Raw genomic sequence first — 72,089 nt, 5'->3', positions numbered from 1 at the left:
AGAGCAGTGTTTTCTAGCGGTGACTTGTTGGAACCATTTTCAATAGTCAAACGACTGTATCAAGGATCGATTAGAGGACCTGCTAGACAGCTGCGTTATGTGGGTTGCATAGGAATCAGGCGAAATGCAATCCAGGTCGTTCGGATACTTTTGAGCATGACTGTACTTCGCTGACAATCCGATTAGGTGCTGGGTTCGCATCCCTGTCACAAGCTTTATATGAAGGCATTTCAGTTTTAAACATGAGCATATCTTGTTCCTTGTGAATGACACCATATTAAACGTCGTTAGGGGTAGTTCCCAGGACGGTAACTGTTATGACAGGATTCCGAGTTCAGTACAAACGGTCGTGCGGTAGCGTTCTCGCTTCCCACGCCCGGGTTCCCGCGTTCGATTCCCGGCGGGGTCAGGGATTTTCTCTGCCTCGTGATGCCTGGGTGTTGTGTGATGTCCTTAGGTTAGTTAGGTTTAAGTAGTTCTAAGTTCTAGGGGACTGATGACCATATCTGTTAAGTCCCATAGTGCTCAGAGCCATTTGAACCAGTACAAACATTTTCGTCATTTATTTTCAGGATCTGAATTGATAACTGAAACTGATGCAAACGTCTATACTTCACGTCTCTTTATGCCTAGTGATCCGGTCTTAATAAGGCACAAACAATGCTTAGCCTAGTTAGCAATGGCTATAGGTGCTAGGTTTGAATCCAGGTCCAGAACGACGACGTTGGTCATGCCATTTAAAGTTCAAATATATGTACACGTAGCCGTTGATGTGTTACAAGAACAATGATATTACTGGTGATTCGCTGTTAATGTTGAGATTTCCTTAGAGTGCTTGTTGCCATTAATCGCGTTATTCTACTGATTCGTCCAATATCCAGTTTCCAGAGCCACTCGCCTTTTAGCGACCTTCAGCACATGGATGGAAAACCTTTTAGAGAGCGAAAAACTTTTTTCCAATTGCCCTACAGCTTTGTAACTCCATATATTGTCTCAAGTATTTAATTTTGACTAACGATTACTGTACGATATATGTAAAATAATCCGTTTTCTCAGAACTTTTGGAATGTCACTTGTTGTAATTAAGGTTAGTTTATGAGTGTTATGGGGTGTCTCATCACTAGGAACATGTTTTCTAATATGTTTTGTATGATGATATTAGTTGACACTTAGACTGACTGCCATAAAGACCTTTGGTCTCTTAGTAGTCTCTTGCGGTAGCCATTGTGTGTAGTCAAACGACTGTACCCCACGGGGTTTTGGTGTTTAGAGGACCTGCAACACAGCTACATTATGTTGGTTGTATTCGGCAGTGACCCACTTTTTTTGCTGTCAAGTGTACATTCGCGAGTGAATTGTTCAAAATAAGAATTAATACTGTAAAGGATATAGGTCATAAGTATAGTTACATTAGTACACACTCAAATATATGCAAACGTACGATCGGGATAGAGGCACGTACGTTCTAAATATTATCATTCCCCTTCGCCTGGCTAAAAAGAATTGTGGTTAAAATGCATTTATTCTTCTGAGAAAGAAAATAATCGGACTTCGTAATTAAATCAAAAAGAAAGATTGCAGGTTCTGAATGTCGCGTCAAATATATTGAAATTGACATTGGCGGTTACGAAGGGAAATAGATGAACACATTCATGTACCTCTATTGTCGAGCAGCGCCATCGTGAAGATGGTCCCCTCCATCTAAATTCACCATACAAAGTAAAAATAATAATAATCTGGATCCAGAGTCACAGGAGCTGGGGTTCATGGTATTGTAAATCAGAAAATCATTGCTTTCATTATATAACACAATTTCACTTTAAAATTACACAGCACATCTTACCACCAGGACATGAGAGCAACAAAAGGTAATTAATACTAAAGATATACAATAAGGCGTGTGACGAGGGCCTCCCGTCGGGTAGACCGCTCAACTAGTGCAAGTCTTTCAATTTGACGCCACTTCGGCGACTTGCCCGTCGATGGGGATTAGGACAACACAACACCCAGTCCCTGAGCGGAGAAGATCTTAGGATTGATAGTCCGTCGCGCTGACCACTCAGCTACCGGGTGCGGAGAATACTAAAGCTAATAAACGAAGAGCGTAAATCTTCTTTTGTTCATCAGTGTTAAAGACTTTTCACATTAATCTTTCGAATGACAGTCAATAACTATCTATATATTCATCAATAGGAAAAGAAATTATTAAGTTCCTATCGGTATCCAAAAATAGAGGTTTTTCGTGTTTTCTTGGGAACCAGCCATAAATAAACGATGATTTTATAAGCTGCTTAAGGTCCACCCTAATCGTCACCTAAAAAAGTAAACGATTTGCGAGGACTGAGATAGTGCGTAATGTTTAAATTTTGACCCTGTATTGTAAGATAGCTGCAGTTTGCCCGTATTTGCGACCGGTATACAAATGGTCGCAAGGCCACGGACTATCCAAAACATTTGCTCCTTTATCTCTGTGACCAATAGAAGGCTGTATTGAACTCGTGTAATTGCCTCTCCAGAGTGCAAATGTTGTGAGACGAAAGAGGCAGTATCACAGTTTTGATCGAATAGTAACGAAACTCTATGAAAAATTTATTAAGGTTTGTTCCGCGCAGAAATTGAATGATGTTTATAAACGCTTTCCATCCGTCGCCGTGGAAATCGACAGAACTGCTTGTTTGTTCTAGGAAAGAACTTCAATCCACTGATAAAAGGCTGAAGTATGAATCCCTGAATAATCTCACGGAAACTGGTACCTCCCTTCTTGTAAACAAATTTCAGTTTAAAATGCCAATTAGAGGCAACTATTGTCATGTTTACTGGAATATTTCCGATGTTACTTTTTTCCTATTTTTCATTCCTGAAACACTTACTTTTCAAAATAACATCAATATCAAAATTTTCACTATCGGAAAATGTTCCATTTCGATACGAAGACGACGTAACTTTTCTCTCCCTAATTCACCGTAAGCAAGAGCTCAAAAGGTAAAAATGTTCAAAGAAGGTGACATTTTCCACTGTAATAATTTTGTTAGTTCAAAACTAATATCAGTGATCAAGTGATTCCGCAATATAAATTATGCCATATGTGTTGAAATGGCAACGTCTTTAAATTTGTGTCTTATATTCGTGTTAGTTCACATATGCATCTCTGAAGCAAAGCGAATAGAAGGCGCAAATTTAAATACGATAAAGTTTCAAGACATAGGCCTGTGCCATAGTTTTGAATGCAGAATCACAAGATTACTTCAGAATGGCTTAGAAGGCTGAAGCTAGTTGTGAACTAATAAAATTATTACAGCAAAAGTGAAATGCCATTTTCTCCCATTGCTGAGGTATCCGCCAAGGAGAAAATGTAAAAATGTGTGCTATTACGAGCGTTAGAATACCAGAGTTACCACAGCACGACCAGTGAGTGCTGTAAATTTCCAATCACGCCCCCAGTTAAGTGTGTGGGCATTAGGATGTCATTTTTGTCTTTCATGTTACTGAGAACAGTTACCCGCGTGATAAAGAGCTGGAAAACTTCACGCTCCAGTGGCGTGGTTCGGCGATCCGTGAGGCGGGCTGGAGGACGAGCAAATAGAAGGCCGTATTTCACGTTAAGGTGACGCCAAACGACTGCGGCGTTGTTAGTTACGGCGGTGAACGGGCTGTCTGTATGGCTGCAGAACGCTCGCAACGACCCATTCTGAGAGAACCTCTCATGGCTGGCAGCGCGTAAATCCCAATGACGACGGTCTGCGTCAGTGTAGAAGCCATGAGCGAATCACTGCTAGAGGAGCTGCGCCGGTAGTGTCAGAAAGAGAATATAGTAACAGTGATCCTTACATACAGTACTGGTGAACCCATCAATGCTTCGCCCCTGCTAAATATGTGCGGGAATTGGATACACTCGTACGTCCTAATCTATGTTCTCTTTGGGATTTGTGTCAGGACGCTAATTTCGGATCCTCTTTACGACTTCGCCTACTTTGAAGTTATTGAACTTTAAATTATAATAAGTCACTTAGAATATGAATGGGAAAGATTTCTAAAATTCTTGACCGACTTACCTCAGTTTCTTACACGATACTTTAATAACCATTTCTCGCTGTCCATTGTAGCAGAAAGCCTGTATGTTGTTGCTTTGGCTGTTCAAAAAGTAAGGTGACTTTTCAAATTGCGCGGGCAGCGTACACTCGATTGTCAATCAGTTTTTTGTTATGTTGGTTGAAAGGTCTCTGCTGGATTCCTTTCATGTTAATTTCTGAAATATGTTGCCATTTATGGCATAAATTCCTCTTCTAAATTTACTGTAGCGTTTCTGACTATCTGGGAGGAGACTGAGTAGTGGAACGTGTTACTTTTACACATTAACAAGAACGATCTGTCACACTACTACACTTTAAAACACAGTTTATATGTAATTCATGTCACACAGTCTCATACGGAACCTACATCCGCTTTCTTTTATATACTGTATATGATAAGATACTGTCATCCCCCTTCCTTTCTGTGTGAGAGGATGAATGAGCAAATATATTTCTAGTTGCATGCTTGAGGGTAGCAGACAAGCCTGTCTGCTAGAGAACAGTAGGACCAACGTCGGAACAGGTAGCTACGCTTTCTAAAAGCAAAGAGGTTTCTATCCTTAGTATGGTCCTGTCCGTCTCTTGTCATGTTGGTATAGGAAGCTGCCCCTCTGGCCACTTCCGTTTGTATTTGTGAGCCACCCTCAGAAAGGGACCAGGTCAGTCTGTCCGTGGCGAGCGTCTAAAGTGGTAAGATCTCCGGCTAAGCACGTGTCTGCTAAGTCCGTAGGACAATGGATTTCTTAAGTTCAGCCTAACTGAAAATTTAATCACCTTTATTTCAGGTTTAGCTCTAAAATATCTAATGTTATCTTAGATTGCAACGCAGTGTAATTCGCGTGTGAAGTTCAGAATATACACGCGAATTACACTGCGTTGCAACTTAAGATAACATTAGATATTTTAGAGCTAAACCTGAAATAAAGGTGACAATGAGATATGGTTAGTCTGCTCTAAGAAAACAAAATGTTTACAAGTGGTACGAGATCTTCCAAGATGGCCGACAAGAAGCCAATGACGAGCCTCGCTCTGGGCGCCCCAGCTCATCAACAACAGATGATAATGTCGAAGCTGTGCAGAAAATTGTTTTGGAAAATCGCCTAATTACCATGAGAGATGATGCTGATGATGTTGGAGTAACGGTCGGCTCGTGTCATGCAATTTTTTTTGGGGGGGGGGGGTATTTTGTGCATAGACACGGCTGATCTAGACTTCGAAGCAATGAACTCTCCCATCTCTCCCTACCTCTCAGCGGTAGCACCAATCGCCTTCCGTGAATCCCCACCTCATGCGACACCTTGACAAGTACAAAACAGTTACCAATTATTGTGAAAACATTGAATTACCAATGGATATTATGTGTGTAACGTGTAGATTCCCCTTTTAAGTTTGTTCCAAAACTTCTCAATTTTGATCAGAAGAACCGTCGCATGAATATCGCTCAGGAGCTTTTGAATGACGTCAGTGATTATCCTGATATGCTCAAAATGGTCATAACTGATGACGAAACATGGGTTTACGGTTATGAATCGAAACCAAAGCAATCGTCGCAACGGAAGCATCGCGGAGAGGCAAGACCGAAAAAAGTAGGCTACGCGAAGTTCGATAAAATGTCAAAGTTTTAGTCACTGTTTTTTCAATTACCGTGGCTTAGTGAATCATGTACTTTTTCCTCAAGATCGTACGATCAGTAAGGAGTATTACTTTGACGTTATGCGCCGTTTGCGAGAAGCAATACGCAAAGAAGTCCGGAAATGTGGAAAAACAATTCATGGCTTTTGCATCATGGCAATGCACCTGCTCATTCATCGTTACTTTTGAGAGATTTTTTGGGCAAAAACAACACGACAATCATGCCTCAGCCACCATATTCAGCGGCCATGCGGTTCTAGACGCTGCAGTCTGGAACCGCGAGACCGCTACGGTCGTAGGTTCGAATCCTGCCTCGGGCATGGATGTGTGTCATGTCCTCAGGTTAGTTAGGTTTAACTAGTTCTAAGTTCTAGGGGACTGATGACCTCAGAAGTTAAGTCCCATAGTGCTCAGAGCCATTTTGAACCATATTCAGCGGATTTGGCCCCGGCGACTTTTTCCTGTTCTCAGAACTGAGGAGACCTGTGAAAGAACGAAGATTTTCAACGATTGAGGAAATAAAAACTGCATCGCTGGAAGTACTCAAGGCTGTACCAAAAAGTGCTTCGAGGATTGGAAGAAGCATTGGCACGGGTGTATTGTATCTGAGGAGGATTATATATTGATGAATAAATAAATATTTTTTCGTAAAAATATAAATTCACCTAACTTTTTAACATACCGTCCTTCCGAAAGATGTTTATGAGAGTGTCATCTAAAATTTTGAAGAAAATCAGTCAAGAATTTTTCCAGATTTCTGCCAAAAACGTTTTCTGTTAATAATGCACTGAAACGCCAAAGAAACTGGTATAGGCATTCAAATACAGAGATATGTAAACATTGAGAATACAGCGCTGCGATCGGCAACACTTATAGGCCCTATAAGACGACAAGTGTTTGGCGCAGTTGTTAGAGCGGTTACTGCTGCTACAATGGCAGGTTATCAAGATTTAAGTGAGTTTGAACGTGGTGTTATAGTCGGCGCTCGAATGATGGGACCCAGCATCTCCGAGGTAGCGATGAAGTGGGGATTTTCCTGTACGACCGTTTCCCGAGTGTATCATGCATATCAAAAATCCGGTAAAACATCAAATCTCCGACATCGCTATGGCAGGAAAAAAATCCTGCAAGAACGGGACCAACGATGACTGAAGGGAGTCGTTCAACGTGACAGAAGCACAACCCTTCCGCAAACTGCTGCAGATTTCAATGCTGGGGCATCAACAAGTGTCAACTTGGCAACCATTCAACGAGACATCATCGATAAGGACTTTCGGAGCCTAAGGCCCATTCGTGTACCCTTGTTGACTGCACGACACAAAATTTACGCCTCACTTGGGCCCATCAACACCGGCATTGGACTGTTGATAACTGGATACATGTTGCCTGATCGAACGAGTCTCATTTCAAATTGTATCGAGCGGATGGAGACAACCTCATATCCATGGACTCTACATGTCGGCAGGGGACTGTTCAAGCTGGTGGAGGCTCTTTAATGGTGTGAGGTGTGTGCAGTTGGAGTGATATGGGATCCCTGGTACGTCTTCATACACGACTCTGACAGGTGACATTTACATAAGCATCCTGTCTGATCACGTTGCATCCGTTCATGTTCATTCTGCATTCCGACGGACTTCGGCAATTCCAGCAGGACAATACGACACCCCACATGTCCAGAATTGCGACTGAGTGGCTCCAGGAACACTCTTCTGAGTTTAAACACTTCTCTTGGCCACTAAACTTCCCAGATATTGAGCATATATGGGATACCTTGCAACGTGCTGTTGAGAAGAGATATTCACCCCCTCGTACTCTTACGGATTAATGGAGAGCCCTGCAGGATTCATGGTGTCAGTTCCCTCCAGCACTACTTCAGACGTTAGTCGAGTCAATGCCACGTCGTGTTGTGGCACTTCTGCGTGGTCGCGGGGACGCTACACTATATTAAGCAGGTGTACCAGTTTCTTTGGTTCTTCAGTGTATTCCAATATAGATTAAATGTTCTCGGTGCACTTGGGTTAGTTCTTAATTAATGTCACAGTTCTCGACAACATCCGCTGTTGTCATCGTCAGGAAGACAACTGCATGTCGAACAAGTAAATAAATAATACAGACCAGAGCTTACGTTTCCGTCAAGGATAAAAAGTCGCTCGTAGGGTCTTTATTTTCATCAAGATGCGTGATACGGGGCATATCCCTGGATAATCGTTTCGTATGAAGTGCTCGCCCCTAACATCTACTGAGGCCGAATCCAGTATGTTTATTAAAACTGTTCACACATAGCGAAAAACTGGTGCAGTGGTTACCACGCTGGACTCGCATTCGGGAGGACGACGGTTCAAACCTCCAGGCCAGCCATAGTGATTTATATGTTCCCTGTTTTCCCTAAATCACATGAGACAAATGCCAGGATTGTTCCTATGAAAGGGCATGGACAATTTACTCCTCGATGCTTCCCTAGTCTATGTTTGTGCCCGGTCTCGAATAACCTCGCTGTCGACGGTACATGAAACATTACTCTCCTCCTGTTCTAATTTCCCCTTAACTCCCTGTAGCCTCAACTATGTGTGTGTTGTGGCATATTTGCCTGGGAGTCGTCTTTTGGGCCGGCCGGAGTGACCGACCGGGTCTAGGCGCTACAGTCTGGAAACGCGCGACCGCTACGTTCGCAGGTTCGAATCCTGCCACGGGCATGGATGTGTGTGATGTCCTTAGATTAGTTAGGATTAAGTAGTTCTAAGTTCTAGGGGACTGATGGTCTCAGCAGTTAAGTCCCATAGTGCTCAGGGCCATTTGAACCATTTTTTTTTCGCCTTTGGGGTGTTCGGCCACCTGGTGCAAGTCTGTTTATGTGACACCACTTAAGCGACTTGCGTGTCGACGGTAATGAATTGATGGTGATGTTAACACAACACCCACTCCTCGAAAGGAGAAAATCTCCGACTGGGCCTGGAATCGAACCCAGGCTCCTGGCATTGGGTTCTGTCACGCTGACCACTCGGCTACAGCGACGGACGCCCCTTGCAGCCTGAAGTGTGCACTAGAATGTACGTCAAATGAAACAAGATTTTGTGTTTATTCGCAAGTTTGTGTTCGACGACACCAGATTTTTCTAGATCTCGTACTTTATCTGCCGTTGATGCTCGAATCAGCGCTGGGAAATGTTCGAGCTGCCTGACAACTCCCATTCATGCGTAATATTACACTGCACAGTCATATTAATGTGCCCACCTGTCGAAAGCCTGAAAAACCACTTTCCGCAGAGCCGATCGCTGGGACACGTGCAGGAAGAGAGTCAATGAGTTTCTGGAAGGAACCAGCAACGGTGTGGAGCCGTGTCAACTCTAGTGCCGTGAGCAGCTGCACAGCCTTCTCGGGTGAGGATGCATCCCGCGAACAGCCCGATCAAGGTGGTCCCACACACCCTCGATTTGGTTTAAATCCGTGCCACCTGGTGGCCAGGGAAGTACAGTAAGCTTATCCTGGTGCTCTCTTTGAGGCACGCATGTAAACTACGAGCTGTGTGACAAGTTGCATTGCAGTGCTCGTATGTGCCAAAGTGCGTTTGTGGGTGGACATGGTCCCCAAGGATGGATGCATACTTGTGTTGATCCACTGTGCCCCACACTATGACATCCGCTCCTCTGGCCTGGACCCTTCCGACGACTGTTGCAGGGTGTTTGCTTTCAGACGTTTCGCGTCGATGGAGCATAAAACGTGGTTCATCTGAAAAGGTGTGTGTCATCACTCAGTGGACGTCCAGTACTGCGGTGTTGGCTGCAAATTCCAGGCTTCGTCGCCCATGAACTGCAGTCAGTATGCATGCATGAATCAGACGCCGAAAGACTTTGTGGTGACACTTTTTTACATGGAGCAACTGTTGAACAACTGATAGCACAGGTGAACCAAGGTACAACCAACAACCTCTACATCTCCTCAACGGCCAGTACTCAGTAATGAAACAAAGCAGTAGGCTCTGCCAGAAATGTCGACTCTTAGCCAATGTGTCTAATAGTGTATTTTAATATGACAGTATGCTATCTCAGGTAATTTATAACACTTAAAACACTTGATAATGACACTTTGAAGCCGAAATCATGATTTTGTAAGTGTAAATGTAACACTGTAGATAAACAACAGTCTAATGGCGGTACCGACTTTAAAGAAATATATTATGACTGTGACCACACATCATGAAAAAATTATTTGTGGTGATAAGTTGCCAAATTTCTGTTTGTCTCAGGAGAGTTAAAGGAATTGCTAAGTTTTCAGGGAATACGGTTCAGCATTGGTTCATTACATAGCTTGCATTTATCGCAAACCTCACTCCCAGCACAATGCCCCAAGCGACTGGAAAAAAGCACAATCCCCTATATATGCAAATGGTAAAAGATCGGATCCACAAAATTACAAACTTATAACACCAGTTTGTTGCATAGTTCTTCAACATATTCTACACATTGTTAGGTGGCGTGGTCTCCTGACCATTTCTTACATATCCCGACCTCACCATCGTATTCTGCATATCAAGACGTTTCATTCGAGCCCAAACTCGATAGGGTGGAGCCACTTTTACATATTTCCATTTAATCGATATGCAAATCTAATAAATAAATCGCAAGTGCGCACCAAGATTACAAGGTCGAGGCTAGCGTACACAAACATTCAAGACACGACGGCCACATGAGTTTTTGTTTAGCGGAGGCAACCAGCTCGCCGGAAAGTCCGTAGGAGGGTGAGTTAGCATGCAGCTGCGCTGCCAGAGAAAAGGGATAATGGCCTGCTTGTTCACCTTAAAAGCAGAACACACTGTATTTTTTGACAGAGCCCCAGCATATGCATTTTTGATGGACCTACTGCGCAGTTTCAGAATTCTCACAGGTGGACAGGAAACGCCTAACGCAGATGCTATATATTTCCGGATTGGTCGGCTTAAGCGGAGTGCCATTCTCCCATTTGCAGGAGTAACACTGATTGGCGGACTATTTCTGATGCAATGAGCCGGAGGAGTGAGGGGAAGACAGCGGATGATATACCCTTTCGCTTTTTGCATGGAGGGAACTCGTTCCGATGACGCTCTCGAAGTGGGAACACGTAGTGGGAGTGAGTGCGCTCATGCGTGTATGCAGAGAGCAAGGAACAAAGACTCTACTCAGTACTGCACTGAGAGAGCGCTCTGTCGCTAGCGAATCTGGGTGGTACTCTATATTGAGTCGCTCGCGATTAAGCGTTTGTTCACTGTGTTGGCCATGACATTTAATGTGCGGTGCGAACACGGACAGAGTATTAGTTAGCGCCTGCGAGCAAACATTGAGTGGCATCTCAGTGGGCTGGTAATCTGACTGGTGTACCACACCAATAGTTAGACTAGGAGAGACAGGAGTCTTTGACTTCATCAAGGCATAGTGAGAGTTCGATTGGCGAAGGTCAATCCAGATAGAAAGAGATAATTTTGTTAATTTTCAGTGGCGAACGACGCAGGCAGCAGTCGTCGCAGCTCACGGTATTGTGCACTACAGCATAGGCGAGCCCCATCTTTGCTCCATTAAAATAACATACTTCATTCACGTCACTCCATGATATTTATCACGCGACACCCGTGACCGTACCTAGAAAAATTAAATTGGATAATTATTCAAGTTGAGTAGGCGCGGCTCTCAACCATTCTGCCGAGTAAATAACATTCTTAAAGAAAAGGGATAAAAGAGCTTTCCCACACTTTGTATATAAAACTCATTAACAGGATTCCTATACATAAGAGGTAACCTCCTATTCTGAAAAGAACCCAGAAATTTATGTATCAGTTTATAAATAAAAGTTTCACTTGATTTTCTCAGATTTTGCAATAAATAATATTTCCCGTTCATTTAATGTTTTTCTTACACTAACTAGCAATACTCCAGTACCCAAGTATCCCACTAGTTACGTAAGAAAATAGAATATTTTTGTGTCTTTTCCTTACAGCAGACGACTCCAGAAGATATTTATTGCTGAAAGTTTTTCAGGCATTTCTTTTTGGTATGTTAGGAGCATGTCTCTGACTTCTGTACTAGTGTGGAGTGGAAATTGCTTCTTGCAGGAGCCAAAGGGTACTAGTCAGATCAATGCGTTGCACAACTCGTCAACATAACACCCACATACTGACAACACATCAAAGTAAGTTTTGAGTCACCTCGGTTCCGAGAGTTCCAGAACCTGTACAGAAAATTGTAATAGAGATCAACATAAACATCATTTCCGCCCTTTTTATTGCTCATGAAAACCACACATTGAATGTTGTACCACCATACAGCGAGACCTTCAGAGGTGGGGCTCCGGACTGCTGTACACACCGGTACCTCTAATACGCAGTAGCACGTCCTCTTGTATTGATGCATGGCTGTATTCGTCGTGGCATACTATCCACAGGTTCATCAAGGCGCTGTTGGTCCAGATTGTCCCACTCCTTAACGGCGATTCGGCGTAGATCCCCCAGAGTGGTTGGTGGGTCAAGTCGTCCATAAACAGCCCTTTTCAGTGTATCCTTGGCATGTTAGCGTTCATATCTGGAGAACATGCTGGCCACTCTAGTCGAGCGATGTCGTTATCCTGAAGGCAGTCGTTCACAAGATGTGCACGACGGGGGTGCGAATTGTCGTCCATTAAGACGAATGCCTCGCCAATATGCTGCCGATTGGTTGCACTATTGGTCGGAGTATGGCATTCACGTATCGTACAGCCGTTATGGCGCCTTCCGTGACCACCAGCAGGCACGTCGGCCTCACATTATGCCACCCCAAAACAGCAGGGAACCTCCACCTTGCTGCACTCGCTGGACAGTGTGTCTAAGGCGTTCAGCTTGACTGGATTGCCTCGAAACACGTCTCCGAAGATTGTCTGGTTGAAGGCATATGCGACACTCATCGGTGAATAGTAAGCGATGTCAATCCTGAGCAGTCCATTCAGCACGTTGTCGGGCCCATCTGTACTGCATGGTGTCGTGGTTGCAAAGATGGACCTCGTCATGGACGTCGGGAGTGAAATTGCGCATCATGCAGCCTATTGCGCACAATTTGAGACGTAACACGACGTCCTAAAGCTGCACGAAAAGCATTTTTCAACACGGTGGCGTTGCTGTCTGGGTTCCTCCGAGTACTAATCCGTAGGTTGCGGTCATCCACTGCAGTAGTAGCCCTTGGGCGGGCTGAGCGAGGCATGTCATAGACAGCTCCTGTCCCTTTGTATCATCTCCTCCAGGTCCAAGCAACATCGCTTTGGTTCACTACGAGACGCCTGGACTCTTCCCTTGTTGAGAGCCCTTCTTGGCACAAAGCAACAATGAGAATGCGATCGAACCATGGTATTAACCGTCTAGGCATGGTTGAACCACAGACAACACGAGCCGTGTACCTCCTTCCTGGTGGGGTGACTGGAACTGATGGGCTGTCGGATCCCCTCCGTCTAATAGGTGCTGACATCCCTGAAAAGTCAAACGGACTGTGTCTGTGATACAATATCCACAGTCAACGTCTATCTTCAGGAGTTCCGGGAACCGGGGTGATGCAAAACTTTTTTTGATGTGTGTATGTTCGAATACAATAAATTTCCTTTAGTCATAAAAGCTTTTGTTCATAAGCCACCACGGGTTTAAGAAGCATCGCTGGTGCAAATGTCAGATTGCACTTTTCTCGCACGACATCCAGCAAACCATGGACGAATGCTGCGGCAAGTTCCGTAGTCCTGTATTTCCGGAAAGCCTTTCACATTCTGCCTCACTGTAGACTCTTAACGAAGATCCGAGCGTAGGGAATGGGTTCTTAGTATGTGAGCGGGAAGACGTCATCGCAAGTAATAGGACCCAGTACGTTGTCCTGGACGGTGAGCGTTTATCTGACACAAGCGTATCGTCAGGTGTGTCACAGAGAAATGTGATAAGACCGCTCTTGTTTTCGGTGCCGGCCGAAGTGGCCGTGCGGTTAAAGGCGCTGCAGTCTGGAACCGCAAGACCGCCACGGTCGCAGGTTCGAATCCTGCCTCGGGCATGGATGTTTGTGATGTCCTTAAGTTAGTTAGGTTTAAGTAGTTCTACGTTCTAGGGGACTAATGACCTCAGCAGTTGCGTCCCATAGTGCTCAGAGCCATTTTTGTTTTCGGTAAACATAAACAACCTCATGAAAAAAAATGGCTCTGAGCACTATGGGACTTAACATCTGATGTATCAGTCCTCTAGAACTTAGAACTACTTAAACCTAACTAACCCAAGGACATCACATTCATGCCCCAGGCAGGATTTGAACCTGCGACCGTAGCGGTCGCGCGGTTCCAGACTGAATCGCCTATAACCGCTCGGCCACACCGGCCGGCCTCATGAAAAAGGCGAGCGGAAATCTATGACTGTTTGCTGATGATACTGTATTGTACGAAAAGTATCATCGTTGAGTAACTGTAAGAGGGTACAGGAAGACTAAAAAATTTCTATTTGCTGTGATGAATTGGAATTTGCAGTAAGTGTAGAAAAATATAAGTAAATGCATATGAGTAGGGAAAACAATCCTGCAATGTTGGAATACAGCATTAGTAGTGTACTGCTTGACAGGGTCGCGTCGATTAAATATCTGGGCGTAACGTTGCAAAAACATACGGAACGAGCACGCAGGGACCATAAGGGAAGGCGAACGGTCGATTTCGATTTATTGGGAGAATTGTAGCGCAGTCTAGCTCATCAAGTCTAGCTCATTTATAAAGCGGACCGCGCACAGACCATTTGTCGAACGATTCATGAGTACTGCTCGAGTGTTTGGGATCCACGCCAGGTTGGATAAGAGAAAGACGCCCAAGTAATTAAGATGCGTGGTGCTAGATTTGTACCGGTACGTTCCACCAGCACGCAAGTATTACGGAGATACTTCGTGATCCCAAATTGGAATCCCAGGAGGAAAGACAAAGTCCTTTTCGCGAAACGCTATTGAGAGAATTTAGAAAACCGGCATATGCAACTGACTGTAGAACGATTCTAATGCTGCCAACGTACATTTCACACGAGGGCCGCGAAGGCAAGATAAGAGGAATCAGGGCTCGATGGGAGCAATATACACAGCCGTTTTTCCCTCGCTCTATTGGTGAGTGGAAAAGGAAAGGGAATAACTAGTGGTGCACACCGTATGGTGACTTGCGGAGTGCATATGTAGATGTAGAAGTTGCGATGTTTTTTAACAAAAAGGCGGTAGAGTTCTTCGTTGGAAATGCAGCAAAATGTATAAAAAAATTTCCATAAAATTACCAAATATTGTAACCTGGGAACTAGCCTCTGAGGTCATGTTCCTAGATGTTTTAATACACTCCTGGAAATTGAAATAAGAACACCGTGAATTCATTGTCCCAGGAAGGGGAAACTTTATTGACACATTCCTGGGGTCAGATACGTCACATGATCACACTGACACAACCACAGGCACATACACACAGGCAACAGAGCATGCACAATGTCGGCACTAGTACAGTGTATATCCACCTTTCGCAGCAATGCAGGCTGCTATTCTCCCATGGAGACGATCGTAGAGATGCTGGATGTAGTCCTGTGGAACGGCTTGCCATGCCATTTCCACCTGGCGCCTCAGTTGGACCAGCGTTCGTGCTGGACGTGCAGACCGCGTGAGACGACGCTTCATCCAGTCCCAAACATGCTCAATGGGGGACAGATCCGGAGATCTTGCTGGCCAGGGTAGTTGACTTACACCTTCTAGAGCCGTTGGGTGTCACGGGATACATGCGGACGTGCATTGTCCTGTTGGAACAGCAAGTTCCCTTGCCGGTCTAGGAATGGTAGAACGATGGGTTCGATGATGGTTTGGATGTACCGTGCACTATTCAGTGTCCCCTCGACGATCACCAGTGGTGTACGGCCAGTGTAGGAGATCGCTCCCCACACCATGATGCCGGGTGTTGGCCCTGTGTGCCTCGGTCGTATGCAGTCCTGATTGTGGCGCTCACCTGCACGGCGCCAAACACGCATACGACCACCATTGGCACCAAGGCAGAAGCGACTCTCATCGCTGAAGACGACACGTCTCCATTCGTCCCTCCATTCACGCCTGTCGCGACACCACTGGAGGCGGGCTGCACGATGTTGGGGCGTGAGCGGAAGACGGCCTAACGGTGTGCGGGACATTAGCCCAGCTTCATGGAGACGGTTGCGAATGGTCCTCGCCGATACCCCAGGAGCAACAGTGCCCCTGATTTGCTGGGAAGTGGCGGTGCGGTCCCCTACGGCACTGCGTAGGATCCTACGGTCTTGGCGTGCATCCGTGCGTCGCTGCGGTCCGGTCCCAGGTCGACGGGCACGTGCACCTTCCACCGACCACTGGCGACAACATCGATGTACTGTGGAGACCTCACGCCCCACGTGTTGAGCAATTCGGCGGTGCGTCCACCCGGCCTCCCGCATGCCCACTATATGCCCTCGCTCAAAGTCCGTCAACTGCACATACGGTTCACGTCCACGCTGTCGCGGCATGCTACCAGTGTTAAAGACTGCGATGGAGCTCCGTATGCCACGGCAAACTGGCTGACACTGACGGCGGCGGTGGCCAAATGCTGCGCAGCTAGCGCCATTCGACGGCCAACACCGCGGTTCCTTGTGTCCGCTGTGCTGTGCGTGTGATCATTGCTTGTACAGCCCTCTCGCAGTGTCCGGAGCAAGTATGGTGGGTCTGACACACCGGTGTCAATGTGTTCTTTTTTCCATTTCCAGGAGTGTATATCTGTACTGTACTCGGCAAACCACTGTGTAGCACACGCCAGAGGGTACTAACATTGAACCACGTGTTAAGATTCTTTCCTGTTCCGTTAGCTGGCCGGAGTGGCCGAGCGGTTCTAGGCGCTACAGTCTGGAACCGCGCTGCTGCTACGGTCGCACGTTCGAATCCTGCCTCGGGCATGGATGTGTGTGATGTCAAATGGTTCAAATGGCTCTGAGCACTATGTGACTAAACTGCTGAGGTCATCAGTCCCCTAGAACTTAGAACTACTTAATCCTAACTAACCTAAGGACGACACACACATCCATGCCCGAGGCAGGATTCGAAGCTCCGACCGTAGGGGTCGCGCGGTTCCAGACTGGAGCGCCTAGAACCGCTCGGTCACCCTGACCGGCTGTATGGTGTCCTTAGGTTAGTTGGGTTTAAGTAGTTCTAAGTTCTAGGAGACTGATGACCTCATAAGGTAAGTCCCATAGTGCTCAGAGCCATTTGAACCATTTTTTTTTTGTTCCATTAACGCATAGGGCATGGGAAGGATGACTGTTTAAAGGCGTGTGTGCGTGCCGTAATTAGTTTAAGCTTATCTTTGAAGTACCTACGGGTGCGATGCGTAATGGCTTGCAGTACATTCCTAGATTCCTCAATTGATACTGTTTCTTGAGATTTTGTAACTACATTTTCACACATTAGTTGGCGACTGTCTTCCATAGTCGGCCACTACAGGGTTACCGACATTTCCGTGATGCTCAACCGTGGATTAACGAAACAACTGCGAAGATTAGTGCTGCCTTATTTCCATACGTTCAGTATCGCCTGTTAGTCCAATTTGTTAAGAGTCTCATACTCCTGAGCAATACACTGAGGTGAAAAAAATCATGGGATAGCGAAATGCACATATACAGATGGCGGTCGAAATGTGAACACAGGATATAAAAGAGTAATGCGTTGATGGAGCTGTCATTTGCACTCAGGTGATTCATGTCAAAAGGTTTCTGACGTTATTACGGCCGCACGACGAGAATTAACGGACTTTGAACGCGGAATGGTAGTCGAAGCTAGATAGATGGGACATTCAATTTCGGAAATCGTTAGGGAATCAATATTCCGAGATGCAAAGCATCGAGAGTGTGCACAGAATACCACATTTGAGGCATCGCAAGTCACCCCGGACGAGGCAGTGACCGACAGCCTACAACTACGGACCGATAGCAGCGCCGTTTGCGCAGAGTTGTCAGTGCTGACAGACAAGCATCACGGTGTGAAATAACCGCAGAAATCAATGTGGACCGGACGACGATCATATCCGTTAGAAAAGTGAGGCGACATTTGGCTTTAATGTGCTATGGCAGCAGACGAGCGATGCGAGTGCCTTTACCAACAGCATGACTTAGCCCTAGACTGTATCCCGGTCAGGTGGATCCCGCTTTCAGTTGGTAAGAGCTGATTGGAAGGTTCGAGTGTGGCGCAGGCATCGTGAAGCCATAGACACAAGATGTTAACAAGGCACTGTGCAAGCTATTGGTGGCTTGATAATGGTTTGGGTCGTGTTTACGTGGAATGGACAGGCTCCTCTGTGTGTTCGGCTACTTTGAGACCATGTGTAGCCATTCACGGACTTCATCTCCCCAAACAACGTTGGAATTATTATCGATGGCAACGCGTCAAGTCACAGGGCCACAAGTGTTCTCGATTGGCTCGAAAAACATCTGGACACTTGGAGCGAATGGTTTGGCCATCCAGATCGCCCAACATGAATCCCATTTGTGGGGTGAAATCGAGACGTCTGTTCGTCACAAACTCCTGCACCGGCAATACTTTCGCAATCATGAAAGGCTATAGAGGCAGCATGGCTCAGTATTACTTCCAGCGACTTGTTAAGTCCATTTCACACCGAGCTGCTGCACCACGCAGTGCAAAAACAGGTCCGAAACAGTATTAGAAGGTATCCCATGATTTTTCCCAACTCAGTGTAGGTACCGTATGTCTATGCCCCTAAATCGCTCTCTGCCCTGCCACAGATGTTAATGCCATGTCTGGATGCTATAAAGCGTAAAGTACACAATGTGAAGGACAATCAAACAATTTAAAATCAGACATGGTAAAATAGTGTAAATTAAAACTCAGTGATAATCCAAATCCGCAATAGCTGTTTATTACGTTGTCACTGTACGACGACTGGTTTCATATCCTTCATATCTTCAGGTCATATAAAGTTAATACTTCATGTGCTAGAATTACAAAGTACAAGTGCTTGTAAAAACATGTCACTCCTTGGTAAAACGATGTATGAAACATCAGATGGGCATCCGATCAGAATATGTGTAACCTCCCCACAGTAAAAATAATTATGTATAACATTCACATTTAGTGCAACATCCCCACAATAAAAAATATAATTATATAATTTACATTTAGCGTAACCTACCAACAGATAAATTCCGTAACCTACCAATAAAAAATGTGACTAACCTCCTAATTAAAAATGTGACCCATATATATAACCTTTCAATAATTAACTGACTGTGAATCTAAACTGGTAAATTTGGACGTCAGCAGTGCTGCGTCATGGCCCTGAAAGATCATACTGAATAAATTGAAAATTCTTACCTCAATAAGGTCGCCGGATAACGCCTATATATCTGCTCCTATAAGAAATTTTTGTGGCACAGCCCAGTGCAATGCAGGCCGATAGATTTGTCATGCATAAAAAGAAACAACTGATTTTTTTTACAACAATCGGGATGACCATGAACTGGAGAAATTAGTAAATTCTTTAAATTGAGATGAATGATTGACAAAAAGTTAATTTTTATAAGAAAGATTACTAATAAGAGATTTTTTAAAAACATTTACATGGGACTTGATATTACAATAGTACATATGCGCGAGGCTGCTTTTACCTTATACTACAACGGCCAGGCACCACCATCGCTTCCCACGACCGGCCCAGCCAACTCGATACACACGACTGCTAGCTACTACTTACTCCTACTGCCTCACAGTTCCTGCTGCAGCCAACACTGTTCTCTGGTCTGAGATTCTCTTATTGCTTACATATCGCAGGCAGCGCGTGAGCAATCCGTCGAAATTACATCTGCTCGAGTGCGCTAGTAATAAATTCCTTAGTCATGGACCTCTTACAAACGCATTATTACTAATACTTCTCAAAAACACAGTCAGTTTACCACGTATGGTTCTGATCAGATCTGCCTTCTCATCCAAGATTTACCAAGGAGTGACATATTTTATGCGCAGCTGGACCTTGGAATTCGTGGCACATGAAGCATTAGTTTTATGAAACCGGTCGTCATGCAGTGAAAATATAAAAAACATCTTTTGCGGATATGGGCTTTCACTCAGTTCTAATGTAGAATATTTTACCATCTCTGATTTTAAATTCTTTGATTGTCCTTCACATTATGTACAAGCATTTTAGCTGCGGTTACCCGACCTGTAACGTTTTTGTAAAGTGTAAAGTTCCTGACACTGTAATTGCGTCTACTTGTAACATTTACAAACGTGTTTTTGATGGACTGCAAGAATATCATTTCAGAATATTTCAGTTAATCAGCACCGGCAAGAAAACATTACAAATATATATATATTTGTCGTAAAATAGTAATAGTGATTCAAAAAGAAATAGTCTACTAAATGTGACCTATTGTCTTGTAGTGTTATACCTCTACCATGCACTTACATTGGTTAGCAAATTATATAAGTAAAGTTCCACTCTCCTCCATTCAATCTTCACAGCGGTGAGGTGTTTTTTTCGAATGTGTGTACGGATGAGTGAGAACAATGCCACAGAAACATGTGGGTTCTCAATCAATGAATGCTTTCGCGTGTCGTCAGCCGTTTTGTTGCTTCGCCGTTTTGTTTCCTCCTGGTTCGCTTTTTGTCCTTCATGTTACGCTTCTGTTTGCCAACTCACGAAGCACTCGCGCTTAGCCTTCGCTATTCGCTGTGGTTTTTGTTGCTGAACCGTGAATATTGACGAACTGCCTCTGTTACTGACAGTACGCACATCTGGCGTTTCACCCACTTCTAACGCAACCTAATTTGAATGCGTTTGCAAGTCCTGGCAATGCATCAGGCGACAAAATTCCAGCAGTCGGATATTGTGGTCCGAGATAACTGACGCTTTTAGTGTCAATAAATATCGGCAGCGTAGAAATATAAATCTATCTTGATTTGAGACTGTAACGGCACAGCAATCACATCACACTAAGTGTTGCAAATTCGAAAGTACGGTGTAATCAGCTACAGCAGCGTGATAATACTGCCGCGAGTTCCGATGCTGGGAGATCGCTGTAGTGGATCGCGGCCCTGGCTGGCGTGCTGCCGGTCGCCAGGTGAAACCCGACCTCCAGCAGTTAGATTCGTTATTTAGCTTTTATCGTTTCTGAAATGATCACGAAATATTTTATGTTTGTATTGTTTGTAGATTCTCGAACAGTCAATGTTTGTAGAACTAGCAGCATTCTGGAATATTCGATGTTCTTCTAAATATTAGCACTCTTCGTCCAGGAGTTCAGTTCACTTCTGTTCTGGCAGTAAATTGGTATTAGTAATAAAAGTGTCGTCACTGGTAATTATTGTCCTTGACTGACGACACTGATTTCCAATTTGGACGTTATTGCGGTTTCTGCGTCACATATAGAGGGTCTATACAAGGACGATGTACTTGAGGACAATATTACGGAAATGGAAAAGGGTGCAGATGAAGATGAAATGCGAGATTTGATACTACGTGAAGAGTTTGACAGATCACTGAAAGGTCTAAGTCGAAACAAGGCCCCGGGAGTAGACAACATTTCATTAGAACTACTAACAAAACTCTACCATCTGGTGAGCAAGATGTATGAGACAGGCGAAATACCCTCAACTTCAAGACGAATATAATAATTACAATCCCAAAGAAAGCAGGTGTTGACAGATGCGAAAATTACAGAACTATCAGTTTAACAAGTCACGGCTGCAAAATACTAACGCGAATTCTTTACAGACGAATGGAAAAACTGGTAGAAGCTGACCTCCGGGAAGGTCAGTTTCGATTCCGTAGAAATGTTGGAACTCGTGAGGCAATACTGACCCTACGACTTATCTTAGGAGCTAAATAAAGAAAAGGCAAACCTACGTTTCTAGCATTTGTAGACTTAGAGAAAGCTTTTGACAATGTTGACAGGAATACCCTCTTTCAAATTCTAAAGGTGGCAGGGGTAAAATACAGGGAGCGAAAGGCTATTTACAATTTGTACAGAAAGCAGATGACAGTTATAAGAGTCGAGGGACATGAAAGGGAAGCAGTGGTTGGGAAGGGAGTAAGACAGGGTTGTAGCCTCTCCCCGATGTTATTCAATCTGTATATTGAGCAAGCAGTAAAGGAAACAAATGAAAAATTCGGAGTGGGTATTAAAATCCATGGAGAAGAAATAAAAACTTTGAGGTTCGCCGATGACATTGTAATTCTGTCAGAGACAGCGAAGGACTTGGAAGAGCAGTTGAACGGAATGGATGGTGTCTTGAAGGGAGGATATAAGATGCACATCAACAAAAGCAAAACGAGGATAATGGAATGTAGCCAAATTAAGTCGGGTGATGTTGAGGGTATTATATTACGAAATGAGACACTTAAAGTAGTAAAGGAGTTTTGCTATTTGGGGAGCAAAATAACTGGTGATGGTCGAAGCAGAGAGGATATAAAATGTAGACTGGCTATGGCAAGGAAAGCGTTCTGAAGAAGAGAAATTGGTTAACATCGAGTATAGATTTAAGTGTCAGGAAGTCTTTTGTGAAAGTATTTGTATGGAGTGTAGCCATGTATGGAAGGGAAACATGGACGATAAATAGCTTGGACAGAAGAGAATAGAAGCTTTCGAAATGTGGTGCTACAGAAGAATGGTGAAGATTAGATGGGTAGATCACATAACTGACGAGGAGGTATTGAACAGAATTAGGGAGAAGAGAAATTTGTGGCACAAGTTAACTAGAAGAAGGGATCGGTTGGTAGGACATGTTCTGAGGCATCAAGGGATCTCCAGTTTAGTATTGGAGGGCAACGCGGAGGGTAAAAATCGTAGAGGGAATCCAAGAAATGAATACACTAAGCAGATTCAGAAGGATGTAGGTTGCAGTAGGTACTGGGAGATGAAGAATCTTGCACAGGATAGAGGAGCATGGAGAGCTGCATCAAACCAGTTTCTGGACTGAATACCACAACAACAACAGCAACGTCACATTGGTGGAGACACTGTATCCTTCAGTACATCCACTACACCGTGGATCCAATTAGGCCACGTAAAATCTGTCGCCCACATGGATAGGAATCGCAATGCAAAGAGTACGTCGTTCCTAAGGTCTGTATATTCAGGAGACAGATGGATTCCTGAACAACTCTAGGTCAGCTGTACACCAGGCATCTATCAGTGTCTTCCGCAGATTCTCACCAGGACCCGACAAAATGGCTAACAGGATGAGACCGATTCAACAGGGCAACATGATGTGCTTGGTAAGTGCTTATTTTTTACTTCGAGGACACAGCCCATGAGTAGTTCGAAAACAACGAAGAGAACATCAAAAAAAGGGACAAACTCCAGACCGAAATGAAGAAGACAGTTGGAGCCACTCAAGAGCTAGTACACGTAGCAGAAGGACAATTGAACAACAGGGTCTAATGTGGCGGCGAAACGGCAGTTTTAGATTGTTGTTGTTGTTGTGGTCTTCAGTCCTGAGACTGGTTTGATGCAGCTCTCCATGCTACTCTATCCTGTGCAAGCTTCTTCATCTCCCAGTATCTACTGCAACCTACATCCTTCTGAATCTGCTTAGTGTATTCATCTCTTGGTCTCCCTCTACGATTTTTACCCTCCACACTGCCCTCCAATGCTAAATTTGTGATCCCTTGATGCCTCAAAACATGTCCTACCAACCGATCCCTTCTTCTAGTCAAGTTGTGCCACAAACTTCTCTTCTCCCCAATCCTATTCAGTACCTCCTCATTAGTTACGTGATCTACCCACCTTATCTTCAGCATTCTTCTGTAGCACCACATTTCGAAAGCTTCTATTCTCTTCTTGTCCAAACTAGTTATCGTCCATGTTTCACTTCCATACATGGCTACACTCCATACAAATACTTTCAGAAACGACTTCCTGACACTTAAATCTATACTCGATGTTAACAAATTTCTCTTCTTGAGAAACGCTTTTCTTGCCATTGCCAGTCTACATTTTATATCCTCTCTACTTCGACCATCATCGGTTATTTTACTCCCTAAATAGCAAAACTCCTTTACTACTTTAAGTGTCTCATTTCCTAATCTAATTCCCTCAGCATCACCCGACTTAATTTGACTACATTCCATTATCCTCGTTTTGCTTTTGTTGATGTTCATCTTATATCCTCCTTTCAAGACACTGTCCATTCCGTTCAACTGCTCTTCCAAGTCCTTTGCTGTCTCTGACAGAATTACAATGTCGTCGGCGAACCTCAAAGTTTTTACTTCTTCTCCATGAATTTTAATACCTACTCCGAATTTTTCTTTTGTTTCCTTTACTGCTTGCTCAATATACAGATTGAATAACATCGGGGAGAGGCTACAACCCTGTCTTACTCCTTTCCCAACCACTGCTTCCCTTTCATGCCCCTCGACTCTTATAACTGCCATCTGGTTTCTGTACAAACTGTAAATAGCCTTTCGTTCCCTGTATTTTACCCCTGCCACCTTCAGAATTTGAAAGAGAGTATTCCAGTTAACATTGTCAAAAGCTTTCTCTAAGTCTACAAATGCTAGAAACGTAGGTTTGCCTTTTCTTAATCTTTCTTCTAAGATAAGTCGTAAGGTCAGTATTGCCTCACGTGTTCCAACATTTCTACGGAATCCAAACTGATCTTCCCCGAGGTCGGCTTCTACCAATTTTTCCATTCGTCTGTAAAGAATTCGCGTTAGTATTTTGCAGCTGTGACTTATTAAACTGATAGTTCGGTAATTTTCACATCTGTCAACACCTGCTTTCTTTGGGATTGGAATTATTATATTCTTCTTGAAGTCTGAGGGTATTTCGCCTGTCTCATACATCGTGCTCACCAGATGGTAGAGTTTTGTCATGACTGGCTCTCCCGAGGCCATCAGTAGTTCAAATGGACTGTTGTCTACTCCCGGGGCCTTGTTTCGACTCAGGTCTTTCAGTGCTCTGTCAAACTCTTCACGCAGTATCTTATCTCCCATTTCGTCTTCATCTACATCCTCTTCCATTTCCATAATATTGTCCTCAAGTACATCGCCCTTGTATAAACCCTCTATATACTCCTTCCACCTTTCTGCCTTCCCTTCTTTGCTTAGAACTGGGTTGCCATCTGAGCTCTTGATATTCATACAAGTGGTTCTCTTCTCTCCAAAGGTCTCTTTAATTTTCCTGTAGGCAGTATCTATCTTACCCCTAGTGAGACAAGCCTCTACATCCTTACATTTGTCCTCTAGCCATCCCTGCTTAGCCATTTTGCACTTCCTGTCGATATCATTTTTGAGACGTCTGTATTCCTTTTTGCCTGCTTCATTTACTGCATTTTTGTATTTTCTCCTTTCATCAATTAAATTCAATATTTCTTCTGTTACCCAAGGATTTCTACTAGCCCTCGTCTTTTTACCTACTTGATCCTCTGCTGCCTTCACTACTTCATCCCTCAGAGCTACCCATTCTTCTTCTACTGTATTTCTTTCCCCCATTCCTGTCAATTGTTCCCTTATGCTCTCCCTGAAACTCTGTACAACCTCTGGTTCTTTCAGTTTATCCAGGTCCCATCTCCTTAAATTCCCACCTTTTTGCAGTTTCTTCAGTTTCAATCTGCAGTTCATAACCAATAGATTGTGGTCAGAATCCACATCTGCCCCAGGAAATGTCTTACAATTTAAAACCTGGTTCCTAAATCTCTGTCTTACCATTATATAATCTATCTGATACCTACTAGTATCTCCAGGATTCTTCCAGGTATACAACCTTCTTTTATGATTCTTGAACCAAGTGTTGGCTATGATTAAGTTATGCTCTGTGCAAAATTCTACAAGGCGGCTTCCTCTTTCATTCCTTCCCCCCAATCCATATTCACCTACTATGTTTCCTTCTCTCCCTTTTCCTACTGACGAATTCCAGTCACCCATGACTATTAAATTTTCGTCTCCTTTCACTACCTGAATAATTTCTTTTATCTCGTTATACATTTCATCTATTTCTTCATCATCTGCAGAGGTAGTTGGCATATAAACTTGTACTACTGTAGTAGGCATGGGCTTTGTGTCTATCTTGGCCACAATAATGCGTTCACTATGCTGTTTGTAGTAGCTAACCCGCACTCCTATTTTTTTATTCATTATTAAACCTACTCCTGCATTACCCCTATTTGATTTTGTATTTATAATCCTGTAAGCACCCGACCAAAAGTCTTGTTCCTCCTGCCACCGAACTTCACTAATTCCCACTATATCTAACTTTAACCTATCCATTTCCCTTTTTAAATTTTCTAACCTACCTGCCCGATTAAGGGATCTGACATTCCACGCTCCGATCCGTAGAACGCCAGTTTTCTTTCTCCTGATAACGACGTCCTCCTGAGTAGTCCCCGCCCGGAGATCCGAATGGGGGACTATTTTACCTCCGGAATATTTTACCCAAGAGGACGCCATCATCATTTAATCATACAGTAGAGCTGCATGTCCTCGGGAAAAATTACGGCTGTAGTTTCCCCTTGCTTTCAGCCGTTCGCAGTACCAGCACAGCAAGGCCGTTTTGGTTAATGTTACAAGGCCAGATCAGTCAATCATCCAGACTGTTGCCCCTGCAACTACTGAAAAGGCTGCTGCCCCTCTTCAGGAACCACATGTTTGTCTGGCCTCTCAACAGATACCCCTCCGTTGTGGTTGCACCTACGGTACGGCCATCTGTATCGCTGAGGCACGCAAGCCTCCCCACCAGCGGCAAGGTCCATGGTTCATGGGGGGCAGTTTTAGATACAGAATGTTTTTGCTCCATGCCTCATTGTCAAAGCGAATACGGACTCGGCCAACTCGAACCTATACCACCGTTGTCAACCAGCAACCCAGCAGCCAACCAACGTAGATACAGTCAGCTCCCACGTCACGTATAATGCCCTGCAGAAGAACAGATATTTGGAGGATGGACGCCCTATAAGGGTTCCGAAAGAAGATGAGTGGCTGACAACTATCACGATGCAAGACGTCAACCCTCGAAACGGTCCTATTTATTGCAGTCAACTGCAGACGATTATAATCGATGTTTGGGCCAAAGATCATTGCCGTACCGTGGATGAGGTCGCTCTCCAACTTGCTGTAGCTGTGTCCCGTCGCCTTACACAGGTACCATCCGCTCGTCTGGCCGCCATATTCAGGAAAACAAAGCAAGGCGATCATTTATGGTAAGGTCGCTGCGGAAGAAACTATTCCATGGACGATAGTCACCAAGAAGACAGGAAATCTCATCGACGACATCATCGACAGCCAACTAGTCTGGGAATTAGTCGATTCATGGTCTTCTTTTTTGGTCAGGTCGAATCCTATCGTCTTCAGCTAAAGACTGGGCTCCATGATATTGATGTGACTGTACTGACAGTCGCAAGTGGGAAATACCTCCAGCCGACAGCAACATGTATTGCAAGGATAACTGTTAGTGACAGAACACAGCCCTTCGTATTTGTCTTTTTAACAGAATGTAGTAATAATGTTATTCTTGGATGGGACTTCTTGCAGGAGTCACAAGCATAAACTGTGGAATATCAGAGCTCCAGATTGATGAAGCTGTTCCAACAAACACACATAACAAAGATTGCTCTGGCCAGCTGGTTGCCACTGAAGTTGTTGTTACCCCACCGTCGTCAATGAGAAGAGTTTCAGTTCTCAGTAGAGATGCTCATGTAAACTGTGAAGCTCTCGTCGCTTGCAAAAAGCTACTCAGGCTCACAAAAGATATCTACATGCCTGCGACAATCAGAACCGCTGAAGGAGTCAAGAAGAACTTTCGACTGCTAGTTACCGCGAGTAGCCACAATTCGTCCTTGGAAGTGTGAGTGCAGAGACAGCTGAACCAGTCCAGAAAGGGCAGCTTATTGTCATCGACGAAGACTAGTGATCCGCTACCACTGCATACTACATAGGAGAGGAAACTACTGTGGAACTGCCAACGGGATCTGGCCTATATGAGGAACAACGTTGGCGATGGAGAATTTTCGGATGCTTTCAAATCCGAAGCGGAGAAAAAAAACAGACCGAGAACCCCATAGTAAAAAATCATGTCAGCACTGTGGACCATCTACCAATTAGCCAGCGCTCATACAGAGTGCCACCGGCTGAATGACGGAGAATCCAGCAGGAAGTGGAGAAGATGCTGCAAGATGGCATGACTGCACATTCAGAGAGTCCTTTGTCCTCTCTTGTGGTTCTTGCGAAAAAGAAGGATAGCACATTGCGTTGCTGCATCGGCTAATGACGAATGAATGAAATCACGAAGAAACATGCCTATCCACTGCTGTGCACTGATCACATCTAGACTGCTTGAAAGCAGCAAAGTATTTCTCAACTACGGACATGCAGAAACCTACAGGCAAATCGAGACAGATGAGCCCAACCAGTAAAAACTACCTTCATATCTCCTACCGACCACAATAGTTAAAGTTATGCCGTTTCGACTGTGTAATGACCCAGCCACATTCGAGCGTATGATGGACAACCTGCATTGAAACCTGCCTTTAGCATTTGGACGACATTGTCCTTTTTTGGAGACATTTATAAAAGATCTAAGCTGAGGTGTGTTCAGACTGCAGGCCTCTTCACAAATCCGAAAAAGTACCATCATCCAGAGAAAATAAGAACACACATTTTACGACACCTGAGTACATTCGTGATTTGGGAACTTTTCTCAGATGGTGTTCATACTACTGGCGATCCAGAAAGGACTTTGTACCAAGGCACATCCCTTGCAAATACTCCTGCAAGCCGCAGACGCAAAATTTTCCTTGAACAAGGTGCAAGAATGTTCTTTACTTGTCCTTAAAGAGGCGCTAACATCTTCTCCAGTTCTAGCACTGTATGAAGAGAATGCTGAGACAAAACTTCACACTGATGCTAGCGATTAGGGGATTGGTATAGTTCTAGTGCAAATTCAGGAAGGTGCCGGAAAAGTGGTAGCTTGTGCTTGCAGAGTACTCTCGAAGTCTCAGATGATTTATTCCGCATTTGTTTGAGCCATCAACAGGTTTCAGGCGTATTTATTTGGCGAACCATTCATCATTGTGATGGACCACCATTTTCTATACTGGCCAACTACCCTGAAGGATTGACTGGGTCAGCCGCGCGGGATTAGCCGAGCGGTCTCAGGCGCTGCAGTCATGGGCTGTGCGGCTGGTCCCGGCGGAGGTGCGAGTCCTCCCCCGGGCATGGGTGTGTGTGTTCGCCCTTAGGATAATTTAGGTTAAGTAGTGTGTAAGCTTAGGGACTGATGACCTTGGCAGTTAAGTCCCATAAGATTTCACACACATTTTGAACATTTGGTTGACTGGGTCAAATGGCGATATGGGTATTGAAGCCTCAGGAGTATGACATCGTAGTGGTATACAAAAGTAGATGCAGACACAAGGATGCCGAGTGCCCTTCAAGGAATCCTTTAGTAGATCACAATGTGGATAAAATCTCAGTCATTGCTGCATTAAACGGCATTACTGGTGAATAGAGGGAAGACCCAGCACTGCTGAAAACCATGCAAGTTTCGAAGATGGAAAAACCGATTAAATGAGAATTCCAGTTAACAAAAGGAAAATAGTATAAGAGGAACTATGATCCAATGGGACAGAAATGGTTGCTTGTCATCCCAGTTTATATGGTCAGCTATCCTTAAGTTTTTGCTCGACACTCCGTCGTCTGGTCACACGGTATTCGTGAAAACTTTAGCAGAATTAGGTGTAGGTATTACCGGCCAGGTCATTACCGAACCGTTAACACTATATGAGCCACTGCAAGGAATACCAATGATGGTAGTATGCGACGCAGTTGCCTCTGAGGAATGTAGTCCCAATCCTAGCTGCAGCAGCGCCATTCCATCGAATTGTTATAGACCTCTTGGGAGGGCTTTGTGTAAGCTACACTAGGGCTACTATATCTGTCCATCTAATGTGTTGTGCAGGCAGTAGTGTTCGATGCAGTAAAGGCAGGGCCTCTTGATGATGTTTGCTCTTCTTTCTTTGTGAATGGCGCCTGTATTATACTTATAAAACCATTATACATCATATGGAAATAGCAACTTATAAAAGAAAAAATATTTGGATCTAAGGAGAGCGTTAAAGGAAATAGGATATATTGAGAAGTAGATATCCCTCCACCAGCGCTGTGCAGAGAGAAGGCCTCACAATGTGACCTTGAGCAAAATAGCCCTGTGCAGGGCCTCTCAAGGTTACTTACTAACGTATGCTGATATGCTATACACTAAATTCTAGGTTAGTGTTTAAAGGTTTACCGTGCTGTCTGGTACAATAATGGCCTCACTAAGTTAAATATTCTACACCTTTTCTGTATACTATGTGATCAAGGATTACTATTGGTATGTATTGTGTACGCTATGTATTGTGCCTCCTCAGCGTTTTAACGTGTGATTACTCTTACTCTAACTTATTCTATGTGTTCGACATCTATGTTATTATAGTAATATTTAACATGACGTCTAGTACAATAACTGGCCACAATTATATGATAACATATGATCCGTATTTAATATTCGCCGGCCGATGTGGCCGAGCGGTTCTAGACGCTTCAGTCTGCAAGCGCGCGACTGCTACGGTCGCAGGTTCGAATCCTGCCTCGGGCATGGATGTGTGTGATGTCCTTAGGTTAGTTAGGTTCAAGTAGTTCTGAGTTCTAGGGGACTGATGACCTCAGATGTTAAATCCCATAGTGTTCAGAGCCATTTGAACCATTTGTTTAATATTCCCATTTGTTTAATATTCCTAAATTTGGGTGTCTACATGTTCTTCTTCGTGTTATGTCCTCTGTGTCAGTGCTCGAGGAGTCTGTAGTATTGGAATCCTGATCTGAACTAACCCAGTCGTCTCTTTGACCTCTGCTATGATCCCTGTAAGGTCCCATTCGGTTATAGATGGTGTGTTCTGTCTTGAAGACGTTGTCTGTTACTTCATTTTGCTGTCTCAAATGTGTGAGTCTCAGAGTGTATGTTGTAGTGTTTCTGTTGTGATTCTATATCTGTGAGTATCACTCACAGTCAGCAGGACGTGTTCAGGGAATCCATGTTCACTGCACTGGTATTTGCCGTCTTCAGAAAGTGAGAAGCGCTGTAAGTGCGCTGGATGTGGACCAAAACCAGTCAGGACATCAACCATGTAAGGCCAGTATTGACATGATTCATCCTTACCCTCCCATGATATTCGGGAGAAAGATGTACGCCCTATGAACTTTGTCACTATGGTCCCACTCCAGTTGTCAGACATTCCGCCGCGAAGTGTATGGTTGACGTTTGAATTAGATGTCTTCCCTGTTATTTCCCAGATCTTATCGTGGATTCCCCTCTTAAGCCAGTGGCATGCAGCCCGATATCTGATCGTTATGTCGATTGGGGACACACCCAACACCATAAGTCATGACTCTGTTGAGGTACTGAAGATTTTACTGAAGTCGACAAAGGGAAATCGTTAGATAATAGTCTACACTGACCTTTTCATCTGTTATACTGTCACCGAAGCTGTGCCGACTACCGAATCTCCAAAAATTTCGAAGTTCGGCGTACAAAACATCATTGTGAAGCACAGAGCGCCCCGTGTGACGGCCTCTAAATGTGGAAAAGTTTTCCATTCGAGACTAGTATCAGAGGTAATTAAACGTCGCGTCCTCATCAACAGGACAACAAAATTCTGCTACCCACAGGCTACTGGCCTCACAGAGTGCTTTAATCAGACGTTGTAAGACTTTCTGTGGATGTACGCTGATGCCTAACAGAGAGATGGGATATAACAGCTGCCCATCGTGACAGTGGCATACAACACAGCTAAAACAAAGTATATTCTTCACAGCGTTCTTTCTGCTCCACGGTCACGACGCCGAAACGACAATGGACACAATGTTTCTGTTTCAACCGATTGACAGGACGACTATAGGAAACAGCTCATCACTAGGACCGAGGAAACAATGCAGCTGGTTCACGTATGGGTTCTGGACGCTCAGGAGTAAAACCGATGGCATTATAACGTCAACCACCAACCAGTGAGACACAGCTTGGGAGACCGGGTATCCATTTTTACGCCTGCGCGAAAAGTGGGACTATCAGAAAATTTGCTAAAGCACTACTTTGGGCCGCATCATTGCCTTCGTTGTTTCTCTGACAACACATACACTCCTGGAAATTGAAATAAGAACACCGTGAATTCATTGTCCCAGGAAGGGTAAACTTTATTGACACATTCCTGGGGTCAGATACATCACATGATCACACTGACAGAACCACAGGCACATAGACACAGGCAACAGAGCATGCACAATGTCGGCACTAGTACAGTGTATATCCACCTTTCGCAGCAATGCAGGCTGCTATTCTCCCATGGAGACGATCGTAGAGATGCTGGATGTAGTCCTGTGGAACGGCTTGCCATGCCATTTCCACCTGGCGCCTCAGTTGGACCAGCGTTCGTGCTGGACGTGCAGACCGCGTGAGACGACGCTTCATCCAGTCCCAAACATGCTCAATGGGGGACAGATCCGGCGATCTTGCTGGCCAGGGTAGTTGACTTACACCTTCTAGAGCATGTTGGGTGGCACGGGATACATGCGGACGTGCATTGTCCTGTTGGAACAGCAAGTTCCCTTGCCGGTCTAGGAATGGTAGAACGATGGGTTCGATGACGGTTTGGATGTACCGTGCACTATTCAGTGTCCCCTCGACGATCACCAGTGGTGTACGGCCAGTGTAGGAGATCGTTCCCCACACCATGATGCCGGGTGTTGGCCCTGTGTGCCTCGGTCGTATGCAGTCCTGATTGTGGCGCTCACCTGCACGGCGCCAAACACGCATACGACCATCATTGGCACCAAGGCAGAAGCGACTCTCATCGCTGAAGACGACACGTCTCCATTCGTCCCTCCATTCACGCCTGTCGCGACACCACTGGAGGCGGGCTGCACGATGTTGGGGCGTGAGCGGAAGACGGCCTAACGGTGTGCGGGACCGTAGCCCAGCTTCGTGGAGACGGTTGCGAATGGTCCTCGCCGATACCCCAGGAGCAACAGTGTCCCTAATTTGCTGGGAAGTGGCGGTGCGGTCCCCTACGGCACTGCGTAGGATCTTACGGTCTTGGCGTGCATCCGTGCGTCGCTGCGGTCCGGTCCCAGGTCGACGGGCACGTGCACCTTCCGCCGACCACTGGCGACAACATCGATGTACTGTGGAGACCTCACGCCCCACGTGTTGAGCAATTCGGCGGTACGTCCACCCGGCCTCCCGCATGCCCACTATACGCCCTCGCTCAAAGTCCGTCAACTGCACATACGGTTCACGTCCACGCTGTCGCGGCATGCTACCAGTGTTAAGGACTGCGATGGAGCTCCGTATGCCACGGCAAACTGGCTGACACTGACGGCGGCGGTGCACAAATGCTGCGCAGCTAGCGCCATTCGACGGCCAACACCGCGGTTCCTGGTGTGTCCGCTGATTACGTAGGTGAGCGTGATTGTGGTTTGGACGTCACGTTATAGCTTGGAAATACGCGAAGTACACTCCTGGAAATGGAAAAAAGAACACACTGACACCGGTGTGTCAGACCCACCATACTTGCTCCGGACACTGCGAGAGGGCTGTACAAGCAATGATCACACGCACGGCACAGCGGACACACCAGGAACCGCGGTGTTGGCCGTCGAATGGCGCTAGCTGCGCAGCATTTGTGCACCGCCGCCGTCAGTGTCAGCCAGTTTGCCGTGGCATACGGAGCTCCATCGCAGTCCTTAACACTGGTAGCATGCCGCGACAGCGTGGACGTGAACCGTATGTGCAGTTGACGGACTTTGAGCGAGGGCGTATAGTGGGCATGCGGGAGGCCGGGTGGACGTACCGCCGAATTGCTCAACACGTGGGGCGTGAGGTCTCCACAGTACATCGATGTTGTCGCCAGTGGTCGGCGGAAGGTGCACGTGCCCGTCGACCTGGGACCGGACCGCAGCGACGCACGGATGCACGCCAAGACCGTAGGATCCTACGCAGTGCCGTAGGGGACCGCACCGCCACTTCCCAGCAAATTAGGGGCACTGTTGCTCCTGGGGTATCGGCGAGGACCATTCGCAACCGTCTCCACGAAGCTGGGCTACAGTCCCGCACACCGTTAGGCCGTCTTCCGCTCACGCCCCAACATCGTGCAGCCCGCCTCCAGTGGTGTCGCGACAGGCGTGAATGGAGGGACGAATGGAGACGTGTCGTCTTCAGCGATGAGAGTCGCTTCTGCCTTGGTGCCAATGATGGTCGTATGCGTGTTTGGCGCCGTGCAGGTGAGCGCCACAATCAGGACTGCATACGACCGAGGCACACAGGGCCAACACCCGGCATCATGGTGTGGGGAGCGATTTCCTACACTGGCCGTACACCACTGGTGATCGTCGAGGGGACACTGAATAGTGCACGGTACATCCAAACCGTCATCGAACCCATCGTTCTACCATTCCTAGACCGGCAAGGGAACTTGCTGTTCCAACAGGACAATGCACGTCCGCATGTATCCCGTGCCACCCAACGTGCTCTAGAAGGTGTAAGTCAACTACCCCGGCCAGCAAGATCTCCGGATCTGTCCCCCATTGAGCATGTTTGGGACTGGATGAAGCGTCGTCTCACGCGGTCTGCACGTCCAGCACGAACGCTGGTCCAACTGAGGCGCCAGGTGGAAATGGCATGGCAAGCCGTTCCACAGGACTACATCCAGCATCTCTACGATCGTCTCCATGGGAGAATAGCAGCCTGCATTGCTGCGAAAGGTGGATATACACTGTACTAGTGCCGACATTGTGCATGCTCTGTTACCTGTGTCTATGTGCCTGTGGTTCTGTCAGTGTGATCATGTGATGTATCTGACCCCAGGAATGTGTCAATAGAGTTTCCCCTTCCTGGGACAATGAATTCACGGTGTTCTTATTTCAATTTCCAGGAGTGTAATTAGGTCTACATTTCAACATACTTATTTTGATGCGAAACTACGTAGCCAGGTCATGAAATATCTTGAGATGAGATACTGTAGGAAGCAAACTTGTGAGGAGGGCTGGTGAGTCGTGCTTGGGTAGTTCAGTCGGTGAGCACTTGTCCGCGAAAGACAAAGGTGCTTAGTTCGAGTACTGGTCCAGCACACAGTTTTAATCTGCCAGGATATTTTATGACATATCTTGTTTAGTAGTAAGAGTTTGACACTGTTAAAATGACTGCTATGTTTATCACCAAAACAGCTTTCCTTTTAATCCTTTAAATAACACTGGAAAATACAGGCATCACTGGTTGCGAAAGCCCTGTATTACTTTATTCGTTACAAACAATCTATTGTATTGGTATTACTATACTCAACAATTTCTCTGAGAAATACGAATACCATTTTTATGTTTCTATGTTGGTAGGCTTGGTATATTGGCGAAAAAAGTGAGTAATGTTATAAATATATACCAATGGCCTTTGAGGCACTCGTTAGTATAGGGGTGTACGAGAACGAGCATAAGGGTCCGTTGATCTCTTCGTTTTAACAAATGCGGTCTTGGCCAAGTGTCCTTAAGCAAACAAATCAGTGTAATTTAGGACCTTAATGTAAACATACCGTGTACATTAATTATATTTACACATGTCTAATTTATGACTAAATGCTTTTAGCGTAATCTTGGTTACCATAATTTATGAGATACTTTTAACATTTTCTTAATTTTCACAATTTATGACGCAAAAGTAGCGCCTCCCTCCTCCTCTAGTTTGCTGACATTATCCTACAGGAGCGATCCGACCCACGCTCTCTGGGGTATGGCAGCCCTCATGATGAGATGGGCTCATCATTCATGCTCCTCTGTACATAAGTCAACCACAATGAAGCCTCCTCATCAGCAGCCGTTGCCAGTCCCCACTCTTAGACAGAATAAAAAGAAGATTGTCAGATATATGTTTTATTAGTTTCTCACTGCTCATTATCATTATAAGTGTTTTTATTCACTACGACTTCTTCCACAGTGAAGCGGACCCCAGATGATGGATTGGAACAGGAGCATTACACAGTCAGAATGCCTGATGTATGAGATCAGGAAATGCAGCCATTCGAGTTTTCGGCATCTAGACCACAGAAGCAGCAGCAGCACACCCAGTGTCCTACGTGACCTTTGAATAGCCTTTCCCAGACTTCCGGCTTCCATCACCACAGCAGAAGGACTTCGAGTCTGCACCACAGCAGTGCGCTGGCGATGTATTGTAACAGGACATCGAAGAACCCTTCTTCCCGGACTTCGAGTTTCCACAGTCGTCACAGTCACCCATGCTCATCAGGAGTAGCGATGGCATGCCTTGTCTATTAAAGTGATGTTATTCTCTGTAACGTATAATCGAAATGTGAATGGGAGTAAATGTCTGATAGCCCTCTTGGCTAGCCGCGCGGTCTAACGCGCTGCTTCCCAAGCGGGAAGGCGTGCCGGTCCCCGGCACGAATCCGCCCGGCGGATTTGTGTCAAGGTCCGGTGTGCCGGCCAGCCTGTGGATGGTTTTTAAGGCGGTTTTCCATCTGCCTCGGCGAAAGCAGGCTGGTTTCCCTTATTCCGCCTCAGTTACACTATGTCGTCGATTGCTGCGCAATCATCAAATAAATACATATATTGTGCAGCTTATATTGGAAGCAGGAAACATTTGATTAATATTTCTGTTAAAGGACTATCAGACAGCGGTCTAAAATTCTGTCTCCTGTACTAGATGAGCAGCATAGACAACGTATGTGGACGATAATACGTACTTACTGTATGTAGATCCTCACCTGTGCATGCATAGCAACTTGCTTAAGCCGGGTAGTAGAGGAAGATTATTTTAAAAAATCATTTGTTTTTCACCCAATTTCAAAGGAATATGAAATCATTTTCTTCTTTTTCTTCTTCATACTTCTGCTTAAGCCGCGAGACAGATGGACAGTTTTATGATTCCAGGCTGAAAATTGAAGCATGCTTGTAAATATCAAGTCTTCTCACTGTCTTTTACTTCTATCGTGTCTATGTGGCCGAAAATTCGAAGCGACGTCGTCGTAAACCATTCCAGGGTTGTCCCAGCATATTGCCTAGAAATTACGAGTTAACCATAATACTGTTATATTGTTTCCTCGAGTCTTGGCTCATTTCACTTTCTGTGTGGTTTTGGTGATGCAACATTTGAGGAGAATGTAGTGATAACTCGTCCAACATTTGCGAGTGTGGTTAACGCAGTATCCTTAAATACGAACTATCCACATTCACCATGGAAGCATTGAGTGTCATTAATGATGCTTTTAGTCTGAGGATTCGTCACAAAATGCCTCAGATGTCAGACAGCACCTGTTACTTTATGTAACTCAGGCAATTTCAGTGAGTGGTATATAGTTAATCACACAGTCATATAGAAATAATATGTACACTGCAGTTCCTTTGAGGATATTTTCTGATGTTCTGTTTTGAGCAATCTGTCATAATGATGGTCACTAATTCCAGAATTGAGTGTTACATTCGAATCCATTGTTACCTCATAGTTACAGGGGTGAAAGGTTGCATTCATGTCTTACAATCGGCAGTAGAGATTATTACTGCATTTTAACTGTAAGTTAGCCTATGGATAAAACTCTGAATGTATGAGTTATTTATTATCCGCCGCACTTCATTTCAGAATTAGTTCTTGCTTCACATTTATAATGAGGCATTTCATGTCTTCAGAGTACCCCATAAGAATCTTAAGGGATATACATACACTAAAGCGATTGTAGTCTATCCCTCTATGAACCATCCTTCAATTTTGTAAGCGATTCGAGTCTGAAATTAGTGCAGATATGTATGTTTTGAGTGTCAATGTGATTACAACATCTCTTGTGTTTTCGACCATGACGCCATTCAATTCATATTTTACTACGTCAGACAGAAACGGGAATGCACTACATGTAAGTCGTGACGTCGCTATGAGGTCCTCCAACCTTCTTCACAACTTTTCTTTCTGGGTATAGAAAACTGTTGCTTGTAATTGTTAAAACATCCCAATGTTGACTGAGAAGCCTAATTCGACGTGTATCAATAAACTTTGTTGAAAGAAAAGGTTTGTGGGAGAAATATTCCTGGTGAATGAGTCGGTAGTAATACTGAACTGGAGCTGTTATATCTAGTGACGTCTCTGTTTAGTTTAAAGCTTATCAATTTGAGAAATTTGTAATTCTCTTGTGTTATCACATTTTGCTTCTACTGCGAAGTGTTTGGATGACAGTTGTGTGTCAGCATTATACCTTTCACCTGTCTTGCTGCTCCTGCTTCACGTGTAGATGTATTACAATTTCTTGATCTCAAAAGTTAACTAGATTCCCATTCTAGTCTACAATATTCAGTTCGAGAAGGTGTAATGTGTGGACAGACAAGGGAAGCTATTTGGCATTGGCAGGCACTTCAACAATTTTATAAACTGAGCCCACTGTAGGAAGAATCCATGTATTGTGTGAATCAGTCTATCATTTAGATAAGAATTTGTTGCAATATTAAATTTGATATGAATCTTGCTAACTGGTAATATATCCATGACTTGTAAAATTTGTGAGTGCTCTTCTCCGAAATGCGATTCTTTGAGAAACCCAGTGGTGGTCCTATTGATCGTTCCAGGCTAAAGGCTATTGTCTGTTTTGTTGTTTTTATCTATTTTTTAATGTTTAGCGTTTTCATGTAATTCAAATCATTCATCAGATGGTTTTATGAGTGGATTTAATCGTCATTATCGTATGAGCCGTGGGGTATTTCCACAAATTTACCACTTCTAGATGTAACTTATTGTTTGCCTCAGTGGCATTAGAAATGCTATAGTACGTTTCCAAACAAATCAGTGCGTTTCTCCATTACCCCTTGCTTAGATCAATTGATGGAAAGTAGTTTGTGAGTATAACTGAGGATTGTTATTTTAAAATTAGATTGTACAACATACAAACCTTAACTGATACAGTGATGTGCTTGATCCTTGTTTTTATGCAGTCAACCGGAGAAACATGAGACAAAAACGTCTACACAGATATGTTTGAAAGTATTAGTGGCGTCAACATTTGTAGGACACATGGTTGTTGGCAAGGTGACTGCGTAAGTCTTCAGGTGAGTGTAAGTCGCTGAATCAGTCAAAGTAGTAGATGTTGTACCCGTTTTTTAAACATATGCAAACTGGTGATATCTGGATCCTCCTGCAACATCTGAATTTGCAGTCCCAGATTCCTTAAGTTTCCACATTGACTTACGCTTCTGCTCCACATAAACACTCCACGAAATCTTGGAGTGTGGAATTTTGAGACGCATTTATGCAGATCTGTATTTGTAAGTGATTCATCAGGTAGTATAGCTATGAACTTTTCTTTACAGAGAGCACTGTGTCTTTTCGCCAACTCAAGTTGTTCTTGTGAAATCTGTACACTTTTTGCTTTTTAGGCTATGGATGATGCTGCTCTGGTTAACGATTCAATAACTGAATAATTAGACGTCGAATTATTCTACCTAATATCTTTCGTATGTGTAGAACCTGAGGTGCTTTAACACATGTTTCTCTTCTTCTTACTTCCTTCTGATTAAGAACACTTTTAGCTGCTAACGGTAATGATTCTATGCAATTTTTTAAGCTCGTTGGATTTTCTTCCGCTACCAAAATGGGCGTCGAGTGCTGCTCATAACACAGTGGAAATTTATATCGACAGCCAATTAAGTTTATGCACATTGCATTATCAAACTCAAATGGCACAATATGTTGTCCTACAGTGCTGTTCCTTCTTCCAGGTATTTGTTTGGCTTTATCACCTGAAATTCTATGTGCAACGTGACGTTCTGCCAAACCTTTATTTTCTGTGTGAGCGACATCATGCTCCCTGCACCCAGTGTCGTACACATTAATTCCCTTACCACATAGTGCAAAGCTGCTTTTCCGGCTTCATTTCCAGCCCACAGTAGGTATATAACTGAAGGCGCCATTCAACCTGTAGCTTGAGAACAGCGCCAGTACCATGTACGATGTGCTTCCTACAAGACGCATTATACTACTGTACATTTCGAGGCTTTGCACACTTTATTACCTTTAGCATCCATTCAGCTCTTGTGTGAAGGGAAGCCAAACCATTTAACCAGGGCCTTATTCCACCATCGTCTTATAACACACTCTATGAGAAACGGCCCTAGTTTATTGCTCCTCTTCAGTTGTTCTGCTTATAAACTACCATCTGTCTCACCACCATTGTCATCCTTTAAGAAACAAGTTCCAAGATTTGTTCGCTGCACTTTGGAAAATCATTAAGTGCGATTTCTCAAATGCCCGCTTTTATTTCGAAATACATACTAAAACATATACATTAAATATCTGCTCACATGGATCCAGCATTTTAATGCGATTGGGTACTGGATTTGTTATTGTTTCATGCGCATTCCAGTTAAATTGCCCAATTATTTGTGGTAGACTATCTGTCAATTTGTAAGAAATATAAAAATTAAAATGTATCAACATAGTAGTTTTTATTGTTCGCTTCTAATGTCCCATGATACTTGCATTCAACTGGCAGAAAGTTGTGTAGTGGTGTATTTCATAATGACTGATTACTGATTTGAAATATCTATTATAAAACTTGCCACCATGATCGCTTTGAACACTTCTGGGACATCGATTTTCCCTCATTTGAAGCAATAGTTCAAACACCCAGGCAATATCCTTCCCAGTCTTTGCTTTTACTGGCAGAACCCAGACAAATTTTGCGTACATAACAATGACTATTAAAATATATTTGAAACATTTATTTCCATGTAAATATCCTCTCATACCCAAGAGATCTGCCATAAATCATCCAAACTTTGAACTATCATGCGCCTGTACGAGAATATTTTGCATGCAGTTTCGTGGCATTCTCAAACTGTCTACATAGTTACTATTCAGTAAGGCCAGTTTCTCAAAGCTCTTAAGTGACTGATATGATTTCGTTCAAGCAGGCCATTTTCCCTACTGCAGCTGATTCTGTGAGTAGTCGCAACCATTTTATCATATCGTTGGGATCATCATAATACACACTGTCCAGTCACATTAATGTGACCACCTACCAAAAGCCTGAATAACCACCTTTTGCAGTGCGACATGTGCAGGAAAAGAGTCAGAGAGTTTCTGGAAGGTACCAACAGAGTTGTGGAGCCATGCTGACTCCATTGCCATGGTCAGCCGTGCTAGGTTTCCTGGTTGAGGATGCATGGCGCGGACAGGTGGATCAAGGTAGTCCCACAGAATTGCAATAGGGATTTGGTATTTGGTGTCCAGGGGAGTATGGTAAACTCATCCTGGAGCTCTTTGCACCATGGGTGAACACTGTGTGCTGTGTCACATTTTTACGAGATCCTGCAGCTAGATGCCATTGTGGTGAGGAAAAACCAACTGCATGTATGCGTGGACATGATATTTTGTTCATAAAGTCTTAGATATTTTTGGATATATGTAAATGCTTAAATAAGAACGTAGTTCAGTGCCCATATCAGACACAGCAGATTCATACATATTTCCAAGTCCTGATACACAGCATGCATCATAGACCTCAGCGATGATTTGTTGTGATGGATGAATAATTTGGCTCACTAACTCCAGCACATTGGTCCACATTTTCTTGCAGAATCTGTAAAAACATGGCTGCCAGCTTAGTTGATTGTCTAGAGCATGCTGGATTGCAGAACTGAAATGTTCATGGGCAGTCACTGTGGAGACCGTATGATCGTCTAGTAGCACTGAGGGAGCTTCAGCACCTCACTGGAACACCGCAGTAATTTTGCACTGAAGTATCACACAGGCGAGTACGCTCATTAAGGGATAATACAACTTTTATATCCAAATATCAACGATTCTCAAGAGACACTAATGATCAGATGTCATTCCCACACTGACATATTTGCTGTCACTGCTGTTTAAACTGTAGACTGAGTTAAACACTATTATTTTCATGTGAGGTTGCGATGATGGCTTTGCCTCACCTGCACGAAAAAGAAAACTACTTTATTCTATGAACATCATGACCATCGCCACAAATACTTGCTTGCCATCTGCACTGAGATGAAGGAGGAGGGGGAGAGCTGTGCTGCACATTTCGACACATTCATTATTCGAAAGCTCTTACCCAACTGGGATAATGATTTTTCAACCTCTGTTAACAGCAGAGTATTTAACTCTAAAAGACGACAAAATTATTGTATATCATCTTCCTTTCCAGGAATAAAAGAAGAAGTGAGCACAGAGCTTCACAATCAGTTTCATCAGTGTCACTCACATATATGCTGCCTGAAAAACAAATGAATAATTTTATGATACTAGACGCTATATGTAATAAATGCAGAGTCATAGTGTTAGTTTTTAATTTAAATGATGGTAATGAGTGTACATAGCAAATTGTCAACACTGAAGCATCATTCAGTACTTGGAAGTCATCAGTGAAGTCGCCAGTAGAGAAAATGATGATGGCAGCACATTGGTGTTTTCAATAAGTCTAAATGCACACTTCCTAAATATTCTGGAACAAATTGTTGCAGAATATGTAAGAGTGGTGCAACTTGAAGACTATGGGTTCAACGAGAAGGCCAAGGAGAATGTTGACACATATTACATGTTCAAGTGACTTCAATCTAAAACTGTCTATTTCGTCTTCAAATTTATTAAACAGTTATGGATAAGAGCCATAATGTGAACACAATTGACTATTATGTGTTTCCTAGCAAATGAAGCCCATTTCATGTAACATTGTACAGAACTTTCACATCCTATCTCGAGTGTTCCACAGTGATGCATTTGTTTCTAAGTATGACTATTGTTCTAAGCATTTTCAGTTGGATGAAGAATGACAATGTGAATAATCTCTTTCTATTACATGGTGCTGTGAAATCTGCAAAAAGGAACAAGTAAAATAATTATATTCTGTATGGATTATACATATTTTTCATATGAAATTGCTCAGTTTTTACGCAGTTAGGTGTAGTTCTGTAGCCACTCTATGTTAGTGCAATTACCTTACTTAATGAACTACAATTACCTACTATGGATAGTCCACATATCACTCTAACTGAAATAAAAGACAGTTTAGAGAATAATTGCATGAGAGTTTACATAATGTACCCTCACTGTTGCAAATCAGTGAAAAAAGCAGAGATGTGTTATGCCGATGGAGCAGGTGGCAGTAAACAGGTAGATAAGTATTGACATGGTGTGCAATCAATGAATGAACAGTCTCTTTGATCTCCCAATGTGTGTAAACATTGGGGAGCCACGGGACTCAGCTGGCTACCATCCTCTCATCAGATGCAGGTCAATTACTGCTGAGTGCAGTCAGCCATGTCTACCTGGAGGTAGTAGTGGTTTAGATTAGATTAGATTAGATTAGTACTTGTTCCATAAATCATGAATACGACACTTTGTAATGATGTGGAACGTGTCAGGTTAATAAAAGGTGTCTATACAAGGTATTACATTAGACAAAATATTACATGACACTTTTTTTTGGGGAAATTACCCACTTACTATACCCAAAAATTCATCTAATGGGTAGAAGGAGTTGCCATTAAGAAATTCTTTTAATTTCCTTTTAAATTCTATATGGCTATCTGTCAGACTTCTGATGCTATTAGGTAAGTGACCAAAGACTTTTGTGGCAGCATAATTTACCCCTTCTGAGCCAAAGTTAGATTTAACCTTGAGTAGTGAAGATCATCCTCTCTCCTAGTGTTGTAGCCATCTACACTGCTATTACTTTTGAATTCGTTTGGGCTGTCAATAACAAATTTCATAAGTGGATATATATATATTGTGAGGCTACAGTGAAGATTTCTAGCTCATTAAATAAGTGTCTGCAGGATGATCTAGGATGATCTCCAGCAATTATTCCGATTAGACGCTTTTGTGCAATGAACACTCTTTTACTCAATGATCAGTTACCCCAGAATATGATGCCATACGAAAGCAGAGAATGAAATTGGCGTGGTAAGCTAATTTACTCAGATGTATATCGCCAAAATTTGCAATGACCCTAATGGCATAAGTAGCTGAACTCAAACGTTTCAGCAGATCCTCAGTGTGGTTTTTCAAATTCAACCTCTCATCAATGCATACACCTAGAAATTTTGAATATTCTACCTTGGCTACCGATTTCTGATCGAAGTCTATATTTATTAATGGTGTCATTCCATTTACTGTGTGGAACTGTATATACTGTGTTTTGTCAAAGTTTAATGAGAGTCCATTTGCAGAGAACCACTTAATGATTTTCTGCAAAACATCGTTTACAATTTCACCAGTTAATTCTTGACTGTCGGGTGTGATAGCTATACTTGTACCATTGGCAAAAAGTACCAGCTTTGCATCTTCGTGAATATAGAATGGCAAGTCATTTATATATATTAAAAACAGCAGATGATCCATGACCGAACCTTGCGGCACCCCATTCTTGATTGTTCCCCAGTTTGAGAAATCACCAGTTTTTTGCATATTATGTGAACTGTTTATTTCAATTTTCTGCACTCTTCCAGTTAGGTATGATTTAAACCATTTGAGCACTGTCCCATTCATAACACAGTACTTGAGTTTATCTGGAAGTATTCCACGATTTACACTATCAAAAGCCTTTGATAGATCACAAAAAATCCCAACGGGTGACTTCTGGTTACTCAGAGCATTTAATATTTCATTAGTGATAGTATATATAACATTTTCCATTGAAAAACCCTTCTGCAAACCAAACTGACATTTTGTTAAAACTTTATTTTTACAAAGGTGTGAAGCTACTCTACAATACATTACTTTTTCAAGAATTTTGGATAAGGCAGTCAGAAGAGAGATTGGGCAGTAGTTGTTGACATCACACATATCCCCTTTTTTATGCAGTGGTTTAACAATGGCATTCATCAGTCTATCTGCAAAAATACCCTGCTTCAGAGAGTTATTACATATGTGGCTAAGAATTCCACTTATTTATTGGGAACACGCTTTTATTATCCTGTTGGAAATGCCAGCAATTCCATGTGAGCTTTTATTCTTGAGAGAGTTTATTATCTTCCTAATTTCAGAAGGAAAGGTGGGTGGAATTTCAATCGTATCAAATGGTGTGGGTAAGGCCTCTTCCATTAACTGCCTTGCTTCTTCTAATGAACACTTAGATCCTATTTTCTCTACAACATTTAAAAAATGGTTATTCAAAATGTTTTAGACTTCCGGCTTGTTGTTTATGAAGTTTCCATTCACTTTGATGGTGATGCCGTCATCCTGTATTCTTGGTTGTCCTGTATCCCTTGTAATAATATGCCAAATTGTTTTGATTTTGTTATCAGTGGTATTAATCTCAGATATGATGCACATGCTTCTGGACTTTTTAATAACCTTTCTTAATGTAGCACAGTAGTTTTTATAAGATTTGGCTGTTTCTGGGTCATTACTCTTTCTTGTTGTTAGATACAGTTCCCTTTTGTGGTTACAAGATATTTTTATTCCTTTAGTAAGCCAAGGTTTTTTGCATGGTTTCTTATAATTAGATTTAACTACTTTCTTGGGGAAGCAGTTTTCAAATTCTCTTACAAGTGTATCATGAAATAAGTTATATTTTAAATTAGTATCGGGTTCCTTGTACATCTCATCCCAGTCTAACTGCTGAAGTTTTTCTCTGAAATTTCTAATTGTTGAGTCATTAATTGAATGCACAACTTTGGAGGGTAGTTTTGAATTACTGAATGGAGCTATGTCATATACTGTAACTAGCTGAGCATCATGATTAGAAAGCCCATTCTCAACAGGACAAGAATTTATATTTTTAAACCTATCTTGGTCTATAAAAGTGTTATCTACCAATGTGCTGCTGTCCTTTACTACCTTAGTAGGAAAATTAATGACAGATGTCAAATTGAAAGAACCGAGCAAGACTTCCAGGTCATTCTTCCTATTACACTCTTTCAGTGAATCAACATTGAAGTCCCCACAAATAATAATTTGCTTTCCCCTATCTGACAGATAGCACAACAAGACATCCAAGTTTTCCAGGAATAAATGAAAGTTTCCTGAAGGGGACCTTTATACTGTTACAATTATAAAAGAGCCCTCCTTCAGTTTAAGTTGACAGGCACATGCTTCTATATGTTGCTATAGACAAAACTTTTTTGTATCTAAGCTTTCTACACAGTGATAACTTTTGACATATATGACAACTCTTCCTCCCACCTTATTCTCTCTACTCATGGATATTTACCTTTTCCATATCAGACACAATGTGATGCTCAGACAGGCATACTATATCTATTACATTATCAGATTCAGTGTCATCTAAACAAACAAGGAGCTCATCTACTTTATTCTTCAATCCTGGAATATTTTGGTGAAAAATGGTAACATTATTTTTTACTTTACTTTTATGAGAATCTACTTTTTTCATTAATCCACCAATATTTTGGTTAAATATGGTAACATTATTATTTACTTTCCTGTTGTGAGAATCTTGTGAGTTTTGGACCTCTTTAGCACCTGCCTGCCTGAACTTCTCCTTGGACACTGATATTAGTCTAAAAAAGAGGTACATCCATGACTACTAGTGTCCCCCCTTATGGATTTCGCTAAGGACCCTGCCAGTTTACCCTTCCCTTTCCTACTGAGATATAGTCCATGCCTTGTGAAGTCCCCCCTATCAATAGCCTCGACAGGAACCAATCCAATGTCTGACAGAGTGGCCGCCCTACACAACTGATCCAACTCCATATTTACACTCCTGACAGAGCGGTTCAACTAGGGCTGATCATGCCACACGAAAGAAGGCACCAGCCCAACACTGGTATGGGTCGTTGCCGAGGCTATTTTACCAGGTCACATTTAATGCTGTAGCCCAGATCCCTATCAATACTGTTTCCCACTCCACCCACTATCATCACATGATCCTGCTTTGTGAATCCCTTGCACAAGGAACCTATATCCTCTACCACCTGGCTAAGAGTTGCACTTGGCTTGAAAAAGTTTGTGACCTGGTACCTGTCACCTATTTTTTCCTGCAAAATCTGGCCCATACCTCTTGCATGGCTGCTACCTACCAACACCATGGTATGTGTGGTAGTGTTTTAGTAAAGATAAAAGTGAATAACCACTCTCTATTTCTATCATACTTCAAGCGCTAGTGATCTGTGTGTCTGAGACTGCATCAGTGAAATATGCCATTTAAATCTGAGGTAAGTGAATTCTTTTTACAAGTCCTCTGTTCTGTTGACTCTGTAACATTCGCTTAACTTTTTTTAAATCTTACAGGCATTGATGACTGGTGCAGACACATCGCTAAAAATCATAATATATTTGTAGTTGTTGAATATCTTCTACTGCAGCAATCTCAAGGATCTGTTTATTAAATAATTCACTCTGGTAACTGTTAAAGATTAATAATCTGTAGTGTTGTGCATCTTTGGATGAAATACTGAGAGAAAATTGGCCATAAATTGTCACAAATTCTGCTGAAATTTTAAATAGCAGTGGAAGTTGGAGTGTTGATAGCATGGTGATCGACCAACATGCAGAGCATGAATGACAAGTGTATCTTGTGATGAGGGCTGCTGTACCCCAAACTGTGGTGGGGGAGATGGTGGTGGGGGTCAAATCCAGTCAATAGGATAATGCCTTTGGACTGGATGAGTGTGAGAGGTGAAGTGGTCATTTTTTGTGTTGTATATTATGGGAATTAAGATAATGTTCAAAACATGTGACAGTCACTATAATGGGTTATAAATTATGGCAATGATAGTTCGGCTAAAAAGCATTTTGTCATAAAGTAGACCTGTGTAAACATAATTTAGAGCATGTGCAGCCAGTTTGTTTACATTAAGGTCATAAACTACACTGGTTTGTCCACATGAGAACTCTCGGCCAAGTGGCCGATTTGTTAACATAAGGAGAAAAGTGGGGCCTTTGTGCTCATACTGGTACAGTCCCACTACTCTTGTCTTCAGAGCTGGTTTTGTATTCAGCTATCAGTTCTCACCTGTGGACTTACTCTTCTGGTGTCTTCTACTGTAAACGACGATACGTTCAATTCATAATAACGTTTCCTATATTATAATATGTAAAATCAGTACCAGAGTTGACGAAGGTTTCTCGGGTCTCCAGCTAGGTAGTAGTGTTGATGTGTTGAAGATTTAATATCAGGTAGACATTTTCATCCATGAGGATGTTACGTGAACATCACACATCTAACAGGTAACTCCACATGTGCTTATTCACTTCTGCTATGAATATGAAATGAAACAGTGTAAGTAAATGCATTACAGTAGATTCGTATACCATTGCTAGCCGGTTGAGCCCGAAAGGCAGAGCCGCTTAGTTGTAAATATTTTCTTTCTTTGAGGACATCTCCCTTACATGAAGTGCGAGTGTTTTGCCTATGGTTTAACTCTTTAGTGTAGAATACTGTACTGATTGTTTTTAGAGTGACAGGACGAAGGAGCTGCGGGGTGATACTCAGAGCAGCACATAGGCGATGCTTCTGAAGTGGTGCCAAGGGAAAAAATGGGGGAGGGCGCCACTGACTTAAACGCCAATTTTTAAATCGGATTGGCGATACTTAGCATAGTCATTAAAATAAATATGTTCCAGATTTCTGCCTATTAAACAAATACAGGATGTCACACTCGAAAAGAGGAGGAGGAGGAGGAGAAGATTATTGTTTAACATCGCGTCGACAATGAGGTCATTAGAGACGGAACAGAAGCTCGGATTAGCAAAAAATGGGGAAGGAAATCGGCCGTACCACATGTTTGTGGGGCCACTTTCGAGTGGGACACAATATATTACGTTCCACTCATCAATAGAAAAGCAAGTTTTCATCATTCATCTCATTTTTGGATAGCAATGACCAAACTATTCAGTTCTATTACAATGCTTTTATTCTTACTCACAAAATTTGAAACAAATCAATACCACTTGCACCTTTTCACTGTCATGGGCAGCCTCAGAGTTCCGTCTCTCAACCTCTTACACATAGGTGCAGGGGGTGGACAAAGACACAAAAACAAAAGAAAAAAAACACACATTTCCATTGCCACTATGGTGGAGGAAAACTGTTGGCGTTCGCAACAGCTTCCGGTTGTCACGGCATGGATAAATACAGGTACTGTACGGTTTTCAAAGGACTCTTACACCATTCTTCCTGGTATGATGATGAAGGTGGATAGCGATCACGTACTCCTCTCTCCAAAGTAGACTACAAAGGGTTATTAATACTCACAGCTGGTGATTGTAGTAGGCAGGAGCGATGCGATAGTTCATCCTCTTGCTCACAAAACGAGTCCTGGACGATGCGAGTCGTGTGAATAGGGCTCGTGTCATCTTGGAACACAGCATCACTATTGGCGAACAAACAGTGTACCATGTGATGGATTTGAACAGCCAAAATGGTTACATAGTGCTTGGCAACAATGAGAATATGGACTGAGTGTAAATCGAAGAAAGACGAAAGTAATGAGCAGTGACAGAAATGAGGACAGAAAGTTGATCACGAAGTAGATGAAGTTAAGGTATTTTGCTACCTAGGCAGCACAAACCAATGACAGACGGAGCAAGGAGAACATAAAAAGCAGACTAGCATTGGCAAACAGGGCATTCCTGGCGAAGAGAAGTTTGCTAGTACCAACCATTGGCGTCAATTTGAGGAAGAAGATTCTGAGAATGTACGTTTGGAACGCAGCATTGTATGGTAGTAAATATTATATTCTGAGAAAAACCGAATCTGAAGAGAATCGAAGAGAGATGTGATGCTACAGTACAATGTCCAAAATTTGGTGGACTGACAGGGTAAGGAATGAGAAGATGCTCCGTAGAATCGTTGAGAAAAGGCATATATAGAAAACACTGACAAGAAGAAGGGAGAAGATCATAGGACATCTTTTAAGACATCAGGAATAACGCACTTTGTAATAGAGGCGGTAAAAACGGTAGAGGAAGGCATGATTGGAATACATCCAGCAAATAATTGAGGACGTGGAATTGTTTGAAGATACTTCACGCAGGACTTCTTCTCTTAACCCCACATGTTTTTTGAGATAGATGGATGATATTTTTATCGTTTGGCCGCATGGAATGGAAGCTCTTCCTTGGTTTTTAGATCGTTTGAACTGCCTTCATTCAGGCATCAAATTTTCGATGAAAATTGAAAAAGATGGCAGATTACCATTTTTGGATGTTTTAATACACAAAAATGAAAATGGAACTTTGGGACACAGTCTGTTCCGTAAACCACGTACACGGACCGCTACCTCCATACTACCAGTTGTCATCCACCACATCAGCGCATGGGATTTTTGATGTGTTGGCAGAAGAGCCTACACCGTATAGCTAGAGGAGGCCGAAATGCACGCGTTAAGCTCACGCAGGCTGGCGTGAGGTCTGGAACAGTTAAAGGAGTTGAGTCTAATAAATAAAGTACGAAGCTCTTGGAATACTTAACTTTAATCCATAATTGGAGAACATCGGTCTTGATGATACATAAGTGCAATCTCAATATACTGGTAATGGCGCCTTGCTAGGTCGTAGCAATTGACGTAGCTGAAGGCTATGCTAACTATCGTCTCGGCAAATGAGAGCGTATTTGTCAGTGTAGCATCGCTAGCAAAGTCGGCTGTACAACTGGGGCGAGTGCTAGGACGTCTCTCTAGACCTGCCGTGTGGCGGCGCTCGGTCTGCAATCACTGACAGTGGCGACACGCGGGTCCGACGTATACTAGCGGACCGCGGCCGATTTAAAGACTACCACCTAGCAAGTGTGGTGCCTGGCGGTGACACCACAATTTTTACTTACACTGGTCAAGAGAGCTTGTGCTACTTCGGATTCTGATAATTTGACGGAGGAACTGAATTATCTTAAAGTTGGTTTCGGGAAAAATGGATATATTGATCATGAAATTGTTCGTGTTTCTCAATTTGGACCACCATGTGAACCAACAATAGACACTTCTAAATCAGTTGCTTCTTTGCCCTTTGCGGGAGTTTCTTCGAAAATTTCATGAATCCTCAGAAAATACGGCATTAAAAGTGTCCTTTTGCCTTTGGACAAAACTAGGGTCCTTCCTGGATATGTTAAAGATGATTTGGGATTGAGGAAGCGTGGAGTATATAAAATTCCCTCTCTTAGCGGGAAGGCTTATATTGGACAGACTATTCGTATGGTTCATGACCGATGTGTGGAACATGAACGTCACACGCGTTTACTCCAGCATGAAAAACCTGCGGTCGCTGAGCGTTGTCTCAATGAAGGGCATAGTATATCATTTAAAGAGACGCAAATTATTGCTCCGGCTTCCCATTTCAGGGATTGTGTACTTAAGGAATCTATCGAAATATGATTATCGAATGACATTGTTAACAGAGATGAAGGTCTTTCTTTAAGCAGGATGTCTCATTCTGTTTTATCAGATATAAGAAACTAACGGTCTGATTTTCGACCGGCTGCATCTTAATTTGCGATTTGTCGCTTTTGTTGGTTTCTACCGCCGCCGGCGGTGCAATTCTTCACTTCGCAGAGGGCAGTTCTTTCGCTTCTCGCGCACGCGCAGCGCCCTTTCCCCGGGATATAAAGGAACCACCGTATCTGATGTTACCTCAGTTCCGGCGTGATGGCGCACCTGCAATCACAACTGAAGATGGCAGCCGTTGGACCGTCAAGACGATGAAATCCGGCAGCATACTTGTGAAGCGCATCAACAGATGAAACTCTTAATTGCAAGTAGTAATTTACAGCGTCCAGTCTAACCAAGTAATTACTTCCAGAAACTTATTAATTTTATGACAGGTTCCACGTAGGCCGCGAAGCACACTGAAACCTATGAAACACAAACGCGGAACACGAAAAATTTGTGTGGCTGCTGAAAGAGGACTTCTTACTACAGTTGAAACCGTCTGCTGGATCACAGATATGTGAACATCTGAATATAATGTGAGCTACGTAGCTGTTATGGCACATGTAATAACAGTTTGTTCACAGACGTTTTGAATCATATTCGTACTATGCAAGTATGTTTTCGTCTCTTATGGAAAAATATGCCACCAATACTTAAATTTACGCTTTTATTCCTTATTGACAACCACGTGCAACTGGACACCAGATTTATAGGAAAATCTCTATATTTATCTTTCCTGTAATTTATCACATTACCATAACACAAAAGTGCACGACTACAGTCAAGTATGGGTGTCACTCTTGGTGCTCTAAATGAGTCACTGCTTCTGTGTCAGCACTGTGCCACTGCTTACGTAGTACGTTCTGCATTTGGCAGTGTTCACCTGTACCGAAGGGACGAATACGTTACAGCCACAAGTATCATTTTGCCCACCTGGAGCTATTTCCGAGGCATCACTGTAATTTAACGGCCACGATTCAACGTTCCGAAGCACTGAAGATCTTCCAGACGTGCGAGAAATATTGAAACTTCTTTATTACATTTCTTTTCTGCTTCTATTGCTGAATGAAATGGGGAGTTGAAGGTCCTACGTTATTTAATTCTGAAACAGCTAAGTAAAACTGAACGTACTAAGCCTACTTTCTCTTTATTTATTCTTATTATGTCAATACTGATCCACAATATTCTAGCACAACGCAATCTGACTCCTCAAAAAAATTATAACCTGTCTTCAAACAATTAATTCACAAGAATGGCCCTGACTAAAAAGAAATCTTAACAATTACCTATACATTTCATTAAGCACTTACCTACAAAAATCTTCATTACACGAACTACTGCAATACAGTGAGCGTCAATACTGCCAGATAAATATAAGAGTCTAACTACTGAAGGCACTAACTTCTAATAAGGATATGGTTAGCAAAGGAAAGATTTTGTTGCGGAGCAAACAATGTATTTACCTTAATAATGTGGCAACCAGTTCAAAAATCATATAATATGTAAATGTCCTTGACATCCAGTTCCAAAAGATTATATAATCATCGTCTGCTAGAGCTAACACTTCAAACCCCTAACCTCCATCACCTCTGGCTATTCTCTCCCCACATCCATCACCGCTAGCTGTTCACCTCCAAGTGCCCAACAGTACGTCCATCACTTCTGCTGACTAACTTCCAACTGCCCAACACTTCTGTCGATTAACTTCCAACAACTAGTCTAACTAGCCACAAAGCCTCTTACAAAGAAAGCGCAGTCAGAGATCCAATGCAAAGCGCTACACAGTGCTGCCAACACAGAAGCAGCCCACTTACAACATGCATGGGTGCCTAACATATTAATGAGCCACGGCTGCAGGTCGGAAGGGCTGCAAAGGAACGGTCTCAAGGAGCGAGTACATTGGAGGCTAGCAAACAACACGTTGGCCGCACAGAGCTACGGGCATTGAACAAAATGTGGAAACACCTCGAGAAATGCGTGCTTCAACATAACTTTAGATGCTGGTCACCCCTGAGAGTTGCGCTGTTGTGTTCGACCACGAACGTTGCGGTCGTGGTGGCGGCGTGTATGCTGGCACTGCCACAAGTTTCCCACTGCTATGCTGTCCAGCTTGGTAGAAAGCAGCTGGGAATCACCCTGACTATTGTGAAATGATTGGCAACTGCTGCAAAACGGTGTGCTGGAAGAGCTCAAGAGAGTCGTGCACCTGTGATGCCTGTTCCAGAGGTACCTCAAATACTATCCTCTCCTTTGATACTGTCTCCTCTGCAGGAAGTACAGGATCAGTCATTACACGTCAATTTCACTGCGAGTGGTGTGTCAGTGGTACATCTAGGCGTCCTGCACAGGGTGGACAGGGACAAGAGAGGACTCGGGTGTTGTACCGGACCCTATAACCAACAAGATTGAGGTGCTGTCTTTCACTGAAACTAAGGCAGTTGGGCTCGCTTCGCCTTTTTTGGGAAACCTGTTTTGCCCCGTGTCAAGAGGAGACGAAAGTGAAAGGGTAGGGGTATATTAATCGTCTCCTGTTCAAGTATTCAGCAAATGATGGTACCCCTTAGGGAAATGGCACCAAGGTACAGGAAAGGACTCCAGGGCCTTCTTTAACATGTTGAAGAGGTTATTCCGGCAGCCATTGAGGGAACAAGGTGAAACCAGCTGCAGATTGTGGCGCATGTTGGAACAAATGACGCCTATCGTCTGGGCTCCGAGGTCGTTCTTGGGTCATTCCAGCGAATGGCAGAGAAGGCTGAAAAGACGAGCCTTGCGCATGGAGTTTCAACGAAGCTCACAATTTGCAGCATTATCTCCATAACTGATGGTGGCCTTTTAGTTCTGAGTCGAGTGGAAGGACTGAACCAGGGACGTCGAAGGTTCTGTGACAATCTAGGCTGCTATGCCACTTCCTGGGCTTGCGACTTAGGCTTGAGAACTGTAGGGTCCCCCTAAATAGGTCAGGTGTGCACTACACATCAGAGCCTGCTACTCAGATAGCTGACTGTGTGTGGGTTGTACCAAGGGTTTTTAGATTAGACGACTCTCCATCCAATCAAGATAACGATAGCCGTAGAAAACCAGAAGCGTCAGTGTAAGATCGAAATAAATGCCTCCCACAGGTGAGGGTATTGCAGTCCTAATGGTAACCTGCCAAATGATTCGCAACAAAGTGACAGAGCTTGAAGCCCTCCTGAAAAGCAGTGAAGCTCTCATAATACGAGGTACAGAAAGCTGGTTGAAACCTGAAGTTGATAGCAGAGAGATTGTTTGGCAAAATTTAAGTGTATATAGATAGGATAAAAATGTTCAAATGTGTGTGAAATCTTATGGGACTTAACTGCTAAGGTCATCAGTCCCTAAGCTTATACACTACTTAACCTACATTATCCTAAGGACAAACACACACCTCCATGCCCGAGGGAGGACTCGAGCCTCCGCCGGGAACAGCCGCACAGTCCATGGCTGCAGCGTAGAAAGGATAGGAAAATGGGAAATGGAAGTATGTATTTGTCGCAGTAGACAAGGAACTCAAAACCACTGAAATAGAAATTGAAGCTGCATTTGAAATTGTTTTGGCAAGACTCAGTATGAGGGCGGGCATAAAATGATAATTGGATCCTTCTATCGCCCACCACACTCATCTCCTGATGTAACCGAAAACTTTCGAGGAAACCTCAGTTCACTTGTACATACATTCCCCAATTATACTGTAATCATCGGTGGAGACTTTCATCATCCAACATTTAATTGGGAAAATTAGTTTTGTTAGTGGAAGGTGTGACAGAACATCCTGTGAAACTTTAGTAAATACCTTCTCTGAAAACTACCCAGACAGATAGTTAGGAACCCTACTCGTGTTGGAAATATGTTGTGTCTAACTGCAACAAATGTATCTGAACCTCTTTGAGAATGTCCTCCATCGAAACTGGTATCAGTGACGTTGAAGCGGTTATGGCAATAATGATTACCAAAGTACAAAGGACAACTAAAAAATAGAAAGATATATACCTTCAGTAAACTAGATAAAAAAATCAGTAGTGTCATATCCCAATGAGGAACTTGAAACTTTCAGCACAGGTCAGGAGCATGCAGAGGAACTCTGGCTCAAGTTTAAAAGAATAGTTGACCATTCAATGTATAGTATGTACACAGTAGAACATTTCACAATGTGAGGGAACCACCATACAGTCACAGTAAAGAAACTTCTAAAGAAACTGCATAGTAAGTGGAAAAGAAAGCGTTAGGCTATAATTAGAGAGATGCTGAATGAAGCGCTTTTAGCTGTCAAGACAGTTATGAGCGAGGCCTACAATGACTACCGTATCAGAATATTGCCAAGTAATCTTTCGCAGAACCCAAAGAAATCCTGGTCGTATGTAAAGGCTGTTCGTGGTACCAAAGTTTGTATCCAGTCCCTAGCGAATGAGACAGGAACTGAAACTGGGGGTAGCAAAGCAAAAGTTGAAATGCTTAACTCCATATTCAAATGTTCCTTTTCAAAGGAAAATCTAGGAGAACCGTCCCAATTCAATCCTCGTAAGGCCCAATGGAATCCCTGTCAGATTTTATACGGAAATTGCGGCTGAGTTTGCCCCTCGTCTAACTATAATCTGTCGTAAATCCCTTGAACAAAAACCCTTGTCCAGTTCTTGGAAAAAGGCATGGGGCACACGCGCCTACCAGAGGGCTAGTAGAAGTGATCCACAAAACTAGCGTCCAATATCCCTGACATCGATTTGTTTTAGAATCTTAGAACGTACTGAAACGTCCCCTTAGAAAAATTAATGAATGACTGTGCTGATAAACCCATTACGTTATTTGATTTTCAAACAGCTGAGCAAAACTGAACGTACTCAGACATTAGTCTCTTTACTTATTCTGATCATCACTAAACTGACACACAATATTTTTAGCGCAACGCAATCTGACTTTTAACAATTCCTACAAAAGAATGGCCCTGACTGACAATAACCTATAACTTTCATGAATCACTTACCACACAAAAATCTTCGTTTCTCGAACTACTGCAATACAGCGAGCGCCAATACTGCCAGCTAAATAAAAGATTCTAACTACTGAAGGCACTAACTACTGATAGGCATACTTAGCAAATGAAAGATTTTGATAGAGAACAAACAATGTATTTACCTTAATAGTGTTCAAAATTCATTTTATATATATATATATATATATCAGTTCATGACATCAAGTCTTACAAATTTACTGTCTCTGATGGACACACGTCCAGATCATCCGCTCTCAAAACTCCGCCATCTCTCTCCCCACATCCACCACTGCTGGCGGCTCACCTCTAACTGCGCAACACTACGCGCTGTTCACATCCAGCTGCGCAACACTACAATAGCAAACAACAATGCAAACCAGCCACAGACTGCACACAGCACAGTCTGGGATTTTCATACAGAGCGCTATGTAGCGTTACCAATAAAAAAAACCTAAACAGCCTATTTACAATACTCTGAGTGCAAACATAATGAGGTATCTTGAACATAATGACCTCCTCTATACCAACCAGCATAGATTTCGAAGACATCGATCATGAGAAACCCAACTCGCACTTTTGTCGCGTGACATGCTGACAGCTTTGGATGAACCAGTTAGATGCAGTATTTCTTGATTTCCGAAAAGCATTTGACTCAGTACCGAAGCTGCGCTTATTGTCAAAAGTACGATCTGATGGGGAATCAAGTGAAATTTGTGACTGGATTGAAGACTTTGTCATAGGGAGGACACAGCATGTTATCTTCGATGGAGAGTCATCGTCATATGTAGAAGCATCTTCGCGTGTGCCCCAGGGAAGTGTGCTGGGACCCTTGCTGTTCATGTGGTATATTATTGACTGTACAGACAATATCAATAGTAAAATAAAGCTTTCTGCAGATGATCGAGTTATCTTTAATTAAATACTATTTGAGAGAAGCTGTTAGATCTTGGTAAGGTTTCAACGTGGTGCGAAGATTGGCAACCTGCTTAAATGATCATAAATGTAAAATATTGCACTTCACTAAACGAAGAACCGTAGTACTGTATGACTATAATATCAATGAGTCACTGCTGGAATCGGCCAACTCATTCAAACACCTGGGTGCAACACTTTGTAGGAATCTGGAATGGAATGATCACATAGGCTCAGTCGTGGGTAAAGCAGGTGGTAGACTTCGCTTTATTGGTACAATACTGGGGAAGTGCAATCAGTCCACAAAAGAGATTGCTTACAAATCACTCACGTGATATTGCTCAAGTCTGTGGGACTCGTACCAGATAGGGCTAACAGGGATATTGAACGTATACAGAGAAGAGCAGCACGAATGGTCAGAGGTTTGTTAAATCCTTGGAAGAGTGCCACAGAGATATTGAAGGAACTAAACTGACAGACTCTGTCTATTAACAAAATTTCAAGAACCAGCTTTAAATGATTACTCTAGGGTCTTCTACAACCCTCTACGTATAGCTCATACAGGGATCGTGAAGATAAGATTAGAATAATTACCACACGCACAGAGGCATCCTAACAACCATTCTTCCCAACCTCCATACGTGAATGGAACCTGAGAAAAGCCAAATAACTGATAGAATGGGACGTAGTCTCTGCCGTGCAACTCACGGGGGTTTGCAGAGTATATATATATATATATATATATATATATATATATATATATATATATATATATAGACGTAGAATCTGGGACAGTTTTGTTATAATGTAGCAGAGTTTTCTTAAACTGGGAGTTTTTGCGTAAGAAGCCTTTATCACTTTGACCCATGCTTTTATTTACTCTCTCCAGCTATTTTTTCATAAGTCTGCAAATTTTCGGCACCGCTGTTGCACTGAATCAAACATCACCACATTGTGTAAACCTCCAAAATCTGTTTCAAGAACCTCCTTTCCCCGCTATTTGCGCTCTCGACGAAAGAATAATGTTTGCGTAAATGAAACTGCTTCTGTATTTTTCTTCCGGTAGCTGCTGCCAAACTTGATGGCAATCGCGCAAAATAACAGAGCAGTTGAAACGTTCCCTTAGAACAATTTATACACGACTGTGCTTAAACTGACACACAATATTATTTAGCGCAACGCAATCTGACTATCAAAGATCCCTGCAAAAGAATGGCCCTGAGTAACATTAAACTATACCTTTCAGAAATCATTTACCTCACAAAAATCTTCGTTACTCGAACTACTGCAATACAGCGAGCGCCACTACTGCCAGCTAAATAAAAGATTCAAACTACTGAAGGCACTAACTACTGATAGGGATAGTTAGCAAATGAAAGATTTTAATAGAGAACAAACAATGTATTTACCTTAATATTCATAATTGACATCCAGTATTACAAATTATCAAAACTCCGCCATCTCTCTCCCCACATCCACCACTGGTGGCGGCTCACCTCCAACTGCGCAACGCTACGCGCTGTTAACATCCAGCTGCCCCTCTACAATGGCAGACAACAATGCACACTAGCCACAGACTGCACACAGCACAGCCAGTGATTTTCATATAGAGCGCTATGTAACTTTGACAATAAGAAAATATAAACAGCCTACTTACATAGCCCCCATGCTCCCCACAAAAAATTTTACAAATTTTTTTGGCCAGTGGCCAATAATGATTTGATAAAATTTTTCATAATTACACTAACAAAGATATCCAATGCACACACTTATTGATACAATATTGGTCAAAAGCTAAAATTTTCTCACAGTCCATAAAGACAGTCCTGATCATTCATCATAATAGTAATTACAGTTTTTTTTCACAAAGTCTCATTAGTAAAAAAATTGCACACAGAAGTAGTGGATTTCCATGCAGTCTTGAAGAAGTAGTGGTGTCCTTCCAACGGAAAGACAGTACTGACTCTTGACATGCTGACAGGTAATGGGCCACAATGGAGCAAACCCACAGCAGAGTCATTCGAAGTTCTGACGAATATCGGTAGGTAGGTCATCACAGAGCAGACCCACTGCAGTCCTGGTAGAGAGTATGGTATTGGTGGGCCACCAGAGGTGCAGACCCACTGCAGTCCTTGTAGAAATAATGGTATTGGTGGGTCATCAGAGATGCAGACCCACTGTAGTCCTTGTAGAGATGGCCAGCAGCCATCTGTTGCAACTGTGCAGGTGCACAATCACCATCGAAGAGTCTTGCAGAGAGGATAGCAAGTCCATATACCCCCACTTGTGCACTCACAAAGTTTGTGGAACTGTCCTTAGAACCAGCAATGCTGTTATCCAGTCCCTTGCTGAATTATTAACACACGTGCAAACACTATCAGTCCCTACTTCTCACATATTGTCCATATACTATGACCAACAGAAATGTGTGCAGTGACATGAATGCTTTCAAGTTACTTAATTTGATTAACTGGCGTCAATTACAATTATATAACATAAGAATACAATTACAAAGATACAAAATACATCATTAAAAACATAACAATACAGATAACATTTGTAGTAATAGGGGCTTTACAAAAGAATAGAAATAAACATATACATCAGTGTTACAGGAATGATGACATGAGTACAAAAATAAAAGATCAGAATCACTTTTGAAACGTCAACTTCACACATGAGAATTAAAACAAAACAGAATAAATAATGTCTAAGCATCTTTACAAAGAAAATAACAGAGTATTAGAAAAATTCTACAACATAGCTCTCATCAGCTAAACACATAAAGACAGGAAAAACACAAATACACAAGGGTACACAAACATATAGCGGAATAATAGAAGGAAAGGACAGGGTTTGTTTTACTGCAGTATTTTGCAAACAAAACTTTCTTTACTTCACGGAGATCTCCCTTCATTCATCATTATTCCCAAAAAGTCCTATCTATACCTCCTTCCTGTATTCTATTCATATTTCTTTCAAAATAATTATTTCTGTTTGTACAATACTCATTGGGGCCCAAATCTTTTTCATATAACTTCGCAATGCCTTCTTTACCTATTCTCCATAGTCAGTTTCTTATATAGTCTACCCCCTCTTAAGCTAACTTAAATCTACTGAGCTCAGAGATATATATACCAAGGGACGAGGCAATGCAGCATCACATAACAAATTATCACAAACAGCAATGACAAAAAATGCAAATTGGCAAAGCTAGCAGCATAAATTAGCAAAAGTCAAATTTAATGACACTATGCCTGGCAAACAGCAGCAACTTATACCTAAACATGACATAGCGCAAGCAGAAAAAATATTACAGTAAAAACAACAATGCAGATAAGGGAAATGTATATTCACATCTTAATGTCTACGTAATCAAAGTGGTCATCTTAATGTCTATGTAATTAAAGTGGTGCACCATAACAACTTATTGCAAAAAAAATTACCATGTACTTGAAAAGAAAATTTTGTTTTACTGGTACTAGTTCCTTCTTATTGTTCTTTCCTTTCCAAGTGCTCCTTTTTTAAAGAATGTGGATCATAAAATAATTATTTAATAGATCTGTTGACACAAAGTGTTCAAATTAGCAAATGCATTTTATTTTATAAAAGCAATGCTGCAACACAGCTGGAAACCAGACATCAAATGAAATAAGCAATCTCTTAACTACAAAGACAATAGATGTAAAATGTTTCTAATCATTTCATTAGGCATTTTAGTAAATATCATAAATTACGAGCTCCACAGTGTAATCATATGTTTTCAAGTTCGAGCATGTCGCATTAGCGATGAAAGGCACACCCTAATGGCTTGTTCTCCAGGTGTTTGACACAGCTGTGTGCCCACAACGCATTACAAAAATCATATGTTTTCAAGTAACGAGCGTGTCGCATTAGCGATGCCCTCTACAAAGGATTGTCAATAGCAAGGTTAATGGAAGTAATGAGGGTGTCGCATTTGCAATATTTTCTCTAAAGGAATGTCAATGGCGAGGATAAAGGCCTGCCCCTTTTTTTGTTTTTCTACCTGTGCTTCCGGAAAGGCACACCCTAATGGCTTGTTCTCCAGGTGTCTGACACAGCTGTGTGCCGACGACGCACGTGCAGGTGGTCACTTTCTTACGGAAATATTTACGACAGCAGTTTCCGCTACAGTGACAGTCTCATATAAAAATTTCACAGGTCGAGAATTTACGTTGCAAATGTGTAGAAACAAAATCCTATGATTATAACAGTCTCCAAAAAAATTTTCGCCGGCATTGTGATACCTTCACGCATTACATTTCATAACTCTTAAAGTACGATTCTTGGTTTCCAACATCCTTTTTCACAAGTCAAGAGTCCTTAACTTCTTTCATTATTCATATACATATAAACACGTAATCACATTCCTCATATATGGTAGCATCATCTTATTGACATAAACATACCTCAACAGCATAATACACATCGTCGTCGTAAAAATAACACCATAACACCTCAGTCAAATCTCAAAAACGTCGTAGCTTCCTCCAATAATTTCAAAATCTAAAAAAATTCTCTGCTCATGTCAAAAGTGTCATCTACCTCAAACGTTCTTTAAAAATCATGATCCCATACCAAATACATCATTCAAAGCTCTCATAGTATCACAATGGTTCCGAAAAAATATGAAGAGTTCACACACTACAGACAAAATACAATTTCATAAGTGTAAAGTTACCCAACTGTGTAATTGCGTAAACATCTGTCACTGATGTAGTAAAAAGGTTTGTCTCTCTCAGTTAAATGATCAGATAGCTGTGTAATTTATGTGTTAGAGAAATATGGTACCGATGTGTAAAGTTGTATAAGCAAATACCATATTAGCTAGGGCTCCTTGTGCTTGCCAAACACATGATACACAAAGTAGGCGTGTACCCCCCTGAGGATTATTGTAATTATACCCTCAGGTGTTACAGATTATAGCAATGGAATGAAATGTATCACGAAAAACTTTCTTTGTAATTCAAAAATCTTTAAAAATAAATGTTTTAAGTACAAAATTAATCACTCAAATACGTGTCCTGTAGCGCTAAATGTGCGTCTTGCTGTAAGATAATCTCTGTGGAAGTGTCGTAGTTATCGTCCTCCAAAAGCTAAGTTCAGCAGAATCCAATGTACTTACCTCATGATAAACAAAAGTGAAATGCTTTGCGTATCGATATCATACTTATTACGCTTATTGCCGTGATGAAGAAAGTACTGTGCTGTAACGTATTGTTGTGCTACGAAAGAGGCTGTCTCACTGTATCTATACCACAAAAGTTACTACTAAAACATGTTTCACTTTACAGAAGAATTCAGAAAAACTGTGCAGATATCAAACATATACACCGCAAAAGCAACATTGTAAATTGTCGCTCATTAGTAGCGTCGTGATAAAATCGTGTAGCTGTCACATAAACTAACCACTGTCTCATCTGGTAACTCACTGAAAGTACTCTAAATCCAGAATGTATTTTCAAGTGAACCAAAATGTTGCATGAAAATCTCATTAGCAGTGCTGGTATATGTTCTAAGTATGTAAGCCGTATATTCGTTACGTAATCGTGCAACTAACAAGCAAGAATGTACACACACAATAACACTGTGTCATCTGTTCGCAACAACAATGCAGCCGTAATTTCTGTTTAAATAAGTTCTCTTGGTTCTTGACTGGATATTTAACTTTAACCATTGTTGCATGTTAACAGTTTCTCAAGTCTGACAAATTGTACAAGTAGCGTGAAGTGAAAATTGCAAAGACTAAGTTAAAAAGCAGTTTATCTGTCAATAAATGGTTTTACATGTGAAATGTGGTGTAAACCTTTACTCTTCCTAGTACGCAGAGTTTCAACTTCAAAGCAATTATCATGTTGTATACGTCGGTAAAGAATACTGGAATTTTTCTCAAGGTTAGCGTCTATGTTATTTTTCTCTGAGCCAGCCGGCGCACGCGGGTGCCTGCGGTGCGAGTCATTGTCTGCTACCTCTTTGTTGGCGCGCGCCGTTATTGAGATTAGGAGGCCTAACTTCCACAAATTCGCCTTGCTGAGAGGGCCCAGTTCTGTTAGAAACCCGCCAGTTCTGATGAAATTCACGTCTGTCGTTTTGTCGGTAGTTTTCATAGTTTCTTTCTTGCCGGGAACGTGGTGGAGAATTTCTCCCTGAGTCGTAACTGCGTGCTGGACCGTTGCGTCTAAAGTTATTCTGTCTCCCTTGATAATAATTGTTTTGGTTCCCATATTGTCTGTTTCTCTGATTGTCTCTGTGATAGTCATTACCGCGGAAAGGTGATCTTTCCCTGTAACTATTACTCTGCCAGTGGTTGTCATATGGGTGGTGTCTGTTTTGGTCACGACTTACGTTGTAATAATAGGCTTGTCGTGGCCATTTATTGTTTCTGTCGTCACGGAATTGTGACGGATGTGACCTGTAGTGATTGTTTTCCTGTTTTCGCATCCCGCGACTGTCTGTGTCAATTTCTAATTCTTGTAAGAGTCCCTGAAAAGCTTCAATGTCGTCTTTGCAACGTCCTGCCAAAATAATATGCCGTAAATGTTCAGGTAATTTGATTAAGCAAATGCGGATGAGTTCTGAGGGGCTGTATGGGTTTGACAGGTACTGATTCTTGTGCAACATGTCTTCAAAATATTTGACAAGACTGGAAAATTCAGATTGTTCAAAGTGTTTCATCATCATGATGCTATGTTTTACCCGGTCTTGTGTGGCTTGAGACCAATATGCTGAGAGGAACGCATGGTAAAATTCTCCTTCACTGTGACAATCGTGAATGACCGATCGCATTCTTACAGCTGGTTCATTCTCCAAGTAGCCACACATAAATTCTAACCTGTGCTCCAATGACCAGTTGGGAGGAAAACAATGAGAGAATTGATGGAGCCATGCTTGTGGATGAATGTCGTTGCCAGAATTCTTAAATGTTTTGAATTTACGTGTAGTAATGAACAGCTTATAGTCAAATTCATCATGTCGGCGAGTCACATATCGGTCATTGTTACGTCGTGTCGGCGGTTCCATCTCAAAATTCGGTGCACCTTGCCAATTCCTTTCATAATTACCGAAATGCCCTGTGTTATTATATTGTGGCTTTTCCGTATTTCTATGTCCCTCTTCCAGTACTGGGGCGCGAGTGTCCTCTGAAATACGTAATTCTTGTATTACCTGTGTCAGCTGTTCTTGTACTTCCCGGATTTCTCTTTGGTGTTGCGTATTAATTTGATTCAGATTTTGTTTCAGTTTCCTAATTTGTTCGCACTCTTCTGTGTCATTAAAGACTACCGGTTTTGTGTCATTCAGATTATCATCTACCTTCGTAGATAAGTTAGTGACCTGATCCGAAAGTTCGGCTACTTTCTCTGATAATGAACTAATTTCCTCCATGTGTCTTTCTGAACCAATTTTCAGAGTATCTACTGTGTCCTTTAAGTTTTCCTGAGTTTTTGCAAGTTGCGTAACCGAATCGGTAGATGCAACTGAGTCCATTTTAGCTTGCAAGGTCTCATGATTTTCATGAACAATAGTTTGCAGTTCTTTTATGGCTGCTTCGTGATTCTGTAATGCATTTTCATGACGTGAAAAAATAGGTTGGAAATGCTCACAAATTTGTGTTTTTACGTCATTACACACTTTCTGACATTTAGATTCAATGTTATGTAACTCAGCAGTTAAATCCTCACGTGTTTGTTGGAGAGTTTGTTCCAATGAGTCTAACTTTTGAAGCTCTTGCTGTGTTTGTCTCTGATTTTGTTCCATTATGTGTAACTGTTGCTGTGTTTTGTCTCTGGTGTTGTTCCATTGTGTCTAACTTTTGAAGATTTTGTTCCATTGTGTCTAACTTTAGAAGGTTCTGTTCCATGGTGTCTAACTTTTGAAGATTTTGTCCCATTTGTCTCTGATTTTGTTCCATTTGTTGCATTAATTGCAATAATAATGTATTAGTGTCTGGAATCTGTTTCTCTATGCTTTTTGGCAGTGCATTTTCACCGGCAACATTCACATTTTGACAAGCAGAAAATGTGTCTTGACTCATTTGAGAAAACGGTGAGGACGCAAAACCTGAATCTACAGTATTTGCAAAATTGTGTCCTATCATTTCGGATTCCTGAGGCGAGCTGTTGCCGACCGATCGATCGATAATGTTTCCCTGTTCACTACCTGTTTGACTGTCTACACCATTGTTTGACGCCCGCTCCATTTCCCTATGCACAGTTACCAAATTACTACTTTGAATGTTAGTTAATTCATTACATGGTGGGGCCAACACACTGCTTTCGTCTTCACTGTCATTTCTTAGTTTATTTTGGAGCCGAGTGTTACGTTTTTCACACGCCATTATTGTCACAATATTTCACACGATAACACAGAAAAGCACAATTTGAATAGCAAAAATAAGAGAACACATTAACATAGCACTGAAAATAATATCTAGTTAATTGCAAGCGTAGCTGCGAAATACTTGGTGCAAATCTACATGCATGCCAAAACTGTTTTACAGTACAACAATGAAAGACTGCAACTACAAAGGAGATTCTCTCTACAATTACGCGCTAGCAATAAACAAAAGCTACACTAAATACACAAACTACAAGAAAAAATCAGAAGATTCCAGTGAGGTATCCTAGGCTAAGGGTCGACATATGAAACGTCCCCTTAGAACAATTTATACACGACTGTGCTTAAACTGACACACAATATTATTTAGCGCAACGCAATCTGACTATCAAAGATCCCTGCAAAAGAATGGCCCTGAGTAACATTAAACTATACCTTTCAGAAATCATTTACCTCACAAAAATCTTCGTTACTCGAACTACTGCAATACAGCGAGCGCCACTACTGCCAGCTAAATAAAAGATTCAAACTACTGAAGGCACTAACTACTGATAGGGATAGTTAGCAAATGAAAGATTTTAATAGAGAACAAACAATGTATTTACCTTAATATTCATAATTGACATCCAGTATTACAAATTATCAAAACTCCGCCATCTCTCTCCCCACATCCACCACTGGTGGCGGCTCACCTCCAACTGCGCAACGCTACGCGCTGTTAACATCCAGCTGCCCCTCTACAATGGCAGACAACAATGCAAACTAGCCACAGACTGCACACAGCACAGCCAGTGATTTTCATATAGAGCGCTACGTAACTTTGCCAATAAGAAAATATAAACAGCCTACTTACACAGTATTATAATGTATTTTTTATGTTTTGCAGGCACGTTCGGGGAGAAGTAATTCAGAATGCGAGCTGCCGTGACCGGTTGAATGGAATGGAATCATATGGATATATGTCCTGTTCCGAGTGGTTTCCGAAGTAGCTAACACTTAAGGTACAGAGCGTCCTTAATCAAAATTCCAGTTTCCAAATGGACCATTCCTCAGAACGTCGTCAAATTTGAACCACTTTTGAAGAGCAGTATGGCAGAGGGACTAAGGCAGTTGATCCGACGCATGTCGAAAATGTGGCCACAGCATTGCAGGAGGGGTCGAGCGGTGGTGTGCAAACATGCCGTGCATGGGGTATTGTCCGAACTCTGGACATGCCTGCAAGCACGATGCATAAAATCCTAAGAAACATCCTGCATTGCTATCAGTTCAAAATCACCCATGTTCAGGAGTTGTTTCATGCTGACCTGCCAGCAAGACAAACGTTTGCACTGAAATTTCTTGCTCGTATGAATGGCCATGGAACATTTAGTAGACAGACGAAGCCCATTTCTGTCTCTCTCTCTCTCTCTCTCTCTCTCTCTCTCTCTCTCTCTCTCTCCCTATATATATATAAATTTGATGTCATTCTGAGCAGTAGTTTTTTTCTTTTTACACCATTTTAAAACTGGGACTTTATTTTGGACACGCTCTACATTGTTACTTATTTTCTATTTTACTCAGTACATTGTCAGGTTTACACATGTACAACGGTTAGTAAACATTACAACACGGGTTTTACAAAGTACAAATTGAAAAATACGTATTTTTTAAGACATTTGCTGCTACCCATTACCGTACACATCACATTACAGCTATTATACAGGTTGTAATGGTTCTTTATTTACGTGACCATTACGGCACTCCAGCCCCAGTTCTCAATGCCAGTAATATCGTACTACTTTTCTGCGAAGTAACATACTTTTGTGACAATATTCACATTTTGTTTTATTAATGTATAGGTACTCCGATGTATCGATATAATACAGTGATATGGTTCTTCTGTGTATTCATTTCTGTGAGACTGTCATAATCTTTGACTTACTTGTAACCGTTTTGGCGCGAATGCGTACAGAGCAGTCTTTGTTTCAATTTGCAGAAGTTAAGTTGTTATTTCGCTTTGTAAAAGAACAGTGAAGTCATGTGTTTGGTTAAAGTGGAAGTTAAATATATGAAGATTGATACAAAACTGTTTTCTCGATGATGTAACAATTAAGTTGAAATATATGTGAATTTACAAGAAGTTTAATAAAAATGTGAATCGTGAACACCAAGTCAAAAATTATTTCTGCCATACCATTGTTCTGATCTGGGGTTGCTTGATCATTAAGAATTTCCTGAAAAATGCATTTGTTAGGTCTTCAAATATTGCTAAAATACGGATCTGGACCTTCTAGCAGTCAAAGTGGAATCACCCTAGAATCAACAAGATGAGCCATTACAACTTCGACGAAATCTACGTGGGAATCCATTCAAGATACGTGCCAAAATTAAAGACTTTTTTACAGTGACTTCATTATTTCCATTCTGACGATACCATCCACAGTCAATAACTTTGTTGTTGCCCGATAAAGCGAACATATACTGCGTGAGCAACAGTATTAATCTGATCTCTAACCTACTTTGCAAGTGGTGGTATTGTTAGAAGGTCACAATAAATATTTGAACAGGCCAGCGTCAGCTTGAGTACATTTGAGCACCCTTTGGCAGAACATGCTGTGTTGCTTATCTGAGTGCCTCTACACGTTCCTTAATGAGATTAGCAACGTCCATGATGCGTCTAAGGCAAGCAGTTCATCTCGCCTATTCACCTTTCGATTGTACCCCTCAGACTTCAACCGACCGCATAAACAAAAATATATTGGCGCAAGGTCGGCGATCTCGGTAGCCAGTTCGTTTTGCTACTACGATAAATCCAGCAACTTGAGTAAGTGCGGTTTAGATGTTCCCTCACACTTCTGGTAAAATGTGGAGAGACTCCGTCATGCTGGAAGTACAGTACACTGCAGCCTGCGTGGACAAGGGAACGTCCTAAAAGTGTTCAGCAGTCGAATTTTACAACCAAAAAAAAAATCGAGTAATTCCGTCCCGTCATTCTGTCTTCTAAAATGGCTGGACCTGACAAGTTGTTACTGATCATAATGCACCAAACACTGTGGAAGTAGGCTGTTTATGTGTTTGTATGTTGGCAGCGCTATGTAGCGCTCTGCATCAATAACTCTGACAGAGCTGTGCGCACTCTGTAAGAGACTCTGTGGCTGGTTGGACTCAGCTGTTGGAGGTTAACAGTCAGCGGTGATGGCAGTTGGGGATGAACAGCCAGCAGTGGTGGAAGTTGGGAGTGAGTGGTCAGCAGTGGTGGAGGTTAGAGGCTAATCATTAGCAGTGTTGGAGGTTTGCAGTATTAGCACGAGCGGACAGTCTCTATGTACATCCATCATTGAGATTTATTACTGATTATTATGTAATTATTGAACTGGTTGTCACATTCTTAAGGTAAATACATTGTTTGCTCTGCAACGAAATACGTCCTTTGCTAACCACATGCCTATTAGTAGTTAGTGCCTTCAGTAGTTAGAATCTTTTATTTAGCTGGCTGTATCGGCGCTTGCTGTATTGCAGTAGTTCGTGTAATGAAGATTTTTGTGAGGTAAGTGACTTACGAAATGTATGGGTTATTGTTAGGATTTCTTCCAATTTTTGAGGTAGATGACACTATTGAAACGAGCAGACAGAATTTTTTTACGGTTTTGAGATTATTGAAGGAAGCTATAACGATTTTGAAATTTGATTGATCTGTTATCATTACGACAACTATGTGTATTATGATGTTGAGATATGTTTATGATCAGTAAGATGATGCTATATGTGGAATATGAGTATGCTATGTGTTTATGATGATGAAGTATTGAAGAAGTATCGAAGAATATGTATATGTGTAATGAGGTAAAATAATGAGCAGGGGTTAGGGACTCTGTTTTGTGAAAAAGAATGTTGGAAACTAAGAATTGTACTTTAAGAATTACGAAAGGTGAGTGAGTATACATGTGAATATCAGTACCACAATGCTAACGGATATTTTTTGGACATTGTTGTTCATAAGATTTCGTTTCTACACACTTCTAATGTAAATTTTCAACCTGTGAAATTTTTTATTTGTATGAAACTATCACTGTAGTGGGAATTGTTGTCCTAGATATGTTTGTAAAGAGTGTTATGTGACCTTGACATAATGCTCTGCTGCTATCAGCTGCGCGCTAACCGCATTGAAATATACCCATTGTTGTGTGGACTTTTAACTTTCCTCATGCCGCTTCAGCAACTTTGAAGCTTGCCGCACTCCCGTAAGCGCTCGCATAGCTGCAGAAAAGAGAGGCCGTTGACCTCGCTATTGACATTTCTTTGCAGAACGCACCATCAACATGACACACTATTACTTGGAAACATATGATTACACTTTGGAGCCGGTCGCGGTGGCCGAGCGATTCTAGGAGCTTCAATCCGGAACGGCGCTACTGCTTCGGTCGCATGTTCGAATTCTGCCTCTGGCATGGATGTGTGTGATGTCCTTAGGTTGGTTAGGTTTAAGTAGTTCTAAGTTGTAGGGATGTGCTCAGAGCTATTTGAACCAAACACTTTGGAGCTCATACTTTGTGCTACTTACTGAAATGCTTATGAAGTGATGAGAAATATTCTTACGTCTACACACCTGATTGTGACAAGTATCTTTCTACGAAAGTTGAGACAATTTTTACTGACTTACGAAATGCCGCCAGCCGGCGTGACCGAGCGGTTCTAGGCGCTACAGTCCGGAGCGGCGCGACCGCTACGGTCTCAGGTTCGAATCCTGCCTCGGGCATGGGTGTGTGTGATTTCCGTAGGTTAGTTAGGTTTAAATAGTTCTAAGTTCTAGGGGACTGATGACCTCAGAAGTTAAGTCCCATAGTACTCAGAGCCATTTGATCCATTTTTTATGAAATGCCATATGGCTGGTGAATGATGTTTTTATGCTTTACTTTGTACATATTTGCTTATTTTATTTGATATTTAGTTTCTAACTGCGCTGTAGCATTGGTTTTATAAAATAAATTCAATACATATGCTAATGTAAACACTTTCTGTCTACAGATCCATTAAATAAAAATTTTATGATCCACTTTCCCAAGAAAAGGGAAGCACTTGGGATGAAAAAAAAAAAAAATAAGAAGGAGAAGTGACCAGTAACTGGAGCTTCATACATAATTTTGTTTTCAAGGAGTTGATAATTTTTTGGTAGAATAAGTTGTTGTGGTGCACTACTCTAGTGATAAGATGTGACATAGACATTAAGATGTGAATAGACATTTCCTTTGCTGCCTTTACTGTAAATTTTGTTTGCTTGTTTAGGTATAAGTTATTGCATTTGCTGCTGCTATTTGTCAGTCATTGCCCTACTGAATTTTACGTTGAATTAAGCCAGTTTTACCAATGATTTATTTTTCTTGTTTGCTGCATATTGCTTTCTATTAGTTGTAATGTTGGATTTGCTTCGCTAATTTAAATATGCTGCTACTTGCTTTGCCAATTTGCATTTTGTGTCATTGCTGTTTGTGTTAATTGTTGTGTGATGCTGCATTGCCTCATCCTCTAGTTTATGTATCTGAGCTCAGTAGATTTAAGTTAGTTTAGCGGGGGCTATGCTATACAAGAAAATGAGACATGATGAGTTGGGAAGAAATGCATTGAGAAGCTATATAAGATAGGTTTGGCCAAAGAGTATTGCACAACGAGGAAATATTATTTTGAAAGAGGAGATGAATAGATGTAAGTATGGAATAATGACAACAGGTGTAATTAGGATTTTTGTGGAAATGAATGATGAGTGAAACTATAAATCCAGAAAGCTTGCTTAGATAGGACTTTTTGTCTGAACAAATGTTCAAATAAGAAGAAAGATCTGTGGGAATTTAATGAAATTTTGGTTAGACTGCGGTACCAAATGTTACACTGAAAACAAACCCTGTCCTTTCCTTTTGTGTTATTCCGCTATGTGTTTATGTGTATCCTTGAATGTGTGTGTTCTTCCTGTATCAGTGTGTTTACCTGTCACGATAAATTTGGTAGAATTTTTTTCCTTCTACTACTAAGCTGCATTCACTATGATGAGGAATACTGCTATCCTCAGACCTAATCTTGTTTTGCAAAATATTCTTTACCTTGGCAAGATGTTTGGACATTATTTATTCTGTTATGTTTTCTTTAATGCTCATGTGTCAGGTTAATATTTCCATGGATATTCTCATTTTTAATTTATTTACTTATGTCATAATTCCTGTAACACTCATGTATAGGTTTATTTCTATCCCTTTTGTAAACCCTGTATTACTACAAATGTTATTTCTATTAACATGTTCTTGGCTGTAATGATGTTTTCTTTATATTTGTGGTTATATTCTTATGCTTTAAAAATTGTAATTGTATAGACACCAGTTCTTCAAGTTAAGTAAATAATGGGGATTCATTTTACTGCTCACATTTCTTTTGATCATACTATATGAATAAAATGTTTGAAGTTATATGTGTTAGTGCTTGCACATGTTTTGATAATTCAGCTAGGGACTGGTTAACAGCATTGCTGATTCTAAGGATATTGCAGAAAAAGTTAGTGAATGCACAAGTGGTGGTTTATGGACTTTCTATATTATCTGCAAGACTCTTCAGTTGTAATTTTGCACATGCACAGTCGCAATGGATAGCTTCTGACCATCTCTAGAAGGACTACAGTGGGTCTGTACCTTTGGTGGCCCATTACTACCATAATCTCTACAAGGACTGCAATGGGTCTGCACCTTTGGTGGCCCATTACCACCATACTC

The sequence above is a fragment of the Schistocerca cancellata genome, chromosome 7 (genome assembly GCF_023864275.1).
Source record: "Schistocerca cancellata isolate TAMUIC-IGC-003103 chromosome 7, iqSchCanc2.1, whole genome shotgun sequence".
Classification (NCBI taxonomy): Eukaryota; Metazoa; Arthropoda; class Insecta; order Orthoptera; family Acrididae; genus Schistocerca; species Schistocerca cancellata.
This window is presented reverse-complemented; position numbering follows the sequence as displayed.